This window comes from Carya illinoinensis, chromosome 14, assembly GCF_018687715.1.
Source record: "Carya illinoinensis cultivar Pawnee chromosome 14, C.illinoinensisPawnee_v1, whole genome shotgun sequence".
Lineage (NCBI taxonomy): Eukaryota > Viridiplantae > Streptophyta > Magnoliopsida > Fagales > Juglandaceae > Carya > Carya illinoinensis.
In genome coordinates this window covers 17,523,243-17,595,331 of record NC_056765.1, presented here as the reverse complement: position 1 = coordinate 17,595,331, position 72,089 = coordinate 17,523,243, and the positions used below count along the sequence as shown (strand labels likewise).

Genomic DNA, 72,089 nt, shown 5'->3' with positions numbered 1-72,089 from the left:
TGTATGGAGTGATAAATTCATGACTGAAAATCTATGTTAGTATATGTTGACTGTATGAAGTAATGCTTATGAAACTTCAACTCATTTTAATTTTTATGTGTGCCCTCCCAGGGATAAGATGAGCAAAATGTATCAGGATGGACACGGCCTAAGGGGAAGAGCACTGAAGCCTAGGCACAATGTTTTGTATGAAAGACTTTTAATTATAAAGTTTAATGTTTTCCGTTGTAACCCTCTTTACATTAATAAGCACATTTTATTTTATAAACATGGAGTCTTTCGTATCCTAGAAAGGAAATGAGAAAGTTTTAAACGAACGGTAATTCCTGTCATCTTTCTAAAAATCATTTTCTAAAAATCCCACCACAAGGATGGGCATTACAGGATGAGATGATGGACCTTTTCAAATGGTTGAAGGTGTGAAATTGCCATACAAATATGCCTCAAATCTCGGTAGATGTGTGAGCCCTAATGAATGTAAAATAAATGGATTGAAAAGTCATAATTGTTAATGTATTTTTACAAAAATTGTTACCTGTAGGAATTTGTGGGAAGCTGACTTCTAATGTACATGTTGTCATAACTAAACTATGCATGTTTTTCAAGGATTTGTGCTCTCAGGTAGTAAATCGAGACTTGTTGTAGAAATTGGAAGACGGTATCTCAATAATACTATCTAAATTGGAGCAGATCTTTCCACTATCATTTTTTGACATAATGGTCCATTTACAAATGCATTTACCTCTAGTGGTACTGTTAGGTGGACTGATCCAGTTTCGTTGGATGTTTATCAGTTGAGAGATTTTTTGGTAGACTAAAGCGCACTGTTGCAAATAAAGACCAAGCTGAGGGGTCAATAGCAGAGTCTATATACACGATGAATGGTTGACATTTTGCTCTCTATATCTCCACGGAATGAGACACGCTTTAATCTTGAAGAGTGGAATGTTAATTTTGTTGCTCCTCGCCCTCGTGAGCTATCTATGTTATTCAAGAATATACAGCTCTTGGGTGCACAAATGGGGTACGATTTAATCGATGAAGAGTTAGGAAAAGCTCGGTGGTTTGTGTTGAATAATTGTCATGAGATTGATGATTATCTCAGGTATGTTGATCCATATTTAGAATAATTCTAATTAATATATATTCTATTAAAGTACTACTATAGATGTTCAAGTATTCTGATATTTTTACTTCTATATAATGAGCACATGGATAAACTTAAGATAAAATGCATAAAAGATATAGAGGCAATGTACGAAGAAGAATTTTCGGGATGGTTTGAACAACGCATATGCATTTAAATGTCCCATATAGTAGAATATTTTATAACCATTTTAATTTACAGTAACTTTGTATAATTTTGTTACTATTTCACCTGTTAGATATTGGAACAATGTGCTCATAATCCCGAATCAGTTTCTATGGAATTGCATGCATTGACCTGTGATCCTTCAAACAGAGCATTTCGATACACTGTATGCGCGGTTCAAGGTTATAGGTTCTATACTATGTACCGTGAACGAAATCAAAAGACGTAAAACTATGATGTGTTGGTTGAAGGAAGTCATGGAATAGAGGATAATGACTACTATGGTGTCATACGTGACATTATCGAACTGAAAGGCAGGAATGTGACATATGTATTTAAATGTGAATGGTGGGATCTAGGCGGTGGTCGGATATCGATACATAGGGATAGTCACTTTACAAGTGTCAATACTTATGAAATGGTACGAAGATAATCTGTTCATTTTGGCTTGTCAAGCAACCCAATTATATTACTTGATTGATCCAATGAAAGGGGTTGATGAAGCTAGTGGAGAGATAACATGACGAGTCGTACAAAAGTTTGTTCCTCGAAATATTTATGATGCAGTATTGGGAGTGGATCACAATTATAGTGGAGATCAAGATGATACTCCTATTATAGAGGCCTACTAGGAAGATGGAGAGGGAATTAATCCCCTTGTGTAGAGATGACATTCCACTTGTACATCTCGACCCATCCGTATTAAATGATCATTCAGTTGAAGATTTTGATGAATCAAAATAATCAAAACAAGAAGAAGAAGAAGAAGAAGAAGTCAATGAATAAAACGAAGAAGAAGATGATGAAGAAGAAGGAGATTACAAAGATGTTATTGAATGAGATTTTGAAACAAGCGTAGAAAATACATCTAGAGCTGAAAAATAAAAGTACTAAATGTTTTATTTACATAGATTAGGCTATTACAATTTTCATAATTATTTCTAAGCTAGTTTATTGAAAATAATAATGTTTTTTAAGGATGTCATCAAATTGACAATGAAGAAATGTACCTCCTCCGCCAAGTCCCGAACTAGTTGAGGACTCTCCAACTAAGGATTCTGCTCCTAATCAAGTTGATACACTATAGGTAAACAACCAATCCACACCTACCAGTAAGAAAATTCTTGTTGATAATTAATTATATTTAAATACTTGGGAAGATTGGTTTTAACCATTTTAAATATATTAGTTAATGCCTTGTCACTTCGTGGTTGTGGCACTTCGTGGTTGTGGCTTAACACGTGGCTTGGCTCTAGAAAAAAAATAAAAGGCACGGGAAAATCAAAGTCAACATCCCCAATAACTCCACTAAAAGTGTGGATGATAGTGCAGCATCACTTTCCTCCTATCTTGGAAAACTAGTCCGAGTTTATGCACCATTTTATATGCGGTCTTGGTGAGATGTTTCGAATGAGGTTAAGTATCATATTCGGAGTCATGTACTGGTGAGTTAGTATACCTTAGTTTTTTTAAAGATGTTTAATTTTATATTTTTTACGCAATCCACTTCTTAGGATGAATTTGATCTCAATTTTGGCCATAATGAAAAAGTACAAACTATGAATGAGTTGATGGCTACATTATTTTGGCATGACAACGGACTATATCATGACCACTTCAAAAAACTTAAGACATTGGAAGACGCTACTCAATCCCCTTTTCAAAAAATGAAATTAGGCGATTGGAGGAAGTGTCGTGATCTTTTAGATAACATTGTTAATTTCTTCTACAGTACTTAAGTTCTATCAATGCACAGAATAGCACATCTTTGACAATCCATCATCACGCCAGTTCAAGGTCATTTCAATGCCTTGCCGATAAAACGGTAATTACTTATTAAGATTCAGTCATTTTTATCACATTCTTTATTTAAGTACTAACATGATTTTCTAAAATTACTACTGTGACTTTGTTTGAAATGCGATAATCCTAAAAATTCTATCTCGTTCATGTCTATGCTCCTACTCACACTGATGTGCACAGCGAGTGGATTGATCATGTCACCAAAGATAATTATGTAAGTGATGTCATTTTGTGTGAATAAATTATGCCAACATGTGAATAGATATTATGTTTTATTACTATTTTTTTTAAATGTTACTTATTCTATATTTTCTCCCTAATTATTGTAGAAAAAAATGATTAAGCTACAGTCAGCCGCTGAGGAATCTTCTCCTACTGACATTGACATATTTATGCAAGTCCTCGATATCAAGTCTGGTTTGGTAAAAGGTTTGGGACATACTTTCAAGCATGTTGTTTCATCGTCGACGGCCTCGACTTCAGAAGTTAATAATCTTGCTAAGAATTCAGACGCTGTACGCCAAGAAATTGAGCAGATGAAGTCACGACAACTGTGACATCCCGCTTTTACGTGTATTTTCACTGAATGAATATTTTAATTTAATTAATATATTGGTTCTTTTATTTTAAATTATTGTATTTTAATTGGTTTTATTTTAGTTGATGTGGTGTTTAATTTATTTTAGTCGCTTTATGGTTTTTAAATTCGTTTTCGTTGGATCAGTTTTTGGACTCCAAAGGTGAGGACTGGACCTCATTTTCTTTCTCCATCTTTTCTTTTCTCTTTTTCTTTTTTCCTTTTTTCTTTTTTCCTTTTCTTCTTTTCTTCTTTCTTTCTTTTCTTCTTCTTCTTTTCCTCTCTCCCACGAGCGAGCTGCTCTCTCTCTTTCTCTCCCGTCGTCGTCCGGCTATGCAGCCCAAACCCACCGCTCACCAGTGACGTGGCCGGCACCACCCACCCATAAAAATCCCCCACCACCCGGCGCACCTCCCCACCAAAAACCAACCCATCCGTGCAGCCGTTAACCCCCTACAGCTCATCTAAGTCGCACGGCTTTTGGCCATTTCCGGTGCCATCGCTCCACCTCCGGCCACCATCTTTTCACTAATTCATCCCTTACCTCTTGCCGTTCTAACCCACCCATTTTCGACCCCGATCCGTTGCCGGAGCAGCTCCCACGAGCTAACTCCGATTTGCTCTTTTTTCACTTCCACCGCCACCCACGGCCAAAACTCACTTCCATTAGCTTCATAAATATCTCTAGGCCATTCTCTATCAATTTCAAATCTTGGTTTATCCCCGTTCGAAAGTGGGTAATTTATAACCCACGGCCACAGTGTAAAATACACTGTTACGTTACTTTTTCTCCGCCGTTTGCAACGTCGTGATCTTTCAAAAAATACCTTATAGCACTGTAAGTATTTTTCAAACTCTATTTTAGATTTAAATATATTTTTTCTTTTACAATAAATTATTTGACTGATTGATTAATTTCGGACTGAGTCCGAAGAGTTCGGGGGTCGGATGGATCGAGAACGGAATTGCTTGGTTTTGTTGATTTTGTCATTGGTTGGATAATTTGTATCTTGAGGTGTGCATTGCATGATGCATTCGTGTGCATTTTATTTAAATGGAGAAAATTCGGTTTTATTTGTGTAAATGAATTTTCGGGTGCGTGTGTATCACGACCCCTAGCCGGGATGGGGTATTATCTCGGTGGAGCTCCTCTGGTCACTCGGGAGTGGATAATACTGAGTGACATCCCCTGGGTTGTCGCTGGGCGACGACCGGATTGTACGATACGGTAACGCTGTCGTGTCGACTCCGTGATCCCTAGAGTGGCGGGGACTAGAGGATGGCCTGATCCAGGTATGCACCGGGCGCGAGTACTGGGCATCGCTCGTTTAGGTATCACACGCGTAGTCGTTACCTGCGGTGTGGCACAGGAGCCAGAGTGTGCAGATGATCCCTAGGAGAAATCATGGTGCATGCAATAATTGGAACGGATTTTGGTTATTGGTTATGGGTCATTTTCTGGGAAAATGGCGAGATTATGATTGAGGCTTTGTGATCCATTTTCTGGAAAAATGGTGGTTTCTTGATTTGGGTCATTATCTGGGATAATGGCAAGGACTGGTTTTAAAGGATATCTTTTGGGCCAAAATGGGTTTTTGGCATGCGTGAAAAAATGTGGTTTTATGATATATGTGCATTTGGTATTCTTTCATGCATATTGTTTGAGTTTAATATGTTTTTATCTAGTGACGTTTGGATCTTACTTACCTGCGGCACCATTTTGGTACCGTAGATTTTGATGCAGAGGAGGAGGAGGCTGAGCCCGAGGAGGCGGCTCCGCCGGAGTATTGATTTGGAGTGTCATGCCTTATAGTTTGGTGTTGAAATAATATTTGTGGCTTGTAATATTTTATTATGTATGTTTTGAACGGGTTTGTATTAAACAAAAATTCTGGTACTTAGTTATAAGACTTTTGTTATCCACTGCGTGTTTTTATTTGCATATTTTGAATATCATCTTTCACATGTGCATGTTTTATTTGAATATTTTCAAAAGTGATTGATGCTTTTTTAGACTTATACAAAAAGTAAAAGATTAAGTTTGAATTTTTTGAAAAGGAAAGTGTGCTCCTTTTGTCATATGCAAAAAGTAAAAGATTAGGTTTGAATTTTTTAAAAAGGAAAGTGTGCTCATTTTGTCATATGCCAAAAGTAAAAGATTAGGTTTGATTTTTTTGAAAAAGTGAATGATGTTGTCTTTGACAATTGAAAAAGAAGAACCTTTTATTTGAATTTTTTGAAAAAATAAATGATGTTGTCTTTGACATGTGAATCTTTTTAAATTTGAATATTATGCCTCATATGCCTATAAATAGATCATTTGAGAGCTTCACATTCACAACACCAAGAGCATACAACATTCATTCAAAGCTTTCATTCTCTCTTCTTTAAGCATTGAGCCTTAATCTTTATTCATTTTGAGAGATATAGTTTGTACTGTATTGTTCTTATTTCACTCATTGAGGAGTGTTTTCTGATAACCTACCCACTATCAGCTTTTGTATCAGAAAAAGGGTGTGTATAACCCTTGTGCGTGTAGAAAGTATTCTACACGGAGAATAGTTGAATCACCACGTGTAAGGTGATTGCAAGTGTAGAGGGTGTTCTACACGAATCCTTTGTAGCGGTGTTGTTCAAAGGTGTAATAGGTTTCTATCTCCACCTGAAGGAGGTTGAATAGTGAATTTGGGAATCCTCAAGGGGTAGCTTGAGGCGAGGACGTAGGCAGTGGGGCCGAACCTCGTTAACATACTGAGTTTGCTTCTCTCTTACCCTTACTCTTTATATTTATTATTATTTCATATTTTGTTTATATTTTATATTATATATTTGGTTTATAATTGTTATTTTTTTAATACAACTCAATTCACCCCCCTTCTTGTGTTAGTTATCTGGGCAACAATTGGTATCAGAGCTAAGAGCTCTATTATAAGATTAACTATCTTTTGAGTTAAGATCTTATGGCTAACATTGCAGCTTCATTTGGTGAAGGTCAATCTAGCAGTCGGCCTCCACTCTTTTGTGGAGATAATTACTCATTCTGAAAAGTTAGAATGAGAATATTTCTTCAAGCTCAAGGTAGAGAAATCTGGAAATGTATTGTAAATGGACCTTATATTCCAACAAAAGTGGTTGATGGAGTAAAGGTCAAAAAGGAAGAAGAAGAGTTTGATCGTAAAGACGATAGACTTTATACTTTAAATTTAACTGCTATGAATTTATTATATAATGCTCTTAATGGAAATGAATTTAATAGAATAATGAATTGCGCTACGGCAAAAGAAATTTGGGATAACTTGGAAGTAACTTATGAAGGAACTTCACAAGTCAAGGAATCAAAAATTTATATTTTTACTCATGAATATGAAATGTTTAAGATGAATGATGATGACTCTATTTCTAGTATGCACACTCGTTTTACTAACATCATAAACAGCTTGACAGCTCTTGGCAAAATTTATTCCAAGGTGGAGATAGTAAGAAAAATTCTCAACTCTTTACCAAAACGTTGGGAATCAAAAGTTACAGCGATTCTTGAATCTAGAGACCTCAAGAAGCTCGAAGTCAATGAAATCATCGGGTCACTTATCACCCATGAGTACACATTGAAAAGAGGAGAAGAAGAAGGAAAGCCAAAGAAGAGCTTAGTGCTTAAAGCTGTTCCTTATGAAAGTGAAAGTGATGAAGATGAGGAAAATGACGATAAAGATGAAGAAGTTGCGATGATAACAAGAAGAATTCAGAGGTTCTTGAAGAAAAATAGAACTCCTCCGAGGAAATCCTTCAAAAGGTTTTCCAAGAAAGATTCAGGTAAAATTGACACTTTAATTTGTTATAAATGCAATAAACCTGGTCATATCAAGTCAGATTGTCCTCTGCTAAAGAAAGATCGAAACAAGGGCAAGAAAGCAATGAAAGTTACATGGGATGATGATTCAAGTAGCTCAGATAGTGAAGCAAGCAATGAAGAATCAGCAAATCTTTGTCTTATGGCTAAAGATGACATTGAGGTAACAAATCTTGATAATATTGAAAATCCTTCATATGAAGAATTGCAAAATGTTTTAGAAGAGGTTTATGAGGAATTTGAAAATTTGGATATCAAATATACTGCTTTGAAAAAGAAAAATTTTTCTTTAACAAATGAAATTGAAATTTTAAGAAAATAAAGTATCATTTTGAAAGATGAAAATCTTAAATTGAATAAGAAGAAAATCGATTTAGAAAATATTGTTGAAAACTTTACAAATAGAAAAATAAATTTTGAAAAACTTCTTGGTAGTCAAATATGTGTTTTTGACCAGGCAGGTTTGGGATACATGCCAAAACAAAAATACAAACCTTATAAAAATTTCGTTGATAATCATTCTACATCAAAGACTAATATTCAAAATTCTTTTCATAAAAATAATTTTGTCAAAAAAGGATATTATTATAATCATTCAAGTTTTTCATATATGTCATATGCTATTTGCAATTTTTGTAATAGAAATGGTCATAATTATCATACTTGTCCTATTAGAAGAAATCATACAATGACTATTAGGGCCATATGGGTACCTAAAAATCTTGTTTCTTCTAATACTAATAAATAAAGGACCCAAAGAACTTGGGTACCAAGAAAAATCATTTTAATTGTTTTTATAGGTATGCATGAAGTCTTCCACAAGCAAAAACAAATGGTTTTTAGATAATGGATGTTCAAAACACATGACGGGAGACAAGACTAAGTTCTTTGATCTTAGATCTAAAGAAGAAGGACACGTGACATTTGGAGACAACTCGAAAGGGAAGATCGTAGGAATAGGTAAAATTGGTAATGAATCTTCTCTCATAATTGAAGATGTTCTACTTGTTGAAGGTTTAAAACATAATCTTTTGAGCATAAGTCAATTATGTGATAAAGGATTTACAGTTACTTTCAAAATGGATAAATGCATTATTTTGAATGATCATGATTGTAATATTTGTTTTATTGCTTTTAGAAACAATAATGTTTATACAATCGATTTTAAATAAATTATCTCACAAGATGCTATTTGCTTTTCAGCTCAAAATGAAACTAGTTGACTATGGCATAGAAGATTAGGTCATGCCAATATGGAACTTATTTCCAAACTTTCAAAAAATGATCTTGTGAGAGGTTTATCAAAAACAAATTTTCTCAAAGACAAAATTTGTAATGCATGTCAATTTGGTAAACAAACAAAAACTTCTTTTAAAACTAAGAAACATATTTCCACTACTAGACCATTGCAACTGATACACATGGATCTTTTTAGACCAAATAGAGTTGCAAGTCTAGGAGGAAAATATTATGCATTTGTTATTGTTGATGATTTCTCTAGATATACTTGGGTCATCTTTCTTGCTCATAAAGATGAGGCACATAATGCCTTTACCAAGTTATGCAAGAGAATTCAAAATGAAAAGGGCTATACTATTTCAAGTATCTGAAGTGATAGGGGAAAAGAGTTTGTTAATAAAAATATTGAAACATTTTGTGATGAAAACGGTTTTGTGCATAATTTTTCTGCTCCTCGAACACCTCAACAAAACGGGATAGTAGAGAGGAAAAATAGATCTCTTCAAGAGATGGCAAGAACAATGCTCAATGAGAACAACTTGCCTAGTTATTTTTGGGCCGAAGCGGTAAGTACTGCATGTTATGTTATAAATAGAGTTATGTTAAGGTCTAAATTAGATAAAACCCCCTATGAGCTTTGGAATGAGAAAAAGCCCAACATTGGTTACTTTCATGTATTTGGATGCAAATGTTTTATTTTGAATAACAGGGATAATTTAGGCAAGTTTGATGCAAAATCTAATGAATGTATCTTTCTCGGGTATTCTACTAATAGTAAAGCTTATAGAGTATTCAATAAAAAGACTTTGACTGTACAAGAATCTATGCATGTAGTATTTGATGAATCTAATTCTCCACTCTCCAAGAAATCTATTGATGAAGAAACAAGAGGTATAAATAATACGGAAAGTCTCAATCTCAACAAAGAGAAAACAATAGAGGAAGTTCAACATGGAGCCATCAGGAAGGATCATCAAAATTTAATACAAGATGCAACCAAACAGTGAAAATTTGTGAAAGATCATCCAGTAGAACAAATTTTAGGAGAACCTTCACAAGGTGTAAGCACTCGATCATCTCTTAGAAATATTTGCAATCATACTACTTTTCTATCTCAAATTGAACCCAAAAATATTGATGACGCACTTCTTGATGAATCTTGGATTCTAGCTATGCAAGAAGAGTTGAATCAATTTGAAAGAAATGATGTTTGGACACTTGTTCCTAGACCCAAAAATCATACTATTATTGGAACAAAATGGGTTTTTAGAAACAAGAAAGATGAGTCCGGAGTCATTACTAGAAATAAGGCTCGACTTGTAGCCCAAGGTTTTAATCAAGAAGAAAGAATCGATTATGATGAGACATATGCACCTGTCGCAAGATTAGAAGCTATTCGAATGCTACTTGCATATGCTTGTTATAAAGATTTCAAACTTTTTCAAATGGATGTTAAAAGTGCTTTCTTAAATGGTTTTATAAATGAAGAGGTATATGTTGAGCAACCTCCAGGTTTTGAAAATCATATTTTTCCAAATCATGTTTTCAAACTCACAAAAGCACTATATGGACTTAAACAAGTTCCTAGAGCTTGGTACGAGAGACTCAGTGGTTTCTTGATTGAAAAAGGTTTTTCAAGAGGAAAAAGCGACACAACTCTTTTCATTAAATATGAAAATGATGATATTCTTTTGATTCAGATTTATGTTGATGATATAATATTCGGTGCTACTAATGAAAATATGTGTCAAGTTTTTGCTAAGACTATGCAGGAAGAATTTGAGATGAGCATGATGGGAGAACTTACATTCTTTCTCGGATTGCAAATTAAGCAAGCAAAAAGTGGGACATTCATCAATCAATCAAAATATATTAAGGAATTACTGAAAAAGTTTGGGATGGAAAATGCTAAGGAAATTGGAACACCAATGAGCCCATCAACTAAACTTGATAAAGATGAATCCGGTAAGCCAGTTGACTCGAAAATATATCGAGGTATGATTGGTACCTTTTATATTTAACAGCCAGTAGACCAGATATTATGTTTAGTGTGTGCTTATGTGCACACTTTCAATCATCTCCAAAAGAATCACATTTAATTGCAGTTAAACGTATTCTTAGATATCTTAGTGGTACAATTAACCTAGGGTTATGGTACCCTAAGCACACATCTTTCGATCTAATCAGTTACACAGATGCAAATTATGCTGGCTGTAAAATAGATCGAAAAAGCACTAGTGGAGCATGTCATTTTTTAGGTCATGCACTAGTTTCCTGGTTTAGTAAAAAATAAAATTCTGTTGCACTATCTACTGCTGAGGCAGAATATGTTGCTGCGGGTAGTTGTTGTGCTCAAGTTCTCTACATGAAGCAACAACTTGAAGATTTTAAACTCATGTATAATCACATTTCAATCAAATGTGATAATACAAGTGCTATAAATCTTTCAAAGAACCCAATACAACATTCTAGAACTAAGCATATTGAAATAAGGTATCATTTTCTTCGAGATCATGTGCAGAAAGGCGATATAATATTAGAGTTCACAAACACACACGATCAGTTAGCAGATATTTTCACAAAACCTTTACCAGAAGATAGATTATGTATGATCAGAAGAGAAATAGGTATGATGCATGCTATGAATATCTCTTAAAAGATAGACCAAAGTCAATAAAAATAGAGATAGATTTTTTAAATACTTTTACATAAACTTGAGATTCTTAGCCTCATGTTTGAGACGCTCATTCTCTTCATACAATATCATGTCATTCTTATCCATGGGAACCGGCAAGCGGAATGAAGAATCTAATAAAGATTTCAACTGTTTATTCTTCTGCCGAATGATTCCTTCCCTTGTATGAGACTCTTGAACAATTCGTTGAAGTACAATAATTTGTTCTTTGAGCTTTTCAACTTCATGATTTTTAGCTTGTAGCCGCTGAGAAAAAGCAACAATAGAGGAAGAGTAGCGAGTCCCAAGACTCACCAAGTCATAAATAGCATCAGAATCTGACTTATTAGTCAGATTATTATTTTCTTGCTGCAACATGGCACCAATGGCAGCTGCAGAAAGGACAGGAGGTTGAGATGCAGAATGCCTCATTGATGGATCTAGAGAAATGTTAGAAGAATGAGCCATTGAGAAAAGAATAGAAGGCTTAAAACGAGAATGTTGAAGGAATGCAAATGAGTTATAGATATGAGAAGAAAACTTGATGCGGATTAGATGAACTTCAGGACTGATTTTATAGAAATAGCATAAAGAATAAGACAAACTATTGTCTCTTCAAATCTTATTTAGTCAAAAGAAATACAAGATATGCTGGACACACATTGTCAAAAGTTTTCTTACTAACCCAGCGAGATTAACAGTAGATTGTCCCTATTTTTCTAGTAAACGATGAACCTCTGCTGTTATCTGCCGATGTTGACCTTGTATCTGAACCCTTTCTCGTTCCAGCTCCTCTATTCGTGGTTACAGATCATGAGCATACCAATCTGTAAATTTTTTCAACTCTTGGTTTTCTTGCTTTAGCCTTTTATTCTCACTATCCTTATTAGCAAGCTTCTGTCGTAACTCAGATATTTGCATGTTAAGATAATCAATCTCACTCACCCTCACCATTAACCTTCGAGACAAGATCGTAACAGAGGCAGCATATTGACTACTGAGCATTCTTGATTCTGCAATAATCTCAGAATCAGCCTTAATAGAAAAACGGTTCACTGCTCCTATCATGGTATTGACGGCCTCAGGAGAGAAGATTGATGATTGATGCGTCAAGGGTTCCTGATTCAAGTCTGGAACATTAGTGGAAGAGAATTGCTCAGCCATTCTATCGTTGTGGTAAAACAAAACTCAGGTCAAGAAGCAATTATTTTTTTGGTATCCGATAGATGAAAATGATCATTTTTTTATTGCAACTCAGAGTCTTCAATCACGTTTTTCAACAACATCAGGCGATTGTTTAAATCTCTAGCCGCACTAAATTCATAGAGTTAGGCCTCGAGTTTTTGCAGCATTTGTCGGGTCATGGATGGCTCCTTTTTCAACTATCTACAGTGACTATTAAACGCATCGTTTTCTTTAGTCCATTTATTTGCTGCCGATCCTTTTTAATGATGCCAAAAGGGGGAGAAGTTTTAGACTAGAACATTAACATTGTTTAAATTGCTAAGCTTGTTATATATGCTTGGAATTATATTTATACTTTTGCTTGAAAAACTAACGCATATTTTCAGGGGGAGCTTAAGTATTAATACAGGTTTCAAGTTCTATCAAGTATTTGTCATCATCAAAAAGGGGGAGATTGTTGAACTCAAGGTTTCAAGTTTCATGTGATTATAAATCTACACATGGATTTTGATGATAACAAATGAATTCAAAAAATAAAGGAGTTTCAAGCTCAAGCTGTTCACACAATGGAATCAAGCACATCAAAGAACCAAGCATGAGTAAGAAGGAAACAAGTTCACATTAAAGTTATAGAGTAATGTTGTAAATCTCTTAAAATTTGAAATTAGGATTAATGTTCAAAATTAATATTTTATCATAAAGTATTAAAATATATTTTCCACATGTGCATGAATATTTTTGAAAATTTTGAAAGATGATTGATTGTCATCTTTTGCATGTGCATGCCTTGATTAAAGGGTTGAACTTTGAAAATATTAAAGATGATTGATTGTCATCTTTCACATGTGCATGTTTTATTTGAATATTTTCAAAAGTGATTGATGTTTTTTTAGACTTATACAAAAAGTAAAAGATTAGGTTTGAATTTTTTGAAAAGGAAAGTGTGCTCCTTTTGTCATATGCAAAAAGTAAAAGATTAGGTTTGAATTTTTTGAAAAGGAAAGTGTGCTCATTTTGTCATATGCCAAAAGTAAAAGATTAGGTTTGATTTTTTTGAAAAAGTGAATAATATTGTCTTTGACAATTGAAAAAGAAGAACCTTTTATTTGAATTTTTTGAAAAAATAAATGATGTTGTCTTTGACATGTGAATCTTTTTAAATTTGAATATGATGTCTCATATGCCTATACATAGATCATTTGAGAGCTTCACATTCACAACACTAAGAGCATACAACATTCATTCAAAGCTTTCATTCTCTCTTCTTTAAGCATTGAGCCTTAATCTTTATTCATTTTGAGAGATATAGTTTGCGCTGTATTGTTCTTATTTCACTCATTGAGGAGTGTTTTCTGATAACCTACCCACTATCAGCTTTTGTACCAGAAAAAGGGTGTGTATAACCCTTGTGCGTGTAGAAAGTATTCTACACGGGGAATAGTTGAATCACCACGTGTAAGGTGATTGCAAGTGTAGAGGGTGTTCTACATGGATCCTTTGTAGCGGTGTTGTTCATAGGTGTAATAGGTTTCTATCTCCACCTGAAGGAGGTTGAATAGTGAATTTGGGAATCCTCAAGGGGTAGCTTGAGGCGAGGACGTAGGCAGTGGGGCCGAACCTCGTTAACATACTGAGTTTGCTTCTCTCTTACCCTTACTCTTTATATTTATTGTTATTTCATATTTTGTTTATATTTTATATTATATATTTGATTTATAATTGTTATTTTTTTAATACAACTCAATTCACCCCCCCCCTCTTGTGTTAGTCATCTGGGCAACACATGAGATGATACTATTTATGATGAAATATAATACAATTTGTATTCTTTTTAATCTTATGAAAATATTAGTTCTAATTAGTACGTTCGAATGTAAACGAAGAACATTCAAACATGGCTTTACGTTCGAATTAATGTTCGAACATAATTACACAAACATGCGATAAATATATTTGAACGAAAGGTATTACGTTTGAACGTATATACTCAAATAATTGAACTCATTCTGTTATGATAGAATAAAATTTCTTAATGTTTGAACGTATATATTAACTATCTGAACATTTAATATTTGACATTCAAACAATTGCCCAATAACGTGCAAATGCAACATTCCAATATCACATCATAAACGTTTGAACGTGTGTACATTCAAATGAAAAATATCGAATGTTAGATATTTATTGTTCGAATGCTATGGGTCGGATAAACATTCGAACGTTATTTTGGTATGTTCAAAAGTACTTTCTGTAATAGAATTTGACTATCATAAAATTTCTTTACATTCGAACATTGCATCGCACAGCAAACTTTCCAGCCCACACACGCACACCAAAAAAAAAAAAAAAAAAACCTTTAGTGATGGTCGTACAGTAAACCGTCACAAAATACTTTCTGTAATGCCTTTGGAAACCATCATTAAAAAGTTTCTATGACAGTTTTTAATTTTTTATAATGGTTTCGTCTGTCACAATAAATGAAATTTGTTGTAGTGGATAAGTCCTAAGAAAATGTGTGCCACCTGAATAATCACATGATTTTATTTGTAATTTAGTAGGATCGTAAAGTAAAATCAATGTATTACACGCTTTACGTCAAAGAAGTACTCCAGAACAAGAAACTAAAAATCGCCCACGAGAGTTGACTAACCACCATAATAGCATTAATAATGGTTTATTTATCTTTATTTTTATTCTTAAATTTAAATAAATTTGTATTAAAATCATCTACATTGACTTATCTATTTTTATAATTTTAAATAACTATAAACAGTGATTATTCATCTTTAAAGATGTAATTTTCCTTCTTCAAATATTATTTTATTATTTATTCTCTCTCCTCCCAACTCTCTCTTCTCTTTTTTTCTTTCTTTTCTTTTTTCTCTTCTCTCTCTTTATTATTTTATTATTATTTGATCAAAAAATACATAATCTAATGTAGAAATTTTTTTTCATATTCAAAATTAATCTTCAAAATATGTAATTTTACATATGAAAATAAAGAATCAATTGTCAATGCTCTAAAGAAGATCTAGTACGTTACTCTTTTATATTTTTGCAATCATGAAACTAAAAACCGCCTATGAGAGTTGACTGACCAGATTATAATTAGATGACCCTTGCGACTCATTAGGAAGACTATAGACAATGAACAGGATGAGACTATTCATAGGCCCAAAATTTCCAAGTCACCCCTCTAAAATGATGTGTAGCAATAACATTTCATGAAAGAGAACACAAAATATATACTTAGTTCCCTTGAAACGACGATATTGAAGGTTAAAAACAAAAAAGAAAGGGGTCTATATAAGAAGATGTGGCCTCTCATCCTCTCTCAAGTGCTTAGTTAAGGATTTAATGGCGAACACACTTTTGTTTGTTTCCCTTTCCCTCACTATCATTAGTGCTTTTTCATTCCTTCCAATCCTCGCTCATGCCATCTCTTCTTGCAATGGCGCATGTCGTACCCTTAATGACTGTGCTGGCCAACTCATTTGCATCAATGGCAAGTGCAACAATGACTTGATATGAGAAAAATGAAACAAATTTAAAAGAGATGTAGTATGTAGTCTAGGATATAATTAATAATATTTTTATTAAAATTATTATTATAAAACTATTAACTTTTGATATTGTATCTTTCGAAACTTCAAGCATTACTTCATGAGTCGTGTAGCATGAGACATATATCTAACCGATAAGGCCAAATAAACTTTTCCTTTTCATAATTTTTTTTATACTCTTAAAACATTTTTAAAAAAAATTATAACATCAATAAAAAATACTTTCTTAATCATTATTTAAAAAAAATAACAAACAAAAAAATTAATCAATAGAAATGCTCGGATCCAAAATGGATACCCAAGCATTTCTCTTACTTCATAGCTCAAAGAGAGGACACGTGCACAGTTGCAAACTAGTTTTCTTTCCTTTTCTACTCTCTCTCTCTCACCCACCACGAAAGCTCATCGCATACTCCACCATCACCGACGACTTCTCAAGAATCTAGAGTAAGCATTTTCCTTTATCTGCTCTACCACTTTTTCTAAACAAAATTCCATCCCTTTTCTTCTCTCTCTCTTTCTATCTATGTTTTCAGATCTAAGTTATGTGAGGAAATCTCCGGGAAAATTGTGCGTCTTGGGTTGGATGTTTGGGAGGAGGCATTTTGGACCGAACAGCAAAAATGGGAAGTTTGGAACGTTTGCATTTTTCTACCATTTGTGAGAAAGTTTTCATTTCTTTAATGGTTTTCTGGTCCATATGAAAATCAAGCGAATGGCATCTTCTTCTGCCACATCTAAAAATCACACAAAATAGTGTGTACTCTCAATAGAAATGAAGCAAGATGCCCACAGTTATAGCCCACCGACATGGTTTCTGCTGTTGATCTCTCAGATCTCCCCACCCTCTTGTTTGTTCTACAACTTTTTAGTGAAATAGAATTTTGAGCTTTTCTAGGTTAATTAGCTATCCAATTTAACTGTTGTTTCATCAGTTTGGTAGTTGATTCTCTTGTATACGACCTGTATACGTTGGCATTGCCTAGATTTCTACTAAGAAAGCTTTATTTAAAAAAAATGGGGGTTGATGTAAAACAAACTAAAGCCAAAAATTGTGAAGAAATTTTTTCGGTAGGGGAGAGAGAGAGAGAGAGAGAGAGAGAGAGAGAGAGAGAGAGAGAAAGCTTACAAACTAATCCGTAAAAGAGGCGACACTGCATGAGGGACAAATTTGGAAACCAAAGAGATAAGTCAGTGAAATGAGGAAAAGACACAAAAGGGAAGTGAATTTCTGGAGAAAACACGGGGAAAAATTGGAAAAAGAATGGTGGTCGAAAAGAAATTGTTCATCAATCAAGTGCAAAAATGTAATAATACTCAGTCAAACAAGGGCATCAGTGGAACAAAAAAAAAATCAAATAACATATGAACCAAAGACAAAATCGTAGTAAAGATCACTCACACAAGGGCACAAGTAGAAAGTAAAAGACAACAGCCAGGGATAAAACTCTAATAATAACCAGCTACAAAGGGACAGAAATGGAAAATAAAGTGTTAAACAAAAGTTACTGTTCATTCATGTTCACTTGCGGATAGCCACTTTTATAGTATAAGATATATACACACACACATATATATATATATATATATATGAATGATTATATGTATAAGAATTCAAGCTAGCAACATGTCTAGTATTAGAAACATGATTTCCTCTCAACTCTATAAATATTTAAAATATTCACATTATAAATATAGAGTCAATACTATAAGAAAATAATAATCACGAAGTTATCCAATTAAGCTTATATCAGTCAAGCCAAAAATTATACGAGCTACATTACATAATTTTCAGTTGTAGAATTAATTACCAATATGGCCACTACACTACGTGACGAGGATTAAGGATCCATTTGTCAAGTTTTTCATCTTTGTTATTTTTATATATTGTTATGTTTTTTTAGTGGCATTTTATTTTCTCTTGCCATTAATTTTGTTCTCTTCTCACGTATTTAGTCATCCTTATTTATTTATTTCTTTCTTATCTTGGAAAAAAAAATTTCATTCTAGTTGTATTTATTGGAGTTGTATTGGTGATTTGTCGCATTTGTGTTACAGTTCTTCTACGGACAGGGAACTTGGTGTAGGTATTGCGCACGAATGAAGTCTCATTGCCACGTCAACTATTATTAAAAAATTAAAATAAAAATAAAAGAAAATAAAAGAAAAAAATTGGGGAGACTAAGAAACGCACAATACCATTCCAGAGGCATTCATCGACGTCGTCGTTCCCTGCCATTCAAGTTTGTCTCCCTCATTTCTGAAACAGTGAGCTTTCTTTTTGAAACCCATTTTCGAAACAGTGAAAACTTCACCTCCTCCATAGCTCCACCCATTTTAAATTTTTATATTAAATTTTTATCAGTTATAAAATTATTGAAATTTTGAGTATAGATTTCAAGAACTGCCATTGTTTATTTTTCCCAATAGTTCTAACTGGAAATGATCCCATCAGAATTTGGAGGAAGCAAATAAGTTGGATAGATTTGCATCCGAATCTTTGAATTCAGTCATGAAACAACTAGAGGGGAATAAGGATTTATTGCATGATACAGAATCTAAAATTGTTGCTCTAAAAGAGAAGGTGGGGTTGCTGGAGATTACAATTGGAAGACAAGGGAAATCTCGAGGAGTGAGAACGTTGTATTGACATGGCCAAAGAAGAAACTTCTGAGATGGCCAAAAAGGTTGAGTCTCCAAATTCGGAGTTTGACATTGTGAAGGAGGAGAAAATCCAGGCCTTGAACAATGAGAAGCTTGCAGCTTCTAGTGCTTAGACCCTATTAGAGGAGAAAAATAAACTTTTAATGAATTGGAAAATTCCATGGATGAAGAGGAGAAGAGCAAGAAGGCGATGGAAAGCTTAGCTTCAGCCTTGCACGAGATCTCTGTTACTCAGTCAAGGTGAGAACGAAAATTATGAGACCCAAATAGAAGATCTAAAGTTGGCCTTGAAAGCAACGAGTGAGAAGTATGAAAGCATGCTTGATGAGAGGTGCTTGATGAGCATGAAAAGCCTATCTCGGGTCTTGGCTATACTTCGAAGATGGAGGACAATGAGAATGGAGGAGGGAGATGCGGGAGATTAGGATTCAGAAACCCATATTGGGTCTGGGGAAAGTTTCGGAGATGGAGGAGAATGGAGTCGGGAGATGAAGGAAGGGAATCAAGGGTTCCGAATGGGTCTTGTTCGTGCGAAACGCACCGTATCAATTTCCACGTAAATCATTCGTGCGCAATCCTTGTGCCAAGTCTCCTGCATCTATCATTTTTCTTTGTGTTATTATGGTTGGTTGGTTCCTAAGTAATTGGGAACAATATTGGAGTTGTGTGGGCTATAAGCAGTGGTGGAAGTGGAACCAGTAATTTTTCTTAAAGGGGCCAACTTTTCCACCATATAAGATGTTTATGTTAAAAAAAAAAAATCGTATAAAATCATAAAAAATAATTGTATATAAAATTAAATTTCAATAATTTATCAAATGATGTAGAAATAAATTTTAAAAACACAAATTAATGTCTATTTCAAATTATTGACGATAATATTTCATTGCATAATATCCATGCATTATTATTTTTGTAAATATGAAATATTTATAAATTATTTTTTTCATAGAAACTATCAAGTGATCTTTTAGAATGTCATCTTTCATTCTAATATCTAAACTAGTTTATAAAACTTCTTACAAAATTTATCTATTTTAGTGTCACATTAAGCATAGAATGCTATAATTGAGACCTTAAATAATTTTTTCCTTACTTAATGAAATTTATAGGATAAAACATCTCCACTATTTTTCATATAAATCTTCAATCTTAAATACCTTTTCTTGTATTTTCAGTTTGGATTTTACATTAAGAAACTTAGTATTATATAATAAAAAAATTTAGGATTAATATTAATAGTTTATTATTTCTCCTAATATTAGTTTTCATTTAATTTTAGTGGGGCCACATCCTTGAAAATAAATAATATATAGAAATTATACAAAATCTAGGGATTGTTGGAAAAAATTGGAGAGAGGCATTTCTATGTATATTGAGATTTTACAAAATTTTATAGAGCAGATGAAAATAAGGAAATTATAAATTTTGTTGGGAGACCATGCAATTTCTATATACATGGAATTATGAATAAAATTAATAGACTATTCTAAATTTGAAAAAAATAAAAATAAAAATAAAAATAAAAATTGGAGTTGTGTTGCTTTAGGCCTTCCATGCTTACCGAAAATTATGTGATTTTCTTAAATTTCTGCTTTGTTTTGTATTGAATGCCTAGATGATGTAGTTCACGGCTGGTTTGTTTTGTTTTGTTCATATAATGGTTTTTTCTTTTTTTAATGTTTATGGTTCATATTATATGGTGGTTAATGTAATGTTTTTTTATTGTTATGTATTGAATTCCTATATTGTTTTTTTTTTCATGTAATTTTGTTAAGTATTTTAACATTTTCTTTTGTAATTGAAATCTTTAGTTTATTTTCAATTTTTACTTTGAGATTTGACAGGAGATTTTTATTTTTAATCCTACTTATTTAGTTTGTATTTTGGTATATATGAAAAAATTATTATTTTCATACTGTTATATGTTTTTACTTGCACCCAAAAAAAGTGTTTTTCTTTGTTTTTTCTAGAGCTAGTTAGGAGTCTCTTGCCCGGGAAGGCGATCCACGGCAAATTTCCCTTCAGGGCCACCTGGAGTCTTGTCCTTAACAGTCGCAACTTCAAGGTGACTCCCACCAGGAGGAGATGCCTTGCCTGGATCTCATATACGTGTCAATTTGGATATGTTTAATAACTGAGAGTATATTGACAATTTCTTGGTCATGCCAGACCAGTCACACGTTGTGTGCCATCAAGTCTCAGACTCCCCAGGTCCAAGGCCCACCCGCTAACACAAATGGGCGGCTCCTACTCACTCAGACCTTAAAGGAAAGAGGCCTTGCATGGAGTGATAAGAACCTTGTGGTAGGCCTTGCATTTGTTGTGACCCCGCTTGCCCTGAGGGAGCCAAGCAGCATTCCTAGGACCCTTCTGCTACTCCAACTTCCAGAGATCAACGGGAGACTCAACAACCTCCACCTCCATTGTACGCATATCGTCTTGCAGACATGATCGGTCAAGGGGCCCAGGACTTGGACTCGTTGTTAGATCCCAACTTCTTCGAAATGATTCATGGCACATTTCCAAACTCATTATTCAAACAATTTGGGTCGTCGTCCTCTTCACCTTTGGCTTCCAACAACTTCATTGAAATATTAGATGTCAGCCAGGAAAGGTGAGCCCCAATTATTCTTGAGGGCAAGGTGGAGAATGTCGAAGTTTCCGCTGACCTGCCTATTCCCATGGAATGGGCTGCAACCCCGGCTAAGGAAGTTCCCTCTACTGTTGATAAGACTAATGTGGGGGTGGTGTTCCCCTCAAAAGATGCACTTATGTCCGATGTTTCCCTTGAAGAGGGTGCGCTTTTGGCTGCTATTGTTATTGATTCGGACAACTTCCTGAGAGTTGGTGAGGGCAATGTCCCTTCCATTGACCCTATGGGGTTTAACAATGCCACACCTTCACCAAACTGAGGAACATCTACCCTTGTTCTATCTCCTCCAAGTAAGGCATCCCCAGAGGTTCCTATCGAGCCAATGGAGCCTCCTCCCAAGGCAGTTACTCAGGGACTTGCACCTAGCCTAGAGACTTCTAACTCCACCTGGGTACATCTACTTAATTTGTCTAATAAGTGTGTGAGTCTTCTGACTCATTCGTCGCCAAGATAGCCATGGAACTTGGCTAGTTCCTTGCCCCGGTACGCGACTTTGTTACTCAACTAATGTAACTATTTCCTTGTTATAACTACCCTTGCCCATTTCTTGCAAGGTTTGCCTACTTTGGCTCAATGAGACGGCCGATGCCAGTCTAGCCTTAGGGTGTTCTATTATGGTGTGACCCTTTTGAAGAGCACAATTATTAGTTCTCAATATGGTATGTTATTTTTATAAGCACAATTTTGTGATTGATAATGTGAATATCTCGCTCGGACTTATCCTTAATACCGATCTTAGTGAAATATGATTGGTTGAGATTTAATTGTAAGCTATCATTCCTAGACTTTATCTCTTAAGTATGCAATATATGTTTGGTATAATTTTATCTTTTTATTGCACTCTATCACGTGAATGCTTGGTGAGCATGTCATTATCCGCCAATTATTCGTTCCTCCCCAGTAAAGTATCTTTAATATTTGAACCCAAGAATTCAGATATGGCAAGATTACATGATAAAGTACACGGGATATGTATTGTGCGTGGGCTGTTCGTGTACTGGTTCAATACCTTTGGAATTTTCACGTAGGGCTTGAGCACGAGGAAGGGGCCAATTATGAGTAGAACTGCCCCCGGCTGTCCCCCATTTTTCTCTCCCAAAGCCACTATTGGAATTGGAATTGGGAATGGCCCACAAACCATGCAATATGCATGCATAATTACCTAATAATTGTTATAGAACGATACTTATAGTCTTAAAATATGCGGTTATCGCGTATTATTTTTTTAAAAAATAAATAAATATAAAAATTATATAAAAAAATTATTTTTTAAATTATAGACTTTACTTTTTTTTTTTAACTAAGTACTTAAAATTTACATATCTTAAAATTGTATGTAATATTACTCATAATTATTATTTCAATATACTGCATGCTTTTAATTTGTTTCTTTTCAAGCTGTGCAACAGCTAAGCCTTAATCAGAATATAAAAATAGTTTTATCTTATCTTATTTTATCATTATAATTTTTTTAAATTTTTATATAAACTATAATAAATAATTCAATTTTTTTAAATTTCAAAATAATAATAAAATTATTATTATTATTAAAAACTAATATTTTATTAAATTTTTAACTTTCATTTAAAATTATCTTATCTCATTTCACTACCCAAACTAAACCTAATTCAGCTTTTCAAAGTAGGATGGTATTTTGCAAAATAAGATCGAAAATGATAGTTTCATTATTAAATATATCTATTAAATGACTAAATATATATATTAAATATGTCTATTTATATTTTTATTTTTTATTTTTTTAATAATTAAGAAAGTGATTATTTTATTTTTTTAATAATTAAGAATGTTTAAAAAAACTCATTTGTTAGTGTGCACTTTTGGTAGGCATATTGGATAGGCATCCTAGCATTATTTAAATAATATTAAATATAATTATAGAGTATATAAATACTGTATAATTTAAAAATAAATCAGATCTATTTTTAAAAATTAATTTTTTATTATATAAATTCCGTATTTATTATTTTTCTTTTTTTAGACTGTAAAAATACTTTCTCTATTTTGCATGCTAATTAACTACCACCAGCTGTCTCCTCCGTTTCTCTATTGAGCAGTGCTAGACTGAAAGCTAACAATAACTTCTGGTCGTGCCTTGATTTTTTATTTTTTTTGTTTTTTTATATTTTTAATATATTTAACTATTTTTAAAATATAAAAAATATAATAATATATTAAAAATCACTTTCTTAATTATTAAATAAAAAATTAAAAAAATTAATTTGAAGAACGATTATTTAGAATTATATACTTAGGCTGTATAGTAGATTTAGAATATGTTTGAATAGTGAGATAAAAAAATTTTAATTTTAAATAAAAGTTTAAAATATTATTTTTTTAATATTATTATTGTTTTAAATTTAAAAAAAAAATAAATCAGAATTTAAAAAATATATATATATAATAATAAAATAAGATAAAAATTCTATAACTTATTCAACTTGTCAAAAAGGTACCCTTTTTCTTCTCAATTTTGCAAGCTAATTAACTGCCACCAGCGGTCAGCAGGAGGAGGAGGATACCGACCGACGATGATGTAAAAACTGCAGATAACCGCATAGGAAAATGCTAGATCCCCCGCTGGGGGATCTCGCTGGGAGCTACCGCTCTCAATTTTTTTTTTTTTCTTTTTTTTTCTTTTTTTTAGTGATTAAGTAAAAATTGTTTAATATTATTATGAATTTTTTATATTTTTTTAAATATTTAAAAATATTAAAAAAATGATATGAAAAAAAAAATAAAAAAAAAAAATTTTTTTGATCTAGCGGGAGCGGGAGCTCCCAGCGGTGGCCCTAGCACTACCCATCCTTTAAATCCACAAGGTACCGTACGTAAGTTCTGCAGTTGGATAGTTCTACGAAGACCGATACGTCTACCTATTGTCCACCGCTCTCTCTCTCTCTCTCTCTGTCTGCTTTGATTGTCCACCGCCAGATCTTTTGCTTGAGGACATGCTTTCGGTCCTTCGGATTGATTCCGACGACAGATAAAAAATAAAAAAATAAAAAAAACGAAAAGAAAAAAAAGAAGTTGTACCTCAAAGCCTGTTCTGCTACTCTCAGAGAAAAACTCTCACTCTCGGTTATGCCTGCATGCATGCCGCGCTGTTCCCATAACTTATGATCCTCACCGTTTAATCCTGTCTTCCCTGTCTAATCCCACGGTTTGGAGGGAAGCACAGAAGTTACATAAGACAAAAAGGTAATATATACGTGTGGAGCAGCAGATAAAAAGATATTCCTCGGTGAAACCAAAAGCATTGAAGGGCCATGTGATGGAGATCGAAGGTTGGGAAATCTGAGCCTGAGGTCGGTGTCTGTCACGAATATTAATGTTACTGTGTAACCGTCCAATCAGAACCAGAGAGATAGCTAGCTACGGTCTGTGACAATAGATTAGTAGATAGCTGGATGACCCACGTGGTCCTGGGAGTCGTGACTCGTGATGATGGATTAATATCGGATGACAGCCCAAGTTCAGAAAAAGGCATCCCATTCTATAATGAGCTCCTAAGTTGTATTTTCGCCACGTGGCATTCATCAGTCCCCACCCTCGTCTCTCCCACGGGGAAATAAAACTTTTTTTTTTTTTTTTTAAAGAAAAAGGGGACGGAGCGTTCAGCGTGACAATTTTTCTCTAGTGACCATAAAAATTTATCTTCTTTATAAAATGTCCAATTTGAATTATAATTATAGTTTTAAAAGTGAGTTCGTCATCATAATATTTTTAAATTATTCAGTTAATTTAAAGTTAATTTCATAACTTAAAGGTCAATTTTAATAATCTAAATTGTTTGAAATCATGAAATATCAATTCATATCAATTAGACTACCATGTTCATAGTGGAAAATAAGCATTTAATTCAGAATTAATATAGCTGATAAATTAATGTCTAGCAACTAATCATAACTGGAAAATTAATGTAAAGTGAAATGATATTTGTAATTTTGGATCTGCAATTGTGGTTTATTTTTATTTAAAAATATAAATTTATGATTTATGAAAAAAATATTATTTAATAATAGATTATATGTTTTAAAATAAATATGTAAAATTTACATATTTTAAAATTATATCTAATATTATTTTAATTTTTAAATTATTTTTTGCTTGCTTTGTTATTACATGCATGGTTGTAATGAAAAATCGAGAAATCGACCAACCCGTTCGGTGGTTTCGGTTCTAAAAAATAAAAAAATGATTAAAAAAGTAATTTTTTATATTATATATTATAATCATTTTTAATTTTTATGATATATATTGCACAAATTATTAAATTAATATAATATGAAGTTTTAATCTTATTATTTTTATTTCTTTGATATTAACTTACACTTAATATGAATTGAACCTTTTATTTTGGTGGTTATATTTGCAAATGTTTGGGGTTTTTTTTTTTTTTAGATTTTGTTTATTCAGTTAATGAATTAGAGTTTTGCTACTCATAAGTCTCATATACCACACATCTCATTTTTTTTATTTTTTAAAATTATTTTTGGATTTATTCTTTTTTAAATTAATTAAAATTTTCTACTCATTATTTATATACCAAACATTTAGTAAAATAAAAAAAATCAAAAAATATGTGATGGGTTGTGTATAGGCTTATATTTACTAATTTTTCATAAATATATTAAAACTCAACTTAATATTTAAATTAAAAATTTTATATATAGTCATTTTTATATATTATATTAATATAATTGATTGTATATTAAAAAAATTAATTATTTTAAATAAAATTTATTTTATCATTTCAATTTATTATTAATTATAACAAAAATTAAATTCATCTCAATTAAATGGAACTTACGAACGCAGCCCAAAGTTACTTTTGTTTTCAAAGGGGGGCCCAGGTTACTTTATTCTGTACCAGATTCTCTTTTGTAAGGTACCTTTTTGTGTTTAGATAATTGGTGACATCACTGTTCATTTATGAGCTGTTATATACTCAAGAGGCAGCCTTTTTATCCGGTTGGTTTTCCGAGTTCGTGCAATTATTATTGTTAGGGGAGTTGTGAAATCATTGTTTAATTCAGGATCCAATACGTGAAATTGGATAGCGCGTGAAGTAAAAATTTCGAAAATTTAAATAAATAGAAAGAGATCAATTTTAATATTTATATTTGTGTTGATATAAATAAATATTAAAGATTACAAAAATAATTCGTTTAAAAATATTAGTATTGAGCTTTTATTGTATAATATGAATGATATTATTTTTTATTGTAAATTAAAAAAAGACTATGTAAAATGTAGATAAAATTACAAGATTAAAAAAAAATATTCTTATAGTATGGGTGTGATGAGAAAAAGTAGTGAAAGTAGGAGATAACTAAAGTCTCATTTGATTATACAGTTCAGATAAAATAAAATAAAATATTTTGTTAAAATTAAATAAAATATTATTCTAATATTATTTTTATTTTGAGATTTTAAAAAATTAAATTATTTATTATATTTTATATAAAAAATTTAAAAAATTGTAATTATAAGATAAGATGAAATGAAATAGTTTAGATTTAGATAAATAAACAAGATCTAAATTGCGGATAATGCTAAAATGTCTTATGAATATGTCTTTAAAAGTGCTTAATTTGTATATTTTTATTTTTTTAATTTTTTTAATGTTATATTAAATATACACATAAATTCATTAGTGATTTTTTTTTAGATATTAAAAAAAAACATTTTTTAAGACACATTTAAAAGCCGTATAACCATTTTCTTTAAAATGCTGTTGACCGCGCTTTTCGCATATGCGGGTCAAATATCTAATTAATTAAAAAAAGTAATATTAAGTATAAAAAAGGATTGTATGATACTGATATTATAAAAATTATTTATTTAATTAAAATATATGTATGATGGGAGTGATCGATCAGAAGGCAATGCCCGCGGAAAGCTGAGAGAGTCCGACAGCCCCCGGCCCCTACTCGTAGTAGTTGTGGGAACTGTACTCTGAGTATAAATGGAGAGATCTGCCCTCTCTTCGTGAATCGAGACACACGTAAGCTGCATGGAAGGTATTTTCCGAGTATATATTATATATATTTTTAATTTTATTTCAATAATACTATAAATAAGTTTTAAATAAAGAAATAACGTATAAATACTTTATAAAAAAGTAAATTTTACTAATAAAAATTAATTTTTTACTGTTTTAAAGCGGGGTTTATTTATTTTACAAAGATTTATACAAAATTTGTCAATTTAAGACTTACTTAATTCATTTTTCTCATTTTGTTATTATATAAGTTTCATATTTGAGTAATATGAGATCTTTTGTAAAATCAGAATAACATGTATGTTTTATAAGATGTTTTACATATTCAAATTATTATGGTTATCAACTTTCACAATATTAATGCTTAAATTTTATAGGGTTGCTCTACACTCACCGCGGGGGGCTCCCGCTTAGGGGTGTTCATCCGAGCCGAATTTATATCCGGCCCGGTCCGAAATCCGGATAACTAGATTCCGGTTACGGGTTTCGGCCCGGATCAAATTCGGGCCGAAACTCGCAATGATAATAACCGGAACAGCCGGTCCGGACCCAGGTATAAAACCTGGGTTCCGTATTCAATACCCGGTACAACCGGGTTTGTATAAAAACAAAATATCTCACTCGACGTCCCAACCCCCCCTTCTCTCTCTCTCTCTCTCTCTCTCTCTCTCTCTCTCTCTCTCTCTCTCTCTCTCTCTCTCTCTCTCTCTCTCTCTCTCTCTCTCTCTCTCTCTCTCTCTCTCTCAAGCGAAAGAAGTTTCGTAACCCTAGCTGCCGCCGCCGTGTCTCACGCGGCCCTTCTCCCCCCTCGTGTCTCACCCGTCGCCTTCATCCTTGTGCCCCTTCCTCCTCGTGTCGTCGTCTCTATTTTGTGGCTCTGTCTGCATCGTCGTTGTCTCTCTCTCTCTCTCTCTCTCTCTCTCTCTCTCTCTCTCTCTCTCTCTCTCTCTCTCTCTCTCTCTCTCTCTCTCTCTCACGCCGAAACCCTAGCCTCATCTACCAATCAAAGCCTCGTTTTCATCCTCGTGCCGTTGTTTTCATCCACGGGTATGTCTTGTTTTGTTCTCTCATTTTGGGTCTTCGTACTTTGTTCTATAAATATAACAACACGCTCGTATGAAGTAGAGGCTCAATCTGGAACGATTTCTGATTAGGGCTTCGATTTTTCTACTTACAGAGAAGGGGGAAATTGAGAGAGGACAACAATGTTGTGCGAGAAGTGTAAGCGTTTTCTGATTTTACCTGGCGGTTTATCTCCATAGGATCAATCTCCCAGCTTTAGATGTAGTGTTTTGATATTCTAAGTTTTTTACTTTCTCGAAAAAACTTTGTTTATCTGTTTTGTTGTTTGGTGGGGGAGTGCAAGTGAGAAGAAGCTATCGAAGGTAATAGTTCCAGACAAATGGAAAGAAGGGGCGAGCAACACCACCGAAGGCGGTGGCTACAAGATCAACGAGAACAAGCTCCTTTCCTAAAAGAAGAAAAAAAAATCGGGTTCAATCCGGAACCCGGAATCTGGGTTTTACAAAACCCGGGTTCATCCGGGTTTCGGCCCAGATCTAATCCAGACTAATCGGCCTGGGTTCCGGTCCGGATTTCAAATCCAGATTCCAGTTTTGGTATACCCGGATGAACAACCCTATTCCCACTAGTTAATTTTGTGTTTATTTTCTTTTACTTTCTTTTACATGTATTTTTTAAAATCTATCTTCTAAAATTAAATTATATCATGTAAGTATTTTATCTAAGTGTACTCTACACACTGATTTAAGAGTATAAATTTTCTTTATAAAATGGTAAATATTTCCATTTCACAATTAATTGTATGTAATGATATAACAATTTTTGATTTACCATTTACTTAATAATTAACTTGTACACTTATTTAAATTCTATCATATTGGAATAAAAAAATTAATAAAAAAAATATTATAGAAAAATTTAATTGAGTAATACTTTGTCTTTAAGGCTAGTGTTAACGTCGTATTTCATACGTCATTGACCCAGATTTCAGGGACTCGGGTCTTTAATAATGGACTTATAAAACTCAGAAAAGATGAAACTAGATGAGGACGGCCTGGGGGCTGAGGAGCCTCCAATGCCAAAGTTAGTATGGATTCTTGGGTGATCGCAAATAAACTCTAAAATAAAGTGTAGAGAGAGCCAAAGAGCTTTCCTCATACCTAGGGATGGGTATTTATATTGGTGTCTGAGGAGGGGGGCAGATCCTCTCTATTCCCGTAAGTGCCTTGTCCATATTATGACTCCTAGTTCAGTCTCATTTATGCGACATGTTTTAGCGGCAGCACCATTAATGTGGCACTTGGCTCAGGTTGGCACTTGGTCTCTAGAACTGGGAGGCTTGCTGCTTTATTGCAAAGCGCTCTGGCAGCTGGAGGTCTTAGACGCACAGACATGGGTGGGCACCCTCCCAGTGTTGGTTTGGCGGTTGCACCCACCTTGATAGCTCTCTTGGCCGTGGGAGGTCACATTCATGAGGATGAGGCCGGCTTTACTGGCACACCTTCCATGGTTCCTTAGCCTGTGGCTGGGTAACAAAGCAGTGAGGCCACTGACATTGGCAAGAAAATTCTTGGATTGCTAGGGAGCTTGAACCTAACCACTAAAGAGGCGACCACCGCTGACTATAACATCCAAAAGGAGGTTGATCATCCGTCGATGAGTGGGCTTCTTCTGGATGTTGTAGTCAACGGTGACCTGGAGGGTTCGAGGTTGCCAACTAAGGGGGGGAGGGCGGTCAGATGCAGCTAAGTTCAGAAGTCGGTCCCCTGGTCTTTCAATTGGAGACAATGCTAATGATGCTCGTTGGATTGAGGTGGCCACCCAGGGATCCAATCGAAAAAACTCAATGAGGTCATACCTCCCATAAGCCAATGGCCCACGGGAGGGCGTCGTGAAGAACCGATCAACCAGGATGTCAAGTACCTGTTTGGGATATTTTGCAAAGTACACCATCTCACTTTCTCTTCCACTTTTTCTCTCCCTTTGTTGGCTCTTCAAGTATTGTAGCTTATCTTGCTTTTATTTTTTGCTAGCAGGGTTGCTCTTCCTTGGTAGCTTTCATCGTGGATAGTCAGGAGGTTGTAGTGGAGGAAAATTTGACCCTTTGCACAATGAGCCGGATGACCCTGCGGTGCACCGGCGATGAAAGGGAGGAGAGAGAGTTGCTGGAGCAGAAGCAGAAGCTGGACGCTACTCGTTCAACTCTGGAGGCAACCAATAAGAAGTTGGCCAAGCTTGAAACCCATCGGAGGGAACTGAAGAGGAGGGTGAAGGAGGACACTAGGCTGATAAAGGAGCTGAGAGGGTGTATTGCAGATCTTTAGAAGAACCTCTCAGCTGAGGGACAACTCCTCATTGACCTTCAGAGGGGTCTTTCTCATGTTCGGGGGGTCACCTCCTGTTTGGATAACTAGTTGAAGATGGTCGCACATGTTCGCGACTTTGCCTGGGCCGAGGGGTGTGCAAAAGGCCTTAAGTCTTTATGAGAATATCTTTTGGAGAATCTGCAGCCATTCTTGTGGGAGTGTGAGAAGTTCTTGAGTGGCCTTGACCTCAATAAGGTTTTGGTTGACAAAGAAGCTTTCAACTGTGGTCACTGATTGGGGATGGACCTGATGCCAAGCTTTCAAGCCTTTCTTTCCTGTCGGATATATGGTTGTGCCTTCCATGTGTTGTCTCCCCAGATCTCAATGGTGATAACTGAGCCCCTCGTTTCCCGTGCACTTTTTGCAACTGTTTAGCTTCTGTAATCATAGCAAAATCTAACGGTTTCACTTTGCATTTAAAAAGTCCCTTGATTCTTTCTCCATTAATTTCGTCTGTCAGTTACTATTTCTCATGTCGTTTCATAGGATGCCATTTGCTCGAATTGCGTGAATCACGAGGATTGGATCAGGCGAGTAGGCACCAGTTACTCTGGATTCCAACCATCGCATCTGCCTATATATAAGGCCTTCCCTTCCTTATTTTTCCCATATTTCATTCTATGTTGGCTCCTTTGCTCCTTCTTACCTTCCCTAGGCCACCGAATCTTGGTTCTCTGGGTACTGCCATACTTCGTCTTCTTTGTGCCAAAATGCTTCATTGTTATGCCTATTCTCAACCTAGCAGGCTTGGTTCGCAAATGGTTACAATCTATTTCTCTTAATTTTACAGAAATGCATTCTCTTTCTTCATCTATCTTGTCTCAAGCGGTGTGTTCGTACAAATGCATTCTCTTTTTTCACGCTTCAGGACATTGCTGGAGCTCTCTTCAACTCAATTGAACCACCTCCCCTTCCTGGCCATTCTCAACGTAGAAATCAACTTTGAGATGTTCTGATTCTTGGCGCCTTCTTCTCTCGGTGTTGCTTTTTGGTTGATTTTCTTTCGAGCGGCCTTGGGTAGGGGGTAGCAGAAGACTTCCTCTCAACTACGGTTGGTTTGTTGTAGTGATAGAGTCTCTGTCTGCCATTTTCCCCAAAGAGTGTTCTTAGTTTGCCTCTTTGATTCCCTTAAGGAGGTAACTTCTTCAGGTGACGTTGTAGGGTCGTTTGCTCTTTCATTGTGATGGGAGCCTAGGTAGGTATTCAGGTTGTCGTGAGGTAGAACCCGCTCTCTACGGTGGGAGAGGTTGGGTGGCCTTTGGCTTAGCCCTCTTGTTCGTTGGGTAGGTTATTCGGGCAGTTTAGGATTGGACTCGCTCTCGCTCGTTGACATCATAGAGAGAAGTAAGATTTGGGTCAGGTTAGAGCTCCACCCACTCTTCGTTCTCAACGGAGTTCATGGTAGGTATTTGGGTTGTCTAGGGGCAGAGCAGATTTTGGGCCAACTCTCCATGTTCTTCTCGTGGAGAGGTAGGTTATTCGGACAGTTTGAAACTAGACCTGCTATCGCCTGTCCATGCTTGCGAGGAAGGTAACTTCATTTTCTTTTTCAGGAAGTTGAGGACTGACCCGCACTTGGATAAATAAGCCCTAGGCATTACACTTATACTTATGGTACCCCGTAGGAAGGTCAATTCAGATAGCAACGCGGCTGATCGCTCTTTGTTGCAATAGGAATCAGGGTAGGTATTTGGGCCACCCGGGGGGGTAGGACTCGCTCTCTACCATGGGAGGCCCCTTAGAGAGGTAGGTTGTTTAGGTAGTTTGTGAGTGAACCTACTCTCACTCATTAACATCATAGGAAATGTAAGATTTGAGTTAGGTTGGTGCTAGACCTACTCTTCTTTATGGCAGAGGTCGAGGTAGGCATTTGGGCCCCTGGGGGGGGGGGTGTTAGGACATGCTCTCTACCGTGGGGCCTCGTGGAGAGGTAAGTATTCAGGTAGTTTTAGACTGGACCCGTTCCTACTTGTTGATGCTTACAAGGAAGGTAATCTATTTTTGGGTGGCTGAGGGTCGACCCACACTCCACCACTGGAAAGGGTTTAAGCAACTTTCATTGTTCTGCTCACTTTTTGCGACCCATGGGGAGGTAACTTCTTTGGACATCGATGTTGTTGGTTTGCTTTTCGCTGCGATGGGGGCCAGGGTAGATTATTCAGATCACCAGGGGGGAATGACCTGCTCTCTACCACAAGAGGGGTAGAGCGGCTTTTGGCCCAACTCTCTCTTTCACCCCTTGGAGAGGTAGGTATTCGGGCAGTTTGAAACTGAACCCACTCCCGCATGTTGGCATTGCAAAGAAGGTAAATGTTGGGCAATAAAGTTGTTGTCCATCACTAACTTTGTTAAATAGGTCAACTTGTTTTTTTTAGCTGAATGTAGCATGGCTTCTTGAAACACAATGAAAGCACAACAAAATCCTTTCATTAATTAGTGCAAATTTACAACTTCTGACAAATTTTAAAAAATGAAATTGAAAAGAGTGGGAATAAGATCCTCAAAGCCTCTCCCCACGACGTCTTTGTCTTTGGCACCCTGCATCTCCCTCCAGGTACTCCCTTCCTCCCCCATGAGCCCAGTAGGGTGAGCCATGGGCTAAGGCTTGCATGGGCTTTTGAGCTCCTAAACGTAACATTCACTACAAGGAAATCGACCATGATAGCAGCAGTGCAGGGTGAGGTACCCGCGATGACTGACAGTGTGATAGTTCCCTCAGGATGCACCATATCCCTAGAAAATCCCTTCAATAGTGTCAGGGCTAGTTGTAGTCATGTAGCGTCAATTCCCATCCGTGTGAAAGCCTTCTAGAACAGAATGTTTGCAGGGCTACCGTTATCAGTAAGGATCCTTTGGGTGATGAAGTTAGCCACCAGCATGGTTATGACCAGCGTGTCTTCGTGAGGGTACAACACCCCATTTTCGTCGTTCTCCACAAAGGAGACAATCGGGCCGGGCTGGCTTCTTCGGTGCTTGGCTGGGCGGCACTCTGCTAAGTACACCTCATGGAACCACGCACATAGGCCTTCCTGCTGGAGGATGTGGTACCTCCATCCACGAAACCTCTGGCAATAGTCTGGATTTCTCCAAGACGAGGGCTCTACCGTGGTGGCGATCGAGGATGATTGTGGGGCTGCTCTAGCTCGGGTGGTCATTTGTTCGGCTCTCTTCCCTCATGCGTCGGTTGGCTCTGTTGGAGTTTTTGTTGCTCGTTCCGTCCTTCTTACTTGATATTGCCTTCAGGGAAGGGAGTGTCATAGCTCGGCCTACTCCGTGCTATCTACCTCTTCGCACCAAGAGCTGCATTGCCCTGTATAGTGGTAGGTAGACCTACGGTATATGCAGTAGCAATGTCTCGGGTTTCGGTCATTGTCTTCGTGGTTAGTAGGGTGATTAGTTTCGATGATGGTGAGCACGGGTCGATCGAAGTAAGTCCAGGTTCTCACTTTGGGGCTTTCTCCTTTATCTTGCTGTGGGAAGCTTTTTCCACCTTCTCGAGGGCCCCGGCCTTAGTTGAGGCTTTGGCCTTCCGGTTAGCCATTTTTAACTCATTATTCCTTAATTCCATCAAGACCTGCAAAGTATCTTCGGCATTGATGAAGCTGTTGGCCTAGTTCATAAACTCTCGTAACGTCACAGGGGTTCTTCTGCCTAACTCTGCCATAAAATAGGATCAAGGCCAAACCCCGCCCAAGAGTGCCGCCAAGGATATTTTCTTGTCATGGTCATCAGTGGACATATGCTTCTTGTTGAATCTTGCCAGGTATATCTTCAAACTCTCTTCCTAGGTTTGTTTGATGGTGAGGAGATAAGCTACAGGACATCATCTTCTCCAGCCTAACATGAACTGGGTTAGGTAAAGTCTGACAGCTCGTCGAAGCTATCTATAAAACGGGGCGTCGGGACCCAAACCATACCTAGAACAGGCCTTTCTGGGTCAATGAGAATGCTCTGCATGCTATCTCGCTAGTAAAGCCATGTAGTATCATGTGAGCTCTGAACATGTTTAAGTGCTTGAGAGGGTCCTGTCCTCCATCGTATAGCTCCATGGTAGGGACCCTAAACTTCCGAGGCAGGGGGATGGCCATGCCCTCCTTAGTGTAAGGCAATCATGTGCTTGCGAGTAACTGGTTCACGGATGATGACATGCCCACCTTCCTGGCAATCTCCTCTTATTTCCCTCGAAGGTTGTGAATTTCATCCTTCATGTTTTTCCTTTCCTGCGCTTCGCATGTTCCTACTCTCTGGTTTTAGGATTCTTCATATTTGCCACCACTGAGGTCGACCTCTTCGATGTGTTCTTGGCGAGGTTTTCGCAAGTCCTCATTCTCCTAGTGGAGTTTTTACACTTCAGCAGTCATCTTGGTTACCCATTCCTCCATGGTCCTCAGTTTTGCTTCCATGGCGATTTCGTCTTGGCCCAGAGTTGCCTGTGAACGAGTTGTCGTAGGCATACAAAGTATACGTAAGACCTACAAAGGTCTTTATAAGGATCCCACAAATGGTGCCACTGTTAATGTTGTGTTTCGTATACCTTTGAGCCAAGTTCTAAGGATTTGGATTTTTAGTAATGGGTCTGTAAAACTCATAGAACATGAAGGTAGAGTAGGGCGGCTTAAGGACTGAGGAGCCTTCGATGCCAAAGTTAGTAAGGATTCTTGGGTGATTGCAAATAAACTCTAAAATAAAAATGTAGAGAGAGCCAAAATGTTTTCCTCGTACTTGGGGGTGGGTATTTATATTAGTAATTGAGGAAGGGGCAAATCCTCACTGTTCTCGTGGGTACCTTGTCCACCTCATGACTCCTAGTTCAATCTCATTAGTACAATGTGCCTCAGCAACGGCACCATTAATGCAGCGTTTAGCTCGGGCTTGGTTGCCATAAATGCGGTGTGGTTCTCCATTTGATATGGCCATGTTGGTTTCTCTCCTGGTCCGTTGATGAAGCAGTGTCAAAGATTGAAGAGCTTCTCCTTACTTCACGTTGGCCCATGCAGATAGACATTCAAGGGTCACGTAACGCCCGAGGTGTTGGATGGCTGGTGCATCCCTCTTGAATCTTGCCCATGGGTTAGTCTGACAAGGTTCTTTTTTGTTGGGCCTTGGGCTCTACTTCTTGCCCACCTGATCGCCTTATCTTGGACTCAAGGGTAAATAGGAAAAATATCCTCACAATTAGTTTGGATTTAGAAATGAAATAAGATGGTTTTAAATGAAATATGGAAGTTAAATAAAATATTGTTATAGTTTTTTAATAATATTATTGTTTTAGAATTTAAAAAAAATTGAATTATTTATTATATTTTATATGAAAATTTAGAAAAATTATAATAATAATAAGATGAAACGCTTTATGAATCTAAACGGTAAGAGTGAAAATTTCGTATAATCTATTTAAAAAATTGAGATCATTATAAAAAATATTAATTTTTTTTTTTTTTTAGATCACAAACATGTTTTACTTTTTTCTTTTTTCTTTTGAAAAAAAAAAGTTGTAGAAAGTTTACATACATTTAATTAAATAGATAAATTTTTAATAATTTAATTACACTTGTTAAACAAGAAATAATGGGGGAATAAAATAGGTGTTCTTAGGATAAAGGGGAGAAATGAAAAGTAAAAGTAGACAAAGACGGCAAAAGGAACAATCGAAACCTGACGTGTCAGCTGTAGCCTGAGAACGTCATTGAGTAACGTCACTACAGAAACCCACCCTAAAAGTAGTAGTAGTAGAAGTAGGTCCCTTTTGTAATAAACACATCTCCTTAACTGCATGACACAAGCACACCTACCCTTGCTTTTTTCTCCTTCCCTATACCATCTATCCTCTCTTTTAATTGCTGCACTTGCCTTTCCACCAAATAACGCTTCTGCCACTCAACTCCATCTTACCTTTTTCAAATTGACCATACTGCCCTCTACGTGAAATTATGTTCATTCATGTAGCTTCAACGCCGTAACCGTTTCTCATCATTGTTAAGGGCTTCTCTCTCTCTCTCTCTCTCTCTCTCTCTCCAAATTCTGAACCCTTATGGGCCATGTTTGATTTTGAAAAATATTGAATTTACGCGTACAATTTTGAGAAAGTCTAGTTTTAGTTATGCAAGTTCATTGAAATATTTTATTAAAAATAAAATAAAATATTATTATAATTTAATTTTTTTTAAATTAATTTTATTTTGAAATTAAAAAAAATTAAATTATTTATTATATTATATATAAAAATTTAAAAATATTATAATAATTATATTAGATAAGATGATATGAGATAGTTTTGTTTTTATTATCTAAATTAGGCTTAAATTATGTGTTTTTTAACAAAAAAAAAGAGACATATTGTTAAAAAATTAATTATTTTTTTTAATATAACTTCATATTTATCTATTTTTAAATAGAGTGTACGAGAACTGAATTTTAGAAAATGAAAGAAAATTTTAATATTTTTTCAAAACAAGTTTTATTTTAGAGTTTGTGAAAACTTATAAAGTTGAGAAGCTATTTAAATATAATTTTTGTTTTAAATTTTATACAAGTTTTATTATTTTTTGTGTTTTAATAATGATTCGATAAAAATATTTTGATTTTTTTTTTTTAAGATTTAAACATGTTTGGTTTGATTTAAAGAATTTCAAAATTTTGGATATATCAAACAAGGGATATTTGTACTTGCCTTATTATAACTTTGGAAAAGAGTTTAATATAATAACTTAATTACAAAATTTGAGAAACCCAATGAATAATATTTTCGAATTAAAAGTCTAATTAGCCTTTTGCAAATATGTGAAAAATCTAATCCATGAATGATTTTGTATTCAAACTTGTAGTTTATAATCGACCAACAATACCGCCCCTTGCACCGATCCAATAATTGCAAAAGTAAAGGCTTGTCTATTGTTGTTCTATTTTGTCAAGAATTGGGTCTCGATTCTCTAATTCTTGAGAGTGATTCAAGTTAGGTAGTTACAAGAATTCAGATGCAGGAACCTATTGTTAGGAAGCTACATTGTCTTGTATTAGACATCAACCGAGTGTTGAGTAATACAAAGTGGACTATACAGCATGTGAAGAGAGAGCTGAATAGTGTTGCACATTACTTAGCAAAGATAGTAGTTGCTTTAGATCAAGAACTTTTGAATATTGATTGTATTGCTAACTGAAGGTCATATTGATGATTAATATGATTGATGATCCTTTTACAACACTGAAAAATTTAAATGAATTCCCACAAAAATGGTGTTTAAGGAAATGATTTCACCTATTTAAGATGTAGCAAACAAAAAAAGAGAGTCATAAGTGGGAAACAATGCATAGTTTCTTCAATGATACCTAACTATCTTTTACAATTGGACCTTCTTTCAAATAAAATTGGGTGATTATTAAATAATTCCAAACTACATTAATGCATATTACTTTCATTTTATTGCACAATTTTTTGAAAAAAAAGTAGTTAAATGAACAATTATGATGACATTATATTTTGTAATTGGATAAGGACAATGTCATCCACATCATTTTTTCATATCAATTACTCAAATCTTTATAATGAAAACGAAAAGGAAGAAAAAAAAAGTTAAATAAGAACACGATAATTTACCTCATCAATTCAATTTCTTGGAGAGAATTTGAATAATATATTAAAGGAGTAATTTTGCCAATTAAAAGCATCAACGAGAACATCTTGTAAGAAAATCTAAGGTTGACTATTTTTGACAATATACTCGAACCCAACATGAAATTTTGCTTTCAAGGTTGAGGTTTTGATATATTTAATTACATGGGTTAGATTAGAATTAACTCATATATGACTTTAAGGCTCCGTTGGATTGTAAAACTATTTTAAACTGAGTCTAATATTTAAATACTTAACTATCAAATTATTAAACTCATTTAGGGCTTGTTTGGAATTGCGTTTGGAGTTTTAAAAAGTGCTTAAATAGTTTTAAAACCTCTTTAATGAAAAAAATAAGTTGTTTAAATATTACATATTAAAATATTTTTTAATTTCAAATAAGTTAAAAAGTACATTTGAAGAAAATCATCATTTTGATACTTTTCTTCAAACATACTTTTCTAAATAATCCCGGATGTAGTTTAAATTTTAAAAGATTGTTAATGGGCGAAAATACCTATATAATTTTTAGATAATTATAACTTTTAAACTTTTAATAATATAGTCATAATTTTTAAAAACTTAAATTATAGTCATTTCTATCGCATAAATCACTTTTTTAATTTGTTTTCAAACAAATGTAACATATTTGAAAGTACTTTAAACGTATGGTTACCAAACAATAAATAAACTTTTAATAGTAGAACTTGTTGCTTAAGTTATAAGTTATAAGCTATAAGCTCTAAAGTTATAAGTTATATTTTCCATCACAATTCCAAACATACACTTAATCTCAAAACCTTTTTACATTTGGGATCCACAATTTTTTTCAATTCAATACCTCTTTATAAGTGAGATTCACAATATTTTTCAACTTTTAATAAATAGTATTAAACTCATCTTAACGTCCAAATATATCTAAACTCATTTTAGATAAACCTCACATAACTCATTCTAAACTCAACTCACTGTTTATAAATAATTCAGCTTAGTTTAACATTCAAACGCAACTTTGATTTAACATGAATCATATTCAACTTGTAAAATTCCAAACTACCAATTTTTGTTGCATCATGTAAGCTTGGGTTGACAATATTTAGGAACAAGAAATATAATTTGTTTGTTTATACAGATGATATAAAATTAGATAAAAGTTAAATAAAATATTATTAAAATATTATTTTTTATTTTAAGATTTGAAAAAATTGAATTATTTATTATATTTTATGTTACAAAATTAATGAATTGCATTGAAGAATTTGATCCATATATATGGAACAATAAATGGTTTCCTAATGGTTCAGATTTCAAAGTTAGATCACCTATTAATACATTACATGCAGACTCGAAGGTAAGCTCCCTTATCTTTGAGGATCTTCATTGCTGGAATGAGAGGTTGGTAGGTGATATGTTTAGTAAGGAAGATGCTGCTCAGATATGCAGTATACCTTTAAGTTGGCATGGTGAGGAAGATAGAATTTTATGGGGCTTTACTAAGGATGGCAGGTTTTCTATGAGAAGTGCTTATCATTTAGGCAATGACATGGGAAGATCGAGGCTTGGGGAATGTTTTAGTAGACAAACTCAGCAACAAATTTGGGAAGGGGTTTGGAGTCTAAATGTTCCTAATTCTACAAAACAGTTTGTGTGGAAGGCACTGAAAGGCATATTACCAACAAGGCAAAACCTAGTGCAGAGAAAAATAATAGAAGATGCTACTTGTAATATCTGTCATGGAGATGCAGAAACAGTATGTCATGTGCTATGGTCCTGTCCAGCTGCAAGTAATGTATGGGTTGAAAGTGGAAGTGGACTTCAGAAATGGATATGTGAAGAAAAAGATTTTTTCCAGGTGTGGTCTGATATGCAGACCAAATTGCAGCAGAGCAAATTAGAAGAGGTAGCCATGATTTTGAGAGGGCTGTGGACAGGGAGGAATATGATGATTTTTAAAGGGAAATTCGAAAAACCAAGTAAAGTTCTCAATGAAGCACTGACCAGTCTCAGAAACTATAAAAGCGCTCATGCTGAACTAAACCAGATGAAGGGGCCTATGCATCAGACAAGGAAATATACAAAATGGATGCCACCAGATGAAGGAATTTCAAAGGTAAACTTTGATGCAGCTATTGACAAGACTAATTACAGATTGGGATTGGGCATAGCAGGAAGGAATCATGTGGGAGAGGTTCTGTTTTCTTTTAGTTCTTCAAAATTGTTTAGTGGTAGCTCTGATATGGGTGAAGCAGCGGCTCTATGGAGAGTTATGGAACTTGTTATGGAGCTGGATGTCAGGAATGTAGTATTTGAAGGAGATGCTAACAGGGTGATCAAAGGGGTAACAGATGTAAGGGAAAATTATGCATGGATGGAGCAGATGTATGCTAATATTCGAAGCAGGTTGAGTTTGAGGCCTGACTGGTCTGTGAATTTCATACATAGAGAAGGGAATTGTGTGGCTCATGAATTGACTAAGAGAGCTCTAAGAATAGAAGGGGAATGGTTCAGAAATCATTAGTTTAATTGTTAGTGAAATGGCTTGTATTAGTGAAGAGAATTCAGTGAGTTAGTGATTAGAGAGATGTTAAGGTTATGTTGTTGCAATGTAACTCTTTTACTACGAATGAATGAGGCATTTTGTTGGTTTCATAAAAAAAAAAAAAAAAAAAAAATCAAAGGAATGGTTTATGACATATTGATGCAATCTCAGTTCTTCCAAAAAAAGAAAAAAAATTGAAAAACGATATTTATTCGTTTCAACCAATAATTTCTTAACAATTTTTAACGTCACATTCAATAATTAATGTATGAATAGAAATATAATAAATACAATTGAGAAGAATAATCAGTATTCAATAATATCCACACATCCTTTACAAAAAAAAAAAAAATAATATCCACACATAAGAGTGGCATCTTCAGTAATTAAAGATGTCTATCGAGGGTGTTTCTCAGAATTAACACACGCTGCCTTTTATATCACGCCAAGATTATATTGAGTGCAAGATTCCAGTTGATTTGAAAGGACCCCCACAGGAGACATAGACGCACATGAGCGTACCGCCGTTAAAACCAACGGCTAATGTACGCGTTATTAAAACAGGTGTAAGCGCGCTTTAGACGTCAAAGCTGACGGCGATTATTTGCTTCGCAATTATTGTTGTTCAGTGGCTCAAGCTCGCTCTCATAGCTAACCTGCCACTCTTCGTAACCTCGCCGGACTCGGCCACGGAATCAATTCCAACCGGAGTTTGGTATCCAGTTCGCGTTTAATCGGGCCCTTCTGATGATTGAGATCTAGACTACTGTAGCTTGGTTTCGGAGGTAAACTTACATGCGAACTCTTTTTGTTTTTGCCAAGTTTTGTCGCTGAGATGTAATGGTTTTTTGAACTTGGCCGGGCACTAGATGGATAACGATCTACCATGGGTTGGAGTTGTGTGAACTATAAGTATGCTCTCTTTTATGGTTTATCTCTTTCGTTTCATGGACCTTTCTTGAATTATGACAGTTCGAGACTGGAATATTCCTTCGAGAAAATATAACCTTCTTTTACATGGTTTATGTATGAAGTTTAGCTTCAAGATCCTTTTCAGCGACAAGGTTTCGAGCTTTTTTAAGCTCAGTCAGCTGGATCTGTAGCTTGGAGTGTATGTTATTAACTCTGTAGCTTTCTTGATGGGTTTATGGAGTACTGGAGAATTGGATTAGGGTTTCTGTATGACTTGGGAGGATGGCCCCAGGGTGGAACCGTGAAGGGCTGGAGTACCGGTTGTAGTTCATGTAGATAGGGTCTTTTGCGTTTCGTATTGATCTGGAGCTTTTTTTTTTTTTTTTTTCCTTTTCCGCTTTTGGGTGATGATCATGTTGAAGTATGCCGACATGAAGTGAATTGCACTGTTTGTGGGAAAGTTTGGGAGCGGCGTGTGCGAAATTATGTCGCTTTGCTGGTGAACGCTGTAGAGTAATTTGTTGCCATGAAAAAGTTAAGCCAGTAAGAAAGAATGACAAGCAATAGACATAGAACAAAAGAGGGCTCTCTCTCTCTCTCTGTCTCTCTCTCTCGGGGTGAAATGTACCGTGGAGTAGTTTTTGTGTCGACGCTTTCGTTGTCTTTTGCTTCGTACATTCCACCGATATCGTACATCTGTTCTTTATTATAACCTCTCTCTCTCTGCTGACGCTGGTATTTTATGAATGCACTGAGGTTCAATGTAGAAGAGCCTTTTTATTATTCTGGTAACTTAAATTTGATTATATGAACTTTAAACATGATGGTATTACAGGAAAGTGCTCGTAGAATGCCACTACTCAGCTTACGATGGGTGCCAAAAGATATAGGTGCTTTCTGAGTTCTGGAGCAGCAGACACTATCGAGGTTTTTGGGGGCCTAAAGAGCTGTTACGCCATTTGAATAGGTATTTTCAAATGCAAGAGTGAGTAGGCTAGTGATTTAGTCGATGGAGATGAGCAGCTTTAGGCCAGATTTGCATGTAGCGCAGCAAAGCCGGCGTGATAAGTTGAGAGTGCCACAAGGTTCAAACCCAACCCTCCGTTTAGAAGATTTCCCTGACAATTTGGAACAATTACCGTTCAACCTGAGGCTAAACCCAGATCTTGTTCAAGTTCGAAATGTTAATAATGCCAGTTTACTTTATGACCCAACTGTTTATTCACCAGAAATGGTCAATATTTCAATGAAGTCAAATGTTATATCAATGCAACGAGATGCCATGGTACACCAAGAAATAGATGCCGCTCAAATTGGAAGGCCTATTGTAGCCGAGGATGCTCCATTTGCGAATTCATCCCTCCCAATGTCATCCAATTTTAATCCTTTATCTAAAGCCTCCATTGAGCCACAGAATTGTGGAGATTGGAAAAGCCTTGGTTCACAGCAAAACTGTGATTGGATGGTGAGCTATGCAAGTGGTTCAGTGGGCAGTGAGAGCAATACTCCAAGTCCTATGTTTTTTGGGGAAGTAAGCAACATTTCTGCGTATCCAAAATATATGAAACCTAGTTATAATGAGTTCCAAGACGTTCGGTCTCCATTGAAGAATCCATGTAGTGAGATTTCAGGTCAAGATGGACAAAAGCATTCAAGGGAGATGCCTTTTACATCTGTAGTTTACCAAAATAGTTTCCAAGATGGTTTCTTATCCGCTTCTAACAGAACCCATGGAATAGAAATGGCTTCTCATGTGCAGCAGAACGTCAGAGACACTGCTCGTGGTACATGGGCGGAGGGTGTGAATGAACTTGCTCTACTTCCAACATATGGAAATCAGTCAGACGTGTTATGTTTCAATGATTCTAGTGCTTGGACAAATAGACCAGTTGGGAATTGCCATCAGTGGGGTGGTCAGTTGGGTTTTCCAGTTAAAAAGAGTGATGGAGAATTGAGGAATATTGTGAGTGATTCCAATCCACAGGGTCTATCTCTATCGCTTTCATCAAATTCAACTTCAAAACTGCCTGTAGCTCAGTTTGGAGAGGGATGTGGTTCAGAAGATTTACACTCAAGGGCTACAGTTTCAAAAGATCCTCAAGATTTGAAAGCTATGAAGTCTGGTTATTTTTGTGCTGTAGCAAAGCCATCTATAATCAGTAAAGGATGTGGAAAACCTCTTGAAGATATAGTCGGGATTTCTAGTAACACTTATCGAAACACAGGTCCTCTCGGCCCATTCACTGGATATGCAACTATTTTGAAGAGTTCAAAGTTCTTGAAGCCCGCTCAGCAGCTGTTGGATGAACTCTGTGGCACAAGTGGCTCAAAAATCACCAAAACATGTGAGCTGTCTGTGAGGATGTCTGGAGAAGTTCGTTCTTCAGGTGATGCTTTGAATGCGACTGAAACTGAGGTTGGCCCAATCGGTAATAATTCAGGTGCTTCGTCCTCCACATTTTATCGTTCGAATGACATAAATGGTGAGGGCAGAGTTGCGAGTAGCTCTTGTGAGTCTTTGTGGCCTGAGTACCAACAAAAGAAGGCAAAACTCATATATATGCAGGAGGAGGTTGGTTATTCATTGATCTTTTACCAATAATGAACCTTGTTTTCATCAATGTGTTTTGGTGATACATAGATAGATAAATGCATGTATGTGTAGATTCACTGGAATGATGTTAAAGTGAATATTGCATGATATTTTTAAGATTATTGTTTTGAGTAGATCAATTAAATTGCTGGAAACAATTAACTTTCGTGTGTATAAATATGTAAAAGTTATTGGATCCCCCCCCCCCCCCCCCCCCCCCCCCCGCGTATTTGGTATGCTCAATGTCTATAACAAACTAGTTTGGAAATGTTTCAAGGCTTCACATGTCATAGTCCAGATTAAAGTGCAAAATAATTCTACATAATTGTTAAAAATCAGAACCATAAATCAAGATATAAGCTCTAGGTGAAGTTTCAAACAGAAATGAAGGGAAATGCTGAGTGAAACTAATGGTCCAGGTTATTGTGCAAAATAATTCTACACAATTGTTAAAAATCAGAACCATAAATCAAGATATAAGCTCTATGTGAAGTTCCAAACCATAAATGAAATGAAATGCCGAGTGAAACTGCATGCATATAGAAAATGACACTCTTTGGAGTAGTTCTCATAGCATGAGAGTCAGTATCCACATTGGCAGAAGAATAATAAGAAAATACAATGTGACAATGTTTTTTGGGATTGGAACTGGGGCCGGGGCTTTGTTTTGAAAGTTACTATGATAATTACTGTATGTAACTGCATATACCTGGTAATAATAATCAATAAATGTTGACCGTTTTATTATGATTAGTAAATATCAGTAATTTTATAGACTCAAAAATGGCTTCTTAACTTTGGAACCAAGTTGGTTAATTGGTGAATTTGTGGTACTTCCTCGCACAGTATCTACTTTGGATTTATTTGTTGTGCTGTTTCCTATGTTACCATGTAGTTGACTATGAACATGGTGCGTAGATAGCATAACTAAGGTCCGCTCTCTGAACAATCTTATTATGAACTAGATTATATTGTTGTTGGTCAAAAGTTTGAAATATCTTTCTAAAACTGATTGAATTGTGGTTGGGGATACACAGATCAATCTATTTTTATGTTTGGATAAGCTATTCGGTTTCCTTAAAGTTGGTCTTGGCTGCTAGTATAAAGCCCTAGTTCTATACATCTCAATCATAGCTTGGTTTGAACCAATCCATATGAAGTATATTGCATGTAAAAATCCCAGTAGGAGATGATATGGTCAACTCTTTTCACAAATTCTTCTTGTTATTTTACTTCTTCCTTGATCTTGGAGGGTGGCAGTCCCAAGATGATTCATTAAAAGTTACCCTTCCTATTTCCCAAATAAACTTAAGTTAGGTATAATGATTAAGGGATTAATCATGATTGGAGCTTCCCACACTTGCATATATAGCCTGGATTAACCTAGTGCACACTCACTAGGGGATTCAACAAACTCCTTCACATCTAATCCTTGATATCCTTCATCAAATGTGGTATCACAATCTTTATCAGCTTATATAGGTCATATTAAGCTTATACTAGATGCCATTGCAAATAATGGGGGTTGGGTTATGGAGACTTGTTCCCCAAGCATTCCTCATGAGAGGGGAGCAAATGCCACCGGGCTGCAAGACCATCGCTTGTAATTCAGTAATTAAATGTGAACAAATAAAGGTCCATATTGAAAAGAAATGGATTACAGATAAAACTGTCCAATCCCAACATTTACAATTTTCTGCCTGTGAGATACGGGTAGTCATTTGCATTCACACCATTTTAGTGGTGATTGGACCAAATCTATTAGGGTTGTAAGAGGACTGATCGACCAAATCCAATTGTTAGCATTCTTCGAGGTGATGGGACACCATAGCTCATCCCTCAATTACACGTCCATATTGGTTTGAAAACTTTATCCTGTCCATTTTGCCATTTCTATAATTGTCATTGATTTTTGTTTTACCTTCTTGCTATCATCTTTGAATACAGATGGGCTTAAATATTTTTATCGGTTCTAGATTGCTTTCACAGTTTTTATATGCTTATTTTATGAGTTAAAATGTTTTTTTTTTTAAATTTTTTTTTTTTAAATTTTAAATTTTTCTCTTCCATTATGAATGAAAATGCTTCCAAGTTAAAATTTCAAAATGAAATTCCTTCTTCAATTTATAGATCGATACTGACTTCTGATGCAACTCTAAAGGTGCCCAATTGTATTGATTATGGAAGTTATCTAATTTTAGTAGGAATTGTGAAATCCATACTAGATCAAATGGAAGTCTGATTGACAATGATCTAACTCACTCTAGAAGGGAGTCTGAGGCCCAATATTGGGAAATATGGTTCATAATTTTATTGCAAGCACTCTTTCTTATACATTTATTATACAACTGCAGTGATCTAGTTCACTCTTATGAGAGCCTACATCCCAATTTCCTTTTTAAAAACATCAGAGTAAACTGTACGAAACTATACATTCTTTGCTCCAAATTTGCTAGGTATTACAGTGATAGCCCATGTTAACTGTAAATACTTATTGGTTCAATGAGAAAAATAAATAATCAATGAACTACTTCGAATCTTTAGTGTAGCTTCAGGGAAAAAAGAACCGCAATTATGGATGGCCCACTTTGTCAAGTAAATATTTGGGAGCTCTTCTCTACATGTGGACGTTGTGATAAGATTTTTAGTTGACAGTTCCCACCATTTCTCTTGAAGTCTCTTAATTGAAATTATGAGACCCAATTTGTTTGTCTTGCAATGTCCCACAACCTAATTATATTGTGAAACAGAGCTTATGTGAATTCCAGCTCAATTCCAATTTGGTCAGCATTGATTTTCTTCATCATAGGATGAGTAGACAACACTTTTCATCTGTTCTTTCTCTTCGAGGGCTCGATGAAAATTTCTTATTGTGCATTTTTATCAACTTATCTTACCTGGAAACTATAGAGCTTTGTCTTGATGAGTTTCTTCTTTTGTACAGTGTCATGGATACTTTGGCACAAATCTAGTCACTTACGTATTTTAATCTTTACTTGTGAGAATGAAAACACCGTCTAATTAACTAGTAGTATTGCTCATCAATCCATCTTAAACCCTGATTGGTGACTCTGTGTGGTTGTACTTTTGAAAGGTTTGCAGAAGGTACAAGCAATACCATCAGCAAATGCAGATGGTGGTTTCATCGTTTGAATCAGTAGCAGGTCTCAGTTCTGCCACCCCTTACGTCTCTTTGGCTCTCAGGTCGGTTTCTAGGCACTTCCGATTCCTGAAGAATGCCATCACAGACCAGCTGAAGTATATAAGAAAAGCAACAGGGGAGGATTTGTCATCGCCTACCACTGGCACAAGCAATTGTAAGGGTGATGCAAATACACCAAAGCTAAGGTACTTGGATCAGAGCTTGCAAAGGCACAAATATGGTGGGGGCAATGTGGGCTATCTTGAAACCCAACAACACGTCTGGAGGCCCCAGAGAGGCCTCCCAGAACGTTCAGTGGCAATACTTAGAGCTTGGCTATTTGAGCATTTTCTTCACCCGTAAGCCCCCCCTCTCTGTCTCTCTCTCTCTCTCTCTCCCCCCAAAGTTGTAATATTTTTTTTCTCTTTATCAACCCTGTTTTAGGTACCCCACTGACACAGACAAGCACATGTTAGCCACTCAAACAGGTCTATCTCGAAACCAGGTACGGTCTTGTTTGTTGCACAACTTGTATGCCCAATGACCTTTTACGAATTGATGTAATTATGCATATGTTAGTAATCATTCTATTTTTCTCCCAAGTTAACTATCATTAATTTATATGCAAATGTGCCAAGGAGTTCATGCTATTACATACTCGAGGATCTGACCTAAATTATGATTGCTGGAACAGTTTTGTTATTATACTTTTTCTTCACCGTCTCAAGTTTAATGGATAAATTATCAAGAAAAAACTACGCTTCAAGGACGAAAAACTTTAGTCATGGCCATATTGATCTTTTGCAACTAAAACATGAGTTATGGCTATAATGCTCTTTTGTTACCACAATGATATTTTGACTGAGAAATTGCAGGTGTCAAACTGGTTCATAAATGCCCGAGTACGGGTCTGGAAGCCAATGGTAGAAGAAATACACATGCTCGAAACCAAAGGCTTGGCAGATGCCAACCAAAATCCAAGCAAGAATGATAAAAACTCTGCTGTTGAAGGTAACAACCATCCTGATCATGATCAATCCTCCAACAATCCAAGTAATAAGCAAATGGAATGCTTAGGGACAGGCTCGGCCCTGAGCACGGGACGTGGACGTAGTGCGGAACAGTGGAACCAAGAGAAGCGGTCGAGAATAGATTGTCAGATTCCAACAAGCATGGATGGGTCATCAATGGGTTTTATGCCGTACCAGAGAAATGGACTTGAGAGTAGTGGACCAGGAGCTGTGTCCCTTACCCTGGGTCTCAGGCATGGTGCAGAGAATGCACAGCATCAGCAACCGCAGTTGCAACAGCAGGAGGATCACCTTATTAGAAGGGAATTTGGAGGCATGATTCATGAGTTTGTAGGTTGATGTACATTAACCTTACCATTTTTTCTTTTGGGGGGGCAGGGAGGGATGGAAATGAGTGTTCAATGAATGATGCATTGGCTAGGGCAACTGTTTGTTGGCATTTGACAAGAAATAGATGGTTTCAAGAATAGGTTAATTTCTGAGATGAGACATCCCATGTTAATAGATTCTGAATGCCGATGCGTGAAGGTGAGACCATTCATCTCTTTATGTGCATGGCTCCAATCACCCGATGTCATTTTGTAATGTAAGTTTCATGCAATTTTCCGCGATGCAGTGGTTCCCTCTTATTACAAGAAACAGAAGTTGATACCCTCACCTTTAGCTGCATTTCTGTAATCCTTGTATGAAAGAATTCCTAAGATAAGATAGAGAGAAATGTTGGCCTACAGATTAAAAGTGCAGTATTTTTTGTATAGATGCCAATTTGCTTGTGATAGACCATTAGCCAAAATGTTGATTGCTTTTATCTTTGAAAGAGGAAGGTATTGAATTGGGTCCGCCTGGGAGCAGGATGTGGTGTAAATAAATATTTTACACCCCCAGTCATTGCTTGACACGAGTTTTATGAAATGTAAACTAGAATTGGTTGTAGTTGAAAAAATGAGGATTTCTCCCCCATCCGTGTTTCTCACTTTCTCCCCTACCCCTCACCTGTGTCCCCCCCCCCCCCCCCCCCCCCCCCCCCCCCCTCTCTCTCTCTCTCTCTCTCTCTCTCTCTCTCACTGAAGGTCTAGTTTTTGATCACGATTCTCGTACTCCTTCTCTCTCTCACTCTCCTCTTGAGGGGTTCAATCGACGTCCGTTGTTCGAAGAGAGTTATGTTTGATGCAATGAGATTCGGCGAAAGGATGTCCTCTTAATTTTTATAAAATAATTTAGTGTATTTTGAAATTAAAATTAATTTACAATACATTATGAAATGAATTTTACAATGAGCAAACAAAAAGCACAAAATGGCTTAGGCAGAGATTTTGAGGTGAGCAAACAAAAAGCATAAGATTTTACCAAGTATTAAACCACTTACAGTGAGTTTAGGTGAAATCAACGACCAAAAGGAGGGAGAATGAAGCTTAAGGGAGTATTGATTCACAAGATGAGAGAGAGAAGATGTTGAGTTGGGCTGGAGATGAGAGAGAGAAAAAGAAACCCTTAAGAGGAAGACAACGAAAAGGAGTGAGAGGGAACAGAAGGATTTGAGAGACGAGTAATATTCTACAAACGCACCCATCATAAACCATATAAACTTCTTATGTGTTCTATTTTCATTAGAGGGTATAAACTTCTAATTTACACCTTTACCGATTTGAAGCTTTTCTCTATTGAATTTTATGGACAAACTTTCACACTTGTGGAAGAATATCTTAGTTATAGTGACACACATAAGGATACATTATATAATAAGAGAAATGATATATATAAGTTCTAAATGCACAAATTTCGTACAATTCCTTTATAAAAAAGTGGATCTTACAATATAAAAGTGTGAAAAACTTACTTTTTGGTAGAGCTTACATTTTTATGAAAGTGTTATACAAGACTTATATATTTGGAGCTTGTACCTAGTATTTAATAAAACCCAAAACCAAGATGTAGAAAAAAAAGGGGAGAAAGACAGGAGCAAAAACAAAGCTTGTAATTTGTATCAAACCTAATCATTTAAACCCTAAAATAGGCATGCATCTGCTTCAACATTTGGATCGGGAATATCTGGATCCATGTCGGGCTCATTCAAAAGTGGGTGGGTACCCGCCCTTTATTCATTTTTCTCAAGCCTCTATATAAGTCAATACTCAATAGCCATTTTTCCTGTATGCTCAATACTTCTTCTCTGTCTGCTCTGTTTTATTTTTTTTCAACTTTACTTTTGTGGAGTTTATTTTTGTTTTTTAAGGTTCAAATTAATTAACTTACATGTAGAATGATCTTAATAATACTTAAAACGTTTATTCATTTTTTACAAGCCTCCAGATCTAGATGTTTCCACTTCATCTGGGGCAAATTGAAGTGCTTCTCTCTCTTGTCCAACAATAATCTGATGGATGTTCAGGACTACTCCAGCAAGACCCATTCTTGTGGCGGCAAGAACACTGGCAAATAGTTTTGTAAGGACACTATCATGCACAAAGTCTCCACATCCAACCATTTTCAAACCATGAGAAGTTGAGATATACCAAATGAACTTAATTCTCAATAGTTTTGACTTTGACTCAATAGTCTTGTCTGCAACATTATGGAAAACATGCCCCATGCACAAAAATATGGTGACAAGTTATTAGAACCACAACCATTTTCATCTACATAGGCTTAAAGTCTAGCATCTCTATATACAATAACGTCTACAACTTGAATGCGTGGTTTGTAATGTGTTATATAGCAAGATTAAGTAGCAATTCACGAAAAAGGGAGAGAGAGAGAGAGAGAGAGAGAGAGAGAGAGAGAGAGAGAGAGAGAGAGAGAGAGAGAGAGAGAGAGAGAGAGGTTATCAAAGGCAATATAATAGATCAAACTAGGTTGAACAAATGCAGTCTGCACCAAAATTAAGGGTGTGCATTAGACTGGATTTTTTTTTTCAGTTCGGTTCGGAACTCAAAGATCTAGGTGAATTCGGGTGGGTAGAATATTATTCTATCCGCTCGAAACCGGGAACAGAATACCTGGTACTTCGTATTCAGTTTTATTAAAAAAAAAGTCATTTGATATCAAACTTTTGCATTCGGATTAAGTCCTCTTATTACGCATTCAGATTCCACATTCAAGAATACTCTTATTACTCTCTCTCTCTCGGTCAAGAATAATATATTATTATTTTTTTCAAATCGAGCTTCATCCAACAAGCTCTTTTGCAACCCTACTTGCATATATGGAGCAATCATCTTCACTTGGCCCTATAAAGAAGTAGACATGTTTATAATTTATTACACAAAAGTGGAATCAGCCTTGTAAACAGACTGGTTTAAAAAGGATAGTTTTTAAACTGAAGAGACTGAAAATAGCTCTAAAGAATTGGAATGCCTCAATTTTTGGTGATATTTTTTAGAAGTTAGCTGAAATTAGAGATAATATTCAAGTGGCAGAATTGGCACTACAAACAGCAAACTCAGAGGCTAATCTATGTCTTTTGCAGAAGTTAGAATCTGAGTCTGATTATTTGCTTCAAGAAGAAATATTATATAAGCAAAAGTCAAGAATAAGCTGGCTCAAAGAAGGGGATAGAAACTGGAAATTTTTTCATCAGATGCTTTTGCATAAAAGGATAAAATCAAGGGTTGTTTCTTTAACCCATCCTAATGAGTAATGGGACAATTTCTTGCAATCATGGTAAAATAATATCTACTACTACTATTCACGGGGATATTGTGAATATGATGAGGCCACCCACTTTAGAAGAAGTATGAGATGCCGTAGATTCCATCCTAGTTGATTGAACACGGGGGCCAAATGGTTTTTTCATTGGTTTTTTCTTTAGTTGTTGAAGAAATTTATAGCCTAACTCATCTCATAAAACCGGTTCAAAGAGAAATGTTTGCTCCAACCTTATAAACATGTTCAAGACCTTATCCATAGGCAATGTGAGATTATTCCTTAATATCTTCCCTCACGTCCAGGCTAGTATTTTTGTTAGTCCTTGTCACGTGATAAGTAGTGTAGGCCCTCATTCATCATGTGACAGGTTTTGATACCATGAATAAATTCACCACTTGTCCTAAAAACTTAAGCTGATACCCTAAATAAATTTATGAGCTTAACTCATCTCTTAAAACCAGATCAACAAGAGAGAGTTGCTCATTCCTTATAAACATGCGCAAAACCTTATCCACAGGCAATGTGAGATTATTCCTCAACAGTTGTTGGGAATTTGTTGGGTATGATGTGTGGGATGTTGTGCTGAATTTCCTTAGAGGATCTCCCCTTCCTATTTCTTTTCAACATTCTTTCATTACTTTGATTCCCAAAGTTAATGAACGAGTCATATTTGTTGATTTTTGACCAATTAGCTTATGCCAAGTTTCATATAAATCATATCTAATATTCTTGCAACTAGGCTTGGATCTTTGATGCCTAGACTTGTCTCTCCATAGTGGTGTGCTTTTGATGAGGGCCGGTTTCTTTCTGTAAGTATTGCTCTTGCCCAAGGACTTACTCACAGCTTATCAAAAAATTTAGGGGGGGAAATTTCATTTTAAAAGCGGATATGGCAAATGCCTTTGATCATGTTGAGTGGTCCTTTTGTCACAAGTTTTTCTGAAATTTGGTTTTAATGCCACCGTAATTTCTCTTTTATAGGCTTACAACATTGTTTTACAGGTTACATTTTCTCTGTTGTTCTTAATGGAGCTCATGAGGGGTTCTTTCATTCTAGCAGAGGTTTGAGGCAATGGGATCCTCTTTCACCTCTACTATTTATTGTAAGTGAAGAAGTTTTAAGCAAGAGCTGTCACAATTGCAACATAAGTCTTCTATCATTCCTTACAAGGTGCCTAGATGTTGTTTTGCCATATCTCATATTTTATTTGATGATGATTTATTGTTTTTCTCTAATGAATCCTAAAGGAGTTTAGATTCATTAATTTTCCTATCACTTACTTGGGAGCACCCATTTTTTGTGGAAGATTAAATATAGAGTTTTCTTTTAGACAAAATATTAAATATATATAAAAACGAGGGGTGCAACACGAGGACTTCCCAAGAGGTCACCTATTCTAGTACTACTCTCAGCTAAGCAAGCTTAACTGCAGAGTTTTGATGGGATCCAGTTCATTAGTACTAGTATGATCACACCCAAAAGATTAAATATAGAGTTGTTTGAACCTATTCTTGCCAAAATTAGAAGAACGGTGGCTGGCTGCAAAAGTATATTGTCGTCTGCTGGAGGAAAATTAAATTTGATTAAGGCAGTGTTATCTTCTATTCTAGTGCACATTATTTTTGTAATTTTTCCTCCTAAAAAGGTGGTAGATTTAATTCAACAAGCCTTTGCATATTTCTTTTGGGGAAAAGTAAAGGGCATTAAAAGAAAATGAGTGTCCAGGAAAAAGATATGTAGACCTATTGCAGAGGGTGACCTGGGCATAAGAAGTTTGTATGATGTCGTAAAAGCTTTGTAACGAGAGCTTGCTTGGAATCTGGTAAGTTCAACATCTCTTTGTGCAGTATATATGAGGCAAAAGTATTTCTCTATTATTATATTTTTAGATTTAATTTTAGCTAGACCATGGCATTCTCATATTTGGAGGTCTATATGTGTATACTTGCCCTTCATACAATCTGAAAGTCAAATCTTTGGCATGATAATTGGATGGGTTATGGATTCCTTGCATCCTTGGGTTTTCCTGTCACTGCCAAATCTTTGAATAAATGATATATGTGCTGCACCTAGTTGGCAGAGGGATAAACTTGAAGCTCTTTCAAAATCCTACGTTGATGCATCATGTTCTTAGTTTTCAAATTAAGCTAAGAAATAGTGATGATGTTTGATATTGGAAGCATACAAATGATGGTAAATTTACTACTCAATCAACCTAGAACATTCTTAGAACTCAATCTTATATTTGGAGTAAGAATCTTCCATTGAATTTTTTTTTGTATTTGTATGGAAATTAGGGAGTAATGGGGCAGCTTTGGATTTTAATGTTAAAAAATGTGGCAAAAGCTTGGCTTCCAAGTGTAGTGGTTGTTGTGAGGCTATTGAGTTTGATTCACATGTTTTTAATGATTGTTCTCTTGCTATGTTTGCAAGATGGCATCTGATTACACTCAAAGAATAATGTGGTAGTTATAACACAGCTTTGGAGTGTCGATTCCACAGGAAGACAAATTAAAAGAATAGAAGAAGAAATAAAGAAACTAAAGAAAAATATTAAATAAGTAATAGAGAACAAAAATTAATTTTAAATACAAATTAAAGTGAAGCAAAGTTACTAACGGAAGAAGGACTAAAATTTGACGAACAGTAGAGTTTCGGGAATCCCTTACACAAATCCGATATTTTAATTATTCTTAATTCATTGAATAACTCAATTATGTAAGTGATTTTCTCATTTCTTCAAATCTACCTCTCGTGCCTCTCCTCTTCTTCTATTTCGTGTTAATGATATACTTATATAAGATTGGAAAGAAACCCTAATGTCTTCATAATTCCAACATAAAAAAAATCACCTAAATTTTAGGACTAATCTTGGCAGCCATGTATACGCTTCAAGAGTTTGAATTTGGAAATTCCTATTAGAGACAAATTTATAACCCTTTAACATATCTTTTTAATGCATCAAGAATCAAATCAATATGATATTTGAGTAGAAAGTTATGGTCAAAATACTAAAGTAGGCTCAGACTGTCTCCTAGCAAATTTTGAATTTGGATTTCTTGCAATTTCCTTTTGTGATTTTTTTCTTGATTCAAATTGCTGTCAAACCACATGAAAGTTCTCCTTTGAATTTAACTGGACTTTGACTTGCTTTTTTATAAATTTTGAAATTAAACATAAAAAATTGTTTAGGAGTATCCCAATGTAAATAGAAACTCAATTCAAGAATATACATTAATTCCTATGATTTCTATTCACATTTTAGCATTTTAATCCAATAAGAGGGTATTCAGAGTGCACTTTCGCGCACCCGTCGGCATCATTTCTTACAAATTTTTGGCATCTTAGACCTTTCAGCTTTGGGGTGGAGACAAATTGTTGACATGGTGGTCGGTTTTTCATGGCTCAAATCAGATTCATATACATGCTCAGCTAGTTTCCTTTACTACTTTGGGAATTCTGACTAGTAGAAATTTAGCCAAATATGAAGGTGTGATCAAACCTACTTCATGGATTGTCCCAATTGCGAAATGGTTCAGGTTGGAAGAGCTAAACATGGTGATTAAACCATCAAGGGAAATATTCAGATATGGTGATGTTTCTATTTTAGACCTTTTGAGAATTCCAATGTAGAAGACTAAACAATTAAAATTTTAGTTTAATTCGCTTGTGGAATAATCCACCTATTGGTAGAATGAAGCTAAACATTGATGGGGCCTCAAAAGGGCAACTTGGACTTGCTGGTTGTGTTAGGATTATTCGCGATCACTACGAGTAGTCTATACATGGCTTCTCCATTCATTTAGGGATTAGTACAAATATTTTTGTAGAAATTCTTGCAGTTAAAGCTGGTCTCTCTTTGTGTTACCAACTTGGTTTTTATGATGTTAGAGTTGATATAGAAATAAGAAAAAAAGCCCTCCCTGCAAGTATGTGGATATTTGGGAGGATCTAATTTATTTTAAGAAGTTTCTAAGTTTTGATGTGTAACATATATATATATATATATATATATGGAAAGAGTAATGGTGTGGCAGATGGCTTAACTAACCTTGGAGCATCAGGTATTACTTTTATTTTTCCTTCTATTTTACAATTACCTAGGCAATTGTTTTGACATTTGTTATTAATAAATTTGGTTTGCCAAAATTTAGATGGAAATAGAACTCTTGAATATTTGTTTTATTTCTTTTATTTTAATAGATACTTTGGAATAGTTATTATAAGTATTAATTTTTCTTACGATATATGATTTTACAAAGGCTTTGGTTTTGAGATTTATGTAACCACCAAATCTTATAAAAGAGAGGGTTATCAATAAAATTTGGGGTACTGTCTTTTTTCATAAGAGAAAAGGTATAAAAAAAACTTCAATAGGATGGGTTTAACAACAGAGGATGGGTGAAAAAGGTTGCCAATTTTATTATGGGGTTAGATGTACAATCGAGCAAAGTTGAAAGCTTGAGAACATGGAACAGAACTAGTAAGCATCGATTTGTTTGTGGATCTGAACATAAACATTTTCGTTCGAATTTGTGCTTCCTTCAACTCAAGGTAGATTATTTTAAATACAACAAATCTAGGCCAAATCCCATACAAACCCACATACCCAAATCCAAACCAAAACTTCAAAGAGACACATAGATAGAAACACAGAAATAGACCCAAGATTTTTTCTTTTATTTCTTGGTGTCTTAACATTTATATTCACAACTTTTTAAATCTTCAAAATTAAAGAATCATATTAATAAAAATATTTTCATTCAGAAAAATTCTCGTGAGACTTATTTTAGCCTTCAAAGTCTATAAAAATGAAAAGCCAAAACAAAAGGAAAAAAAAAAAAAACGTATCGACTAGGAAAAAATAGAAATTTACATAGTTGTTCTCATGATTTTGAAGGGATATTTCTTTGTGTTCAGTAACCCGGCCTTCAACCAAAGAGCCTCAGAACCTGAGGTCTAAGTGAGCCCAGCCTAGGGGGGTGGGGGGACATCGCATTAGATGCGCCAGTATGATATGCTACCGAAAATCTGAACAAGAAATTCAGTTCCCGACAATGGGCTGCCCCATTAAATTCGATGACATGGCAAACTAATGAAAGAAGACCCTAAAAGAAAGAAATAGGGGATCGGTTATACACATTCGGTATTTCTCTCTAACTTTCTATAGCTTCTTGCTTCCTAGCTTCCCTTGGAGGATTTTGACTTTGGCATTGGAGGTGACACAACCACCACCCTTCGCCACCCTTTCTTCCTCGTTTGTAGGTACGAGAGTGCCACAATTGACAGGCAACTACAAAACACGCATCAACAATTGGTGCTATCTGTGGGATCCAATATTACTTTGGTCTAACAACATCAGCTTGCCTTTTGTAAGCAGGCAGAGACTTGCCCCAAAATGGTCCCATGCTAGAAACCGCGCTGGCTAAATGATAGGACGTATTATAGAGGTCGAGAAGTAAACAATAAGCCCTAGCTAGAATTGGGGGAGTGAGCGCTAGGCCTGCCCTCAAAGGAAGAAGACCTTGGAGATGCTAGGGAGGGGGAGTGTGCTATAGCATAGACTCATATTGCACTGGAAGCTCTACCCCTGCCCCCTGAGTTCATCGATCGACAAGTGGAGACTTGGGACAAACAGAACTTGTAATAGGGAGAAATTGACGAACTCCTAGGATTGGTATCCCTAGATGTCACCTATCTAGAAAGGAGAGTGAGAATAGGGATGATGCTAAGTAATGAAATGAGATCTCAGTTAATATAGCTCGCACTAGGACATATTTGCTTGGGATCATACAGACATGTTTGGGATCTAGTGGAACATAATCGAGCATTGCCTAAGTGTGAGTCCGACGAGAGAAAAGTTTGGCAAAAGAGACAAAGCTTCAACATAGAGAAGTACGTTGCAATAGTAGAGGAGGTAGATTGGCTATTGACCGCGAGCTTCATCCAGGAAACCCACTAGCTAGAATGGCTTTCCAACGTGGTTTTGGTGCGAATGTCGAATGGCAAATGGATGATATGCTTAGACTTCATCGACCTAAACAAGGCATGCATAAAAGATAACTTCCCCTTGCCGTACATCAACTTCATTGTCGACTCAATAGCTGGACACAAGATACTGGGCTTCATGGATGCCTACTCTGAGCACAATCAAATTTAGATGAGTTGAGAAGATCACTTTCATCATGCACCAAGTTCTCTACTACTACTGAGGAATGCCCATTGGCCTAAAAAATGTTGTGGTCACCTACCAGAAACTGGTGAATAGTATAACAATCGTATTGTGGAAGTATACGTTGATGACATGTTGGTTAAAAGCAAGGACTTGTAGGGACATGCCAGGGACTTAAGAGAGGCCTTCATAGTCCTTTGGAGGCACTGGATGAATTTCAACCCTATGAAATGAGTTTTCAGAGTGGGATTTGGAAAATTCCTCGGATTAATGGTCTCGAAAAGAGGCATCGAAGCAAACCCAGGAAAGATTCAAGCTATAATCAACATGAAATCTCCCCACATTGTCAATGAGGTATAGAGACTTATGGGAAGAATTGTGGCACTCAATCGATTTGTCTCCCAATCAATTGAAAAATGTGCAACGTTCTTCCAGGTGTTACTGAAAGCTCATAAGTGGAGTGACAATTGCGAAGTGGCATTCGCTTGACTCAAATAATACCTCAACAAGTCCCCCCTATTAAGCCAAACAATGTTGGGAAAGACACTGTATCTTTACCTGTCAGTCATGGCCATTGTCGTCTTGATGGCATTGGTTCGGGAGGAGGACCAGGTGCAAAAGCTTGTCTATTATGTCAGCTGTGCATTGAGGGGAGCATAACCTAGATTCCTACCAATGGAGTTGCTGGCATTTGCACTAGTAACAACTGCACACCAACTTAGACCATACTTCCAAGCACAATCAAACAGAATCCTAACAAAAACACCATTGAAAAAGGTCTGGTAATGCTCGGGCATGTCCAGACTTTTAGTGAATTGGTCAATCGAGCCGAGTGAGTTCGATATTGATTATGTGCCCCCAACAGGGGTCAAGGGGCAAGCCTAGCAGACTTAGTCTTTGAGATAATGGGACCCACTGAGGAAGTGCCTCTCTTGCTAAGAGGTAAGTAGTGGCATGTCTACTTCAACGGATTGTCATTCTAGAAAGTTGGGGATGTGGGGGTATACATAGTATCCAATGAGGTAAGGAAACCTACCACTAGATAAGGCTCGGGTTCAAGAACACTAACAACAAAGTAAAATACTAGCCTTTGTTGGTGGACTTGCCATTGTGAGGGCACTGGAAGTGACAAATGTAAGAATACGGGTGGACTCTGAAGTGGTGGTGAACTAAGTCAAAGGTAGAGAAGAGCGAAAAGCTTTAGCTCTAACTACAACAAGTATGGGAAGAGTGCGACCTTTTCAGGAGCTTTGACATAAAACGAATTTTCTAAAAAGACAACTGGAGGAAAGACCAATTAGTTTGGGCTGCTTCGGGCATAAATGATGCTGAACTACCGTGGGAGACATTCACTAGAGTGGTGGAAGTCTCAGCTATGGGAGCCGTGATAGTAAAGGAGGGAGACGCTATACCTGAATGGGACTATGAGGTAAGTCAGTTCTTGGCCACTAGAGAGTTGTTGACTTAGAAGGAGGAGGCGAGGAGAGTAAAGAACAGGGCCACCTAATTAGCTCTGGTGGGCAGGAAGTTGTATAAGTGAGGTTTCTCTTCACCCCTTCTCGGTTGTATATTCCTGGAAGAAACCCAATATGTCATGGAGGACATACACGAAGGAGTTTGCCAAAACCATTCAAGTGGAAGGACCTTGGCGGGACAGGTGTTGAGAGCATGTTATTATTGGCCCTTAGTCATAAAAGACACAGAGGGATTTGTGCAAAGGTGCGAGAAGTGCTAGATACATGCTCCAGTCCTACATTGCCTGCCCAAGGAAATGACATCCATCACCTCCCCCTGGTCGTTCCTATAGTGAGGGCTAGACATCATAGGATTGATGCCTTAGGGAAAAGGCGATGCAAAGTGGGTGGAGGTAGAGTCCTTTACAATAATAAACACCACTAGTGTAGCGGTTCCTATGGAAAGCCGTGGGTTGCCAATATGGCGTACCTCGAGTAATAATTGCTGACAACTAGAGACAGTTCAACTCCAACCACTATAGAAGCTGGTTTTGCAAGCTGGGCATAAAGGCTAGGTATTTTTTTCCTAAGACACCCCGAGGCTAAGAAGCAAGTTGAGGCAACCAACAAGGCTCTAGTGTGAATCCTGACAAAAAGATTGGCGACCAAGGAGGGGGCATGGGTGGAAGAGCTTCTTGGGTCCTGTGGGCATATCACACCACAATAAAGACCCACACTAAACAAACCCCCTTTACAAGAGCATACGGAAGTGAGGTGGTCATTCTGGTGGAGGTGAGCAAGTTGAATTTTTGAGTTCAACAATTCGAAGAAAGAGCAAATGAAGAAGGCTTGCATGCAAACCTAGACTTAATGGAAGGAAGAGGAGATGACGTCGAGGTGAAAACGGCGGCTGGTAAGAGAAGAGCAGAGCAGTAGTTCAATTGAAGGGTTAAACCCCGTCATTCGAAGATGAAGACTTGGTGTTAAGGGAAATTAGAATGACGTCCCAAGAAGAAAGAAAGCTCGGACCAAGGTGGGAAGGGCCGTATGTGGTTACAGCTTATTGGAGATGAGGAATGTATTGGTTTAAGGACTCGAAGGGGAAAGAATTGCCACACTTATGGAATGTGGAGCACCTCAAAAGATATTATGTACAAGAATTGTATAAGAGGGGAGTATTCCCCCTGGATTGACCTTTTTATGAAAGAATTTCGTTGTTTATGCTTTGCTAACATGTCGCAGGACTCATTCGCATCGAATCCCTTCCTAGCATCCAAAATCCACTTAGTAGGGTTGATTTCAGATCTCGCCTGGGTCCTTAAGCTGATGCTCTACGGTGGTGCCTAGGCGGTCAAGGGAGGGAACACCTCTTCTAAGTGCCCTAGTCCCTCCTTGCCACCTAAAGCGGTCGATTTCAGATCCTGCCTGGTTCTTCAGGTTGATGCTTTGCACTCGAACCTCAGCGGTCAAAGGAGGGAACACCTCACCAAAGTGTCCAGGTCCTTACTCGCCACCCAGCACTATCGATTTCAAATCTTGCCAGGTTCCTTAAGCCGATGCCCTATGTTCATGCCTTGGCATTCAAATGCACAAACTACGATCGATTTCAGATCTCGCCTGGTCTTTTAGGTCGATGTATCTTGCTCGAACCATGGCAGTCAAGGGAGGGAACACCTCTCCTAAGTGTCCAAGTCCCTCTTCGCTATCCAGTGCAATTGATTTCATTTCCCATCCAGTTCCTTAGGCCAATGCTCTATGCTTGGGCATCAATGTCCAAATGCCATCCAACCTAGTAGATTTCAAATCCTGCCGAATTTTTTAAGTTAATGCTCCTCGCTTGAATCTCAACGGTTAAGGGAGAGAACACCTCCTCCTCGCCACCCAATGAGGTTGATTTTAGATTGCGCTTGGTTCCCTAGACCAATGCTCCTCACTTGTACCTCGGCATCCAAATGCCACCTAGCATGGTCGATTTCAGATCCCGCCTGGCTCTTCAGGTCGATGCTCCGGTCTTGAATCTCGCTGGTCAAAGGAGGGAACACCTCTCTTAAATGCCTCAATCCCTCCTTGCCATCTAGATGGCCGATTTCAGATCCTGCCTAGTTCCTAAGAATTATGTTGTGCACTTGTGCCTCAGCATCCGAATGCCACCTAGTGCAGTCGATTCCACATTGCATTCTTTCCAAGCCCTCTTGATAACCATGATCCTAGGCCATGTTGTGAACTGTCCTCACTGCAGCCAGTTGGGGGGGAAATCCGCATCAGGTCACCCTACAAAGTAGCAAGCTCAGCCTTCAGGGAAGCCACCTGTGCATCGCGAACAACAATCTTGTTTTGGGCTGAACCCAACTCTGATCTAAAGGACCTAAGTTTCTCCACCCAAGACCCACTTTCCTCAAGACTCCGTCAGAGGGAGTCATCAAGGCCTGTCCTCAATTGGTCTTGCGACTCGGCCTCATCCTCGAGCTACTCCCGCTCATCTAGATCCTGGGAGCACTGTTCTTCCAAGTTTTGAAAGAACTGTTTGATCCCTCAAACAACCTCGTCGTAGCCTTAACATCACTGCCTCAGCTCCTCCAACTCAAGTTCCTGAGTCCTTGGGCTTCACTTTGGAGGCAACTCATGTCCTCGTCCCTTCTGACAAGTTTTTCCTTGAGGTAAGTGACCTAGTCGTGAAGGTGAGCACTCTGTAATTACCTGGTACATGTGAGCAACAAAACTTTGAGAAGGAGAAGAAAGAATACATTAGCCAACAAACATCGCAAAGGAATAAGGCATACCGGGGACAAGATTCCTCTCAGTCGGTTGACTGTCCCCTGAACGGCTTCAACTCAGGTGGCACCCCTCCTCAAGATAGCCCCAGGCAATGCAGGCACCCCCACACCCCCCCACCATTCCCTTTGTGAGAACTACACCAATCCAACTAGCTCGCCCAGTGGGGTTAGGAAAGGGGAGCCTAGGGGGAACCAATGCCCTCCTTGGCGTCAACCTCCCTCACAACTAGAGAGCCCACCACTGCTGGATGCTCCACCATGCCTCCTACTTGGGCCTTGCCACTTGGGGATCTCGACATCCAGTTGCTATCATGGTACCCAATAGGAGCCTTTGCTTCAACACTTCTGGAGCAAGGGGTAGGCGAAGAAAATGACCATGACCGGTTGGTCCCTTGGGGCAAGTACCTAGAGGTTGAGCAGAATGTAGGCATCTTGCCCCTGGAGGTTGTGGACAGAAGAGGTCATGAACCTTTCTAATGATACAATCGAAGTAGTAGCCAATGGGATCCCTTTGGTGCCATCAAAATGCTCACTTACAATGATCGAGCCCACTGGTACAGAATCCAGGAAAGTCGGGAAAAAGGCCATGTCAAGCTTTTGTTCCATGCCATCTGGTGCCCTAGATGGGTATCGACCACTTGATGGGGTAGAAGCAGACCTGATGTTAAGGGGGAGTAGTCTACATATTTGTAGACAAGTGGCCAACCCCCACGGTCACTGCCTCCATGGCTGCCTCTGCTTGCTCCATGAGAACCCAAACAATATCTTGTGAAGTAGGGTCATGATGTGCCTCTACCCTCTCTGAGGTGATGAGGTTGATGCCTTGATTGACAAGATGGGAGGGGAGTAAGGCCCCTGACGTGCGCTCCCGATTGGGAAGAAGCTCCTGATTAAGAGATACTAGGGTCCACAGCCCCCTACTTGGACCCTAGTATCTCTAGGCTGATGAAGTTGTAGTTGAATATCCTGAACGAGCTGCGCACGACCTCGGTATCCGCCCAAGAAATGGATGCCGACCAGTGGTATCCTTTGAAATACTACGAAGCATCATAGGGAACATTCTCCAAAACCTGGGGAGGAGCCATGGGGCATGAAGCTTGTGATTCACAAGATGAGATGCAGGAACCGATTTTGGGCGCCATTGCCTTGAGCGCTAATCAGAGACAGAGTGGGGCTCACGCATAGGAGGAAGAAGGAATAGTAGCACAACAAAAGGTGCAAAGTCGATGGTTCGAACTAGGCATTTAAGGGGCAAAGGTGGCTGGGTGGGCTTTGATGCAAAGAAGACTAATAACAAAGATAAGGTCTATCCCAAGAAATAATAAAGAAGTAACATTTAATTCTCGCTATTAGCACGAAAAGAATTAACATGGTAACTAGAAGAGATATTTCTCCCCCTTCAATGGTTGGGCTCCAACTAAAGAACCTCAAGGCCCATGGTCTGATTGAGCCTAGCCCGACCCAACCTCCTGCAAGGCAGGATCGGGTCACGAAAGATGCGGATGAGGCCTTGGCTTGAACCACACATAGGTGGGGATTGTCGCATTAAATGCGCTAGCATGGTAAACAAGCATGACAAGTGATTCGGTTGCCAACAAGGGGTTCCCCATTAAATGAGATGGCATGCCAGGCTAAGGAAAGAGGACCCTAAAACGGGAAAATCGAGGACAAGTTACACATATTCAGTATTTCTTTTTAACTCTCACTAGCTTCTTGCTTCCTATCTCCTGTTAGAGAATGTTGACTTTGGCATCGGAGGTGACATGATCACCCCCATTTGCCGCCCTTTATTCCTCCTTCATAGTTACAAGAGTGCCTTCATTGACTAGCAACTACAAAACACACATCAATATGATTATTATCATCTAAGCGGAGATACAACTTTTGGGTCAAACTTTTTGCTTTATTTGATTAATTTTGCCTCAATCGAAATGAAGACAGATTTTCCCGTAGAACAAGCATAAACAAAACCAAACCACAAACCTAGATCCAAACCAAACCACAAAGTCAAATCCAAACAAAACCACATATCTAGATCCAATCCAAACCACATACCTAGATCCAAACCAAAGGAAGGGAAAATAAGAATAATAAGAAAGAATCTACACTAGAGTGCCTTAGAGGTCAGCTATAGTAGAGAGAGAGATAGTCTGGATGCATAGGGACTCGTGAGGACTTGGAAATTTAATCTCGATACAAAAACAAAACATTTAAAAAAAAAATAAAATCTGATATGGATAACCAAGTTAATAGCTTGTATTGGTACCCCCCCCCCCCAAAAAAAATCCTATTCGGATGCACATCCTTAACCATTACCATATTTGATCAAGGTTTTATTAATAAAATTTCTGTTACCTTCTACGCTTTTATTTTATGAAGACAGGATTATAAATTACAAATTAATGTCCACCTTGTAAAAATAAGCTGCTTACAATACCTAAATAGAAGGAAAATTGAAAATTTCTATCAAGAGGACGTTTAAATTCATATTAGCATGCACTTACAATATTTCATAATGTAAATTAAAGATGTGTAATTATTAAGGCCCCATTTGGATATGTATCTCATTCCATCTCAATATCTAAACACTACTCAAATATAAATATTTTTCAATTTATCTTTTATACTTTGTCATCTAATCATTACAATTTTTCTAAATTTCAAAACAAAAGTAATATTAAAAAATTATATCTTAATAATATTTTAAATTTATAATATTTTTATTCAACTTTTTCTTTCTCATTTCTCAAAACCCAATAAAAATCTTAACTCAAAATATTTTACTATTTATTCATAAAATTATCTCATAATTATTCGTAAATTTCTTATCTTCTCTGACTATCCAAACGAGGTCTATTTGAATTACAATTGGAAAGAAACTAAAAGAAATAATATTTATTTCAATTACTAATATTTAAGTTATAATATTTACAATGAAAAATTATATTTGTAGTTATAGATTGACAAATGCCCCACACTTCTTTTGAAAAATATGAGTAAATATGAGACTTGTAAGGAAAAACTAATTTTTATTGTTGGATCCTATTCTTTTTTAAAATGAGTGTACGATACTTATATAGCTAATAACTATATATAATTTTACTCATTTATAATATTTCTAATTTATCAAAATTTAAAATGAGTACCATGATGATAGAAGAGGAAACCGGCCTTATGACCGGGGACCCAAGAGACCAAAGGTGGACTTTCCTAAGTTCAATGGTGGAGATCCTTATGAATGGCTTGACAAGGTCGATCACTACTTTCACACTTATGAAGTACCAAGGAGAGAAAGAGTGTCAACGGCATGTTTTTACTTGGAAGGAAAAGCAAGCAAGCGGTGGAGGTGGATCCGGGACCAATATGAGAAGGAGAGGAGAAGATTAGGTTGGATAGCTTTTGAAAAAGAGATCCTCATGCAATTTGGGCCATCTCCTACCATTAACCACCATGGCGAACTTGCCAAGTTGAGGCAAGAAGGTAAAGTGCATAGTTACATTGAAGAGTTTAGGCAACTACAAACTCTTGTGAGAGGGTGGTCTGAGGAGGCCCTTGTGGGCACATTTATGGATATGGGTTGAAGCCTTGGATAGCCAAGGAAGTTAAGTTGAAGCAACCCTCTAAGATTCAAGAAGCTATGAGGATGGTGGAGATCCTAGAAGAAAGCACTAATATGGAGAAACGTCAATATAAGGAAATGGGAAGTAAGGTTACTACACCCTTGCAAACCAATGTTCCTTGGAAAGGTAAGGAGGAAACGGGGAATGCTTCTAAATCTAAGCCACTTGAAGTGAAGAAGCTTTCAAGAGAAGAGGTCCAAGATAGAATAAAGAAGGGCCTTTGTTTTAAGTGTAGAGAAAAATGGGGCATAGGGCACAAATGTAGATTGGGGCAAGTATACATGTTGGTTGATGAGAGAAGTGAGGAATAGGATAATGGTTATTTTGTGGAATCCTCTAGCCAAGAAAACAACCAAAAGGAGACCAAAGTGAACAAAAATTATGAGGAGGCCGAGTTGTCCCTTAATACTTTGATAGGGACCCAAAAACATACCTCCATGAGGGTAATGACATGGATAGGAACAATATAAGTCCCTTTGTTGGTAGATAGTGGCTCCACACGTAACTTCATCAACGCCACCCTTGCTACTAAGGTTGGGTTGAATCCGATTGCTATAGAGCCATTTGAGGTAAAGATGGCTAGTGGGGATAAGATGAAATGTGAAGGGCTAGTAAAAGAAGTAAAAATAAATGTGCAAGGAGTGAGAATAGTGGCGGATTTACACATACTTCCTTTGGTGGAGCTTGATATTGTATTGGGCAATCCATGGCTCAAGAGTCTTGGAAGGGTAGTGCTTGACTACAACCAAAGGACCATGGAATTCAAGCTAGGGTCCAAGAAGAATGTATGAGTAACTTTAGCATCCAATGAGGCCAAGTCGGGTAAGGCATCAATGTTAGAAAAGTTGGGCAAAGGAGGGGCACATTGTTTTGCCATGGAGATAGCTAAGGAAGAGAATGAGGAGAGGGTATGAGCATTTTCAAATTTAATCCTTGAGGGCAAGGATGTTCTTGAAGGGAGGGGGAATGTTAGACCCTCTAGAAAAGTTGCCTCGGGACAAGCCTCGACAAACTCACTGACATGCCTAGTTAGCCCCCATGGTGAGCCAGCAGCATGCCATGACCCATGCCATGGCAAGCCCACGGACCAGACTAGCCAGCCAGTGCCATGGCCCATGCCATGGGCCATTTTCAGCACCGACTAGCACCAGTTAGGCCGTGGGTCCCACATGGGCCCCACGGCCAGAATTTTATCAGCATTTTATTATTTTAATAAAATCATCTAGTATTTATATATTTCATTATTTCCTTGTTTTAGTACAACTAGAAATTAATTCCTTAGGCTAGTGTTACTAGGAATTAATTCATTTCTAGGATTTATTTCCTTGTTCAAGCACCATTAGGACTCTCCCCTTGTAAGCCTATATAAAGGCCACTCTAGTCCCATCTTTCATGATCTTTTGACAAATTCCCTTTGTGGTTGGCTTATTTGTTCTTAAGATCTCCTTCGGTGCTTGGCACTTGGGCTATTTGGGTGCAACCCGTGTAAATCCCAAATAGAGATTCAACACCTTGACGTTTGTGGACGAGTGTTGCTTCATTTATCAATCTATGAGCAAGTTTGTTTCTCTTTTCCATTATTGAGTTTCAATCTTGTTATTTACTTGTTATTTGCATTACTCTTTTTGCACTTAACATTATATCATACGCCCCATATCATCCCAACACACTAGATCTACTTTGCCAAGTAGATCTAGCCTTGTTGGATTATTCCCTTCATATTTCCTTCACTTCCATATTATTCCATCACCATATTATCATCCATATACCTTCCATAATCCTAGATCTAAACCCCTTTCATCATAAAGCCCTAGATCTACACTAGATCTAGTGCCTCCATATTCCCTACCATAAACCCTAGCCTCCATAAGGATTTCTTATATTTTAGGAAACCTTAAACCCTAGCCTCACTTCCATAATTACCATAATACCACCCAAGAGGCGCTTACCATAGCGTAATCACACCATTCGGCCATCATCATACCATACCATACCATCATCATCGCATACACCAAACCATCCCACCAAGATCCAATTCACAAACCACAAACACCCATCATCCATATTCACTAAATCTCATCACTAAAGTCTAAACTTAAGTAAGAAGGCGAGCAAGAAGGATAGGCTCATCGGTCATAGTTGGGTGAAGCGGATTTAGAGAACCATAGTGTTTAGGGACTAGATTGAGGTCCCTAACACGTAGCCTGCACGCACGGGACGAAGTATTAGATCACAACAAATCGTGGCTATCACGCACTATCGGGGAGCCACCTGCCGACTCAAAACCTGACTTTTCTGGGACCTAAGACTCTGGGAGATCATCGACCGACCGTCGGCTCTCCTCTAAGAGTGGTTTTGCTATGCACGCACCACTGCCTCTTGTTTTTGCCCCTCCATTTTGGAGTTGATTTTTTGGTCTTGTTCTGTTATCCTCGTTTAAACTGAGTGGGGTGATGAGTTATTTGATCGAACATAATTTAGAGCTAGTGCTAGTCGAGATTCGCAGATGATGTTACTGTCAGTGGACGTACGACCGACCTCTGCAGTGGAGGTTGTTATGGTCCATATGCGAGTTGGGTACTCGTGCTATTCCTGGGCTTGTGATGCAGATGCCTGCGATGGGCGTGCCGTCGGGGCTCATGCCGGTGCTTGTGTTTCTGTTATTTTTGTTAGCTATTTTGTAATGTAGTTTTTATGTAGTTTATTAATAATATTTTAGTAATAGGCTTTTGGACTTAGTGTCCATGGCATTATTGTCCCATACTCTACCTCCTTAGGAGGGTGGAGAGGCCTTGTCACTCTGTTTATATAGAGTGTTCTCTCTCTCTTTAGAGATGTTTAGAAGTTAAGACAGTATCTGCTACTTTGTGTGAAGGGATGCTCCATAGCAGTTGCGTAAGTTGGCTTATAGTCTGAATTTTTCTATATTAATAAGCACATTTGTAACTTCGGTATGATGAATGAATTCACATTTTTTAAAAAAAAAAAAGAAGAAGTAGTACTTTTTTTTTTTGAAAGGATGAATAAAGAATAAATATACTCTTACGATACCAATTGCGTCCTGACAAATTATTTTTTACTTAATAATTAAAGAAATATTTTTAATAATATTATAATTTTTATTTTATTTAAATGTATAAAAAAATAAAAAACTTTTTTAATTTAGTCTTGTCGGGACTCATCTCGTGCTACACCCTCATGAATAAAAGCCATTTTTAAATAGTTTTTTTTTATCTTTTGGAAATATGCAGATATTATATAAATAAAAGAGGAGCATATAAATAAGAGGGTGAGATTGCTTCCCGGATACAAAGAACAATAGAAATTATAACTAATTGAGCACAAGGCTCAAAGCAATTGATACCCGAAGGAATTGTATATTAAAATAATGATACATATAAATTCTAAAGTTACAAATCTTGCGCAAGTTTTTTGGAAAAAAATAAATTCTATTACGAAAAGGTATGAAAAATCTACTTATTCTTGATTAGACCCAATTTTTTATATAATACTTATGCGAGATTTATACATTTAGGACTTGTCTATAGAATTACTATCTATATATATTATGTGTGCATGACAAGCCAAGAACTATGGCTGAGCAAAAATCTAAAAGTCCGACTTCAACTCTGATTATGCACTAACCCTAACAATAGTTAGAGTTGGAGTCGAAGTCCGATTTCGACTCCAATATTGTATATATTTTATAAAAATATATATTTATATATTAATCATATATATATTTTTTATATACTATAACTTATATAGTTAGTTAAATTCAATAATATACTAGTATAATTAAATTATTATAATATATGTAAACATCATACTATTAACTATTACTACCATATAACACTATTGTATGATAACAACTAATGTATAAACACCAATGTATAATAACAACGAATGTGTAAACACTAATGTATAATAACATGTACTGGTAATGTATAATAATCAATATATAATAACATATAATACTAATGTATAAACATTAATATATAATAATATATAATATTAATGTAGAATAGCATTAATTTGTACAATGATTTATTTTTTCAATTTTGGTTATGTTATAACAAAGTTGAAATTTGAAAAAAGATTTTTTAAAAAAACTAAAATCTGGAAGCTTAAATCCAATTAGTGAGAGTCCAAAATTATCAAATTGAAATTTTAAATAGGTTAAGAAAAAAACCCAATAAAAAAAACCCAAATCCAAGTCGGAGTCCGAGTTGGATCGGAGGCTATGTGAATCGGAATCAAAGTCAAATGTGGGGCACTCTGACTCTGACAATATTGATGCTCAACCCTAGTGAGAACAATGACCACATGCGAGGTATTGAAGCTGTTGATAACTTAATTATCAACTGTAGAAAAGGTGAAGAGATGACAATGAGACAAGTTTATTCAAAATGGACAATAGCTTGAAGTGGCAATACGCCCTCTACAGCGGCATGTGGCCATCATGAGACTATTGGATCACTTAGGGTAGCCTTATTGGCTTGGCCAAATGAGATGCTTGGTCAAATTTTACATAATTTGGCTCAAAAACTCTTCACATTGAATTGGAAAAATTCAAAATATTATGGACTTTTACTATAGTGAGTGGCTAAATATGAAAGATGATTTTCATTCACCAAATATTAAAATATTGTTTTCTCACTCCTACCGACCAACGTGGGATATGAGAAACTACTAGATACGAGAAGAAATAAGCTGACCCTCCATTTCGGTAACTGAACTCCCTTTCTCTCTTTCCCTCTCTGTCTCTCTCAATTTGCATAGACGGTGCCCGTCCACTCACACGGTTGTGCCCCTCCTCTCTCTCTCTCTCTCTCTCTCTCTCTCTCTCTCTCCCTATGATGCCCCCAACTCTCACGTACGGACACGTGGGAATCGAGGCGTCGGGATGATGACAACACGGGTCACACATCCTATCTCCAAGTGCCAAGTGTGTATACATGCAACAAGTGTATAATAAAAATAATGCAACGGTAATAAAAGTCTTTCAACTAAGTACCATAATTTTGTTTAAATACAAACTCGATTAAAATAAGTGTAATAAAATACTACAAGTTTAACATTGTTTCAAATCCAAATTACATAAAATAAAGGCAAGGGAAATATTTTCCAACAATACAACTCCAAATTAGTACTCTGGTGGAGCCGCCTCCTCATGCTTAGCCTCCTCATCCTCATCTACATCAAAGTCTACGGTACCAAAGACGGTACTGCAAGTAAGCAATAATCCAACTAAAGCTCAAGATAAAAAAAATATATCCATGCCACAACAATATGCATGAACATGATGTTGTCCCGAAAATCATAATTTTCCGAAAATAATCATTTTTCCAACACACGCCAAAATCCCATTTTGACCTAAAACATTTCATTCAAAATATTTCCTCGCCATTATCCCAGATAATGGTCCAAAAATCTAATCTCACAATTTTCCCAGAAAATAGCCCAAAAATCCAATCTCGTCATTTTCTCAGAAAATTGCCCATTAACCAAACCATCAGAGCACTGTAGGCGGGAATCACATGCGGGAACTCTACCACCTTCCCTGCTCACCACTATCCCTACGTGTCCTTCTGTAGGTGGGACTCTACCACCATCCTTGCTCACCACTATCCCTACGCCGCGTGCATCGTAGGCAGGAATCA

General features: G+C 36.5%; 1 protein-coding gene and 1 pseudogene across 2 annotated transcripts; one reads left to right on the top strand and one right to left on the bottom strand.

Moving 5' to 3' along the window:
• The first annotated feature begins 41,572 nt into the window (after positions 1 to 41,572).
• On the top strand, positions 41,573 to 49,490 carry LOC122294468 (BEL1-like homeodomain protein 9). Of its 2 annotated transcripts, XM_043103231.1 has the most exons (6): positions 41,573 to 41,867; positions 42,830 to 44,566; positions 47,682 to 48,088; positions 48,174 to 48,234; positions 48,605 to 48,740; positions 48,807 to 49,490. In XM_043103231.1, exons 2-6 carry the CDS (start codon positions 43,004 to 43,006, stop codon positions 49,097 to 49,099), a joined length of 2,460 nt encoding a protein of 819 aa, XP_042959165.1. In that variant the 5' UTR covers positions 41,573 to 41,867; positions 42,830 to 43,003; the 3' UTR covers positions 49,100 to 49,490. The 2 variants fall into 2 exon arrangements, with proteins under 2 accessions (XP_042959165.1, XP_042959164.1); XM_043103230.1 differs by having other exon boundaries at positions 41,576 to 41,867; positions 48,605 to 49,490.
• Positions 49,491 to 53,764: 4,274 nt separating this feature from the next.
• On the bottom strand, positions 53,765 to 53,883 carry LOC122295282 (annotated as a pseudogene).
• Positions 53,884 to 72,089: the final 18,206 nt, after the last annotated feature.

What these genes read in the sequence shown, in the direction of transcription:
- LOC122294468 (XM_043103230.1), top strand. Translation starts at nt 43,004, where the DNA reads ATGGAGATGAGCAGCTTTAGGCCAGATTTGCATGTAGCGCAGCAAAGC. An exon ending in TTTGAGCATTTTCTTCACCC is followed by an intron (nt 48,089 to 48,173) that starts GTAAGCCCCCCC and finishes ACCCTGTTTTAG; the next exon opens with GTACCCCACTGACACAGACA. An exon ending in CAGGTCTATCTCGAAACCAG is followed by an intron (nt 48,235 to 48,604) that starts GTACGGTCTTGT and finishes GAGAAATTGCAG; the next exon opens with GTGTCAAACTGGTTCATAAA.